This window comes from Cryptomeria japonica, chromosome 11, assembly GCF_030272615.1.
Source record: "Cryptomeria japonica chromosome 11, Sugi_1.0, whole genome shotgun sequence".
In the NCBI taxonomy this organism is placed as follows: Eukaryota; Viridiplantae; Streptophyta; class Pinopsida; order Cupressales; family Cupressaceae; genus Cryptomeria; species Cryptomeria japonica.
Genome location: NC_081415.1, coordinates 586598871 through 586670959, shown reverse-complemented (window position 1 = coordinate 586670959; position 72089 = coordinate 586598871).

Below are 72089 nucleotides of genomic sequence, written 5' to 3'. Positions count from 1 at the left end.
TTTGGTTAGGAGGAGCTGCAGATGTGTTGCCTTTATCATGCACTCCAAAAACAGAGATAGTATTATTATCAATCAAATCTTGAATTTTACCCTTTAAAGAAAAACATTTTTCAGTATCATGCCCAGGTTGACGATGAAATTGACAAAAAGATTTGTTATCAAAATAAGGTGAAGTAATCTTTGCAGGATCAATTTTCCTTATAGGAGGAAGAGTAAGCACATTTTGTTCCAATAATTTATTCATAATACTATGCAATGATTCATTCAAAGGAGTAAGCTTTCTTTCTTTCCTGAAAAACTTAGAAATAGGAGGCACACCTGATGCTGCATTCACATTGTTGTTGATGATGTTTTCATTGAATTTGATGGAATCTCTGTTCGGTTTAAACTTTCCAAATGGTTGCTGACTACTATCACCCTTATCACTCGGAGTCATAGGATGTGATTGTTCCATTTGACTCACAGTCAGTTGATAATTGTGAAGAGTTGCGCACAACTGTTGGAAAGAAGTAAACTCAGAAAACAGGAGTTTTTCTCTAATGTCTTTTTGTAAATTAGAAATAAAGATTCTTTGAATATCATTGTCAGGCACTAGAAAAGAAATTTGAGCATACAAATGCTTATATCTACCAATGAAATCAGTCACTTTTTCTTTAACACCTTGTTTACAATGCATTAAATCAATCAAAGTAACTTTAGGACTTATATTGTTTTGAAATTGTTGAATGAAAGCATTTGCAAGTTGTTCGAAAGAAGTAATAGAATAGGAAGGCAATGAGCAATACCATTGCAGGGCTTTATCTCTTAATGTTCTAGTAAACAGTTTTGCAAGCAACCTTTGGTCATAAGCAAAATCAGTACATATTGTTTGAAAGGTCTTAACTCCTAGGGCATGGAAATCCATATTCCATTGATGAAACATTGGTTACTAGCACGTTTGGCATTGAAGGCATTTCAGGCTTGAGTGTTTGTTACAATCAAGGCCTTTGGGATTGAAAGTTATTACTAGCTCATTAAGGCCTATTGCTTGTTAAGGATTATCCAAGGGTGAAAGTTTTCAGCGTTTGACAGTGCCATATTCATCTCGAGAGAAGAGTTTCATGTTTGCAAACTTTACCTTTGAGTAATGCCCATGGCATGGACATTCATGTCTTATTGATGAAATAATGGTTGCTAGGACTCTTGGGTTTGAAGCTATTTTACACCAAGTTTCTAGGATGGGGATGGCAAGAAATGGGGGGATGTTAATATGGGATAGGAGGCCTTTTCTTAGGGATGACAATTAAAAATAGGGAAAATTTAAAAGATATAGGAAATTTCAGTTAGTCATATAGAAGACATTCATCATACATGTCATTATAGAACCATATAATGAAATAATAGAGTTGAATTGAGAACACGAGTCAACAAACAAAGTTTAATTAACAAATTGTCAATGTCTAATCATTTCAAGTGAGTTTCATTACCAATTTGCATATACTTAATACACCAAAATGAAAAGGCCAAAAGGCTACAAGTACAAAATGATGAAGTGTAAGCAATTTGAGATCTATTGCTGCTTTGTCTTTGCCTCATCCTCACATAAATAAAAAGTAGATTGTTAATGGTCGCTTCAGTCGAAGAATTCATATTAGACGTGTTAGATTCTGATGGAGGTGTCATGTTATTGAAAGAAGGTAGAGAGTAAGGTGGTGGGACACTATGATAATTAGTCATAGGAGATGATTGGAAAGGAGGAACACTACAAGGAGGAATGGAAGGGTTAAATGAATTGCCCCCTTGCGTCATGTTCATTTGTGGAGATATAAGAGGAACACACATTGAAGGAATGAATGAAGAAGTTGGATTGAATGAAGGAAGAGGGTTGATTGAAGAAGAGGGATTGCCCCCATGATTAGTGATCATAGGAGGAATGTCTCGTGTTGAAATAGTCATTATGTTTGATGTAAAAGTAGGTATGCTAGCAATAGAAGTCGTCAAAGGAATAGAATGATTGTCTTGAGTAGGAGGTTGTGTATAACCTAAGGTTTCGGCACAACTTTTCATAGGCATCACATTTGAATCCACAATGTGTGTAATACCACGCAAAATATCAATTCCATTCTTATCACTTTGAAGCATACGTTTTAGACCCTCAATTAAAGGAAGAGCTTGACTATCAGGGTATTCTTGAGACATCCATTGTCGAAAATCGTCAAATTGGTTATCCAATTTTGAAAGTTGTTCTACAGAAACCTCATGGAGAGCTTCTTCATCATTAAGAGGATTAGAGGAATTACTCATGTCCTCATTAAAAAGACCATTCAAATTAGGTTCCATCTCCTCAGTAATTAAACCTTGGAAAGACTTAATTCTAAGGCTTCATCTAACGGGAATAGTGTAAGTAGGGCTTATTGTTGTAAAACTCATGCACTAAAGAAAGAGAGAAGATTTTGAATTTTAGAGGTAGCAAATTTCAATAAAACCAGCCAATCTTCCAGATTTAAGCTGTTAAATATAATCAGGACAATCTCCCGAAATTTCGAAAAAAATGTCCGGGACCGTGGTGCTCGGGGTGCACACGGTCCTCGCAACTTTTTTCGAAATTTGCAGGGATGAAAGTTATGATGATTTTACAACTAACCTGAAAAAATTGAGTGATTTTACGATCTGTAGATAGGCCAAATTAAAGTTGCAATCTCAAAATTGAACCCTACCAAGATTGTCGAAAAATGCAAAATTTGAATTTTGAAAAATAGAGGGAAACTGAAATTTTGAATTTTATGATTTTAGAGGGAATGTTAAGAGCAATGCAAGTTTTGAAATTTGAAAATTGACTCAATTTCACGCAAAATTCAATTCTGAAAGCGGAAATCAAAGTTGTTGTAATTAAGCACTTAATTTCAAAAGTCACAAATTGCAAAAATTTGAATAAAGCATTGAAATTTCGAATGAATGCTAACACACTTTTCAGATTTAGGACAGTAAGAAACACAATTTTGATATGAATTTTAATTTCAACAATTTTTGAATGATTAGAAGCCTTAATCAAAGCAATCGCTAGACCAACTTTGACTGTAATTTTGAAAGTGTTAGAATTGATAAAATCAGCCAAAATTCTGGATTTTAGCAGAAAAATACAGTAAGATCTAGCTCTCGAAATTTCGGAAAAAATGTTGGGGACAATGGCGCTCGGAGTGCACACTGTCCTTGCAACTTTTTTCCAAATTTTCAGGGATGAAAGATATTGTGATTTTATTGCGGAATCCAAAGTTACAGCTGATTTGGAAATGTTTTGATCAGTGAAATTGTCGGACAAAGGTTGAATCAAGAGGGTTTCAAAAATTAGGGTTTTGACACTTAACCACTTAATTTTCAAAATTAAAGCACAAATATGAATTAATAATTTGTAATAGAAGGGCAGATCTAAAACAAGCATTAACAATTAAACATTTCACAAGTTTAATTACTTAAAAAGAAAATTTAGGGTTTTTATGCAATTAACCTCTAAAATTTTGCCAAAGATCAAACATGGAAATGTAATCAAGGAATCCAATTTTCAGATCTAACTATGAATAATCAGAAAGGATGTTCACGTCGGGTTCACCAAAATGTAAAGCGGAAAATCGCGATCGAACCCTAGTTGCTCTCCCCTCTTCCAACTCCGAGGAGAGAGAAGGGAGATTCACTAGGGTTGATGGTTTTCACTTAGGGGAGAGACTTTACATTCAAAAGAGGGGTTGAAACCCACAAGATCCAATCCCACACAATGCAAGATTGGATGCTAAATGTGTTTCAAGGGTTAAGAAAGCAAGGCTACCCTCTTTTGTAAAGAATGTTGATAGAAGAATTAAGCTAGGAATGCATAGAAAGTGACAAAGATTCGCTTATAAACTGAGATAGGGATATAGGATGGAGCTGCGGACCTGGGATTAGTAGTAAAATGTTGATACGGCACTGTCCTGCAAATTTGAGCAAAAGTTGACAGGACGATGGCGCCCGACGTGCACACGGTCCTCCGAAAAATCCGCGAAATGAAGGGGGATCTGTTCGTCTCTACACAAGGATTCCAGATCTTCAATTTCAGCCGCGTACCTGCAACCTACACACAGAAAAGTGAAGACAATTGGGGGGTTAGGGATTAGGGGTTTGCCTTTAGGTCAAACCCCGGTTTTGGAATTAACCAAGAAATGAGAAATTGCTGTAAGTGTAAAATGTATGTAATGTAAAACAAGTACTAATACCTTGTTGTAAGGATGTTTGTATCCTTATGTGCGAAGGTATAGATGTTGTTGTTTGTTGTATGTTGTATGTTGTATGTAGCATGTAGTATGTGATCTCCTCTTCAATGGTTGAATCCTTGTCTTGAATGCAACACTTAGCCTTGAATGGAGATTTAGAATGATCAATTGCTTGAAAGAATGCTTGAATGCTTGAATGCTTGAGTATAGTTTCCATGCTTTTTCCATCATATCGAATGAAAGAGGAAAATGTAGTTTATATACTTGTCAATTAGGGCTGATAGACTGATTTTCCCGACCTTAGGCCGACCAGGAAAGATAATTTTCCAATTTGCAAACATAAAGACCCGAAGTCCAAAAGAGACCGGGCCCAAAATAGGACCCAAGGACCAGGGCGTTGGGCGCCATGGTCCTAGGGGACTAGGGTGCCCTGGTCCTGAAGGACCAGGGCACTGGGCGCTCTGGTCCCACCTCCCGGGACAGCAGGGTGCAAAGGAGGTTCAGGCCAGGGTGCAAGAAAATGCAGTTTTCAGTGTCATAATCAGGTTTCGGGGTCTCCATTCAGGTTGCGTGTTGGGTTGCCATCGTGAAGACCCAAATGCGGTCGAAATTGCAAGTGTCGCAATTTTAGGATGCTACAGCATGTAAGTTTGTGTTACTTGTGTTAATGTTCTTCAAACCTTCCTAATAATTTGGTTAGCCTTAGTTCTATCAATCTATTGGATTCCTCTATGAGATTTATTTATAATTAATAATCCTTTTATAATTTTCATATCAAATTTATATGCATGTAAGTTTGTGTTACTTGTGTGAACTCTTTTAAATTTATATGCATGATACAATTTTGGTTTCATAAACAACATAATAACAAAACAATGTATCACATATATAATCACTAGAGTGCACCAAATCACATAACACAACCTGATATCATAATAGCAAGGAAATGACATAATAAAAAGTCCTATATATAATCACATAACAACAAGTCCTATATATAATCACATAATAACAAGTCCCAGGATAACATAACAAGTGTCATCATAAAAAGTCCACAATACAATAACATGACACGATCTAAAATATACAATCTAAGAACTCGCATGCATCTCATCTGCAGTCCTCTTCAGTCCACGTGAAGGTGGCTAAGATGAATCATCCTACTGCATGTGGTCCTGAGATGCACCATCATGTATCTGTGCAGTATCAGTGTCTCCACCCTCCTGTGTAGTATCAATGACTCCACCTTCCTGTGCAGTATTAGTGTCTGCAACTCCTGTACATTATTAAAAGATTTTACATGAGAAGAAGATTTAACATGAGAAGTTGTTACTTGCATAATTCACTTATAAAGTAATTAAATACTAAAATTTTTAAAATAAATTACCATACGACCGTGCTCTACAATGCCCTCACTGGTACGTGGAGGTCCACTATCATGAATAAGAAAAGTGGTCGTAGTCAAGTCCTCCAAAAAAAACATTGTACATCAATTTTGATAATCCCTATAAAAGCCAGGTACGCAGTATAAACAAATTAGAAATTATTTTTCTAATCATCACCTCAAATGATAATGTCGATGGTTGCATCTGGCTGAATCCCATAGCCATACCAATACTAATAGTGGTATCGACCTAAACAACATATATAAAACATGAATCAAACTTGTATATATACATAAATTATAAAGTATATATATAGACTACAAGATTATCACAGAAAAGCATACATGTGATGCAGGAAAAATAACTGATGGTTGAAGGCATACATGTGATGTGCCATCAAACAATCTAGAAGCCTACAATTGCAAAAAATAACGAACATGAATCAAAGTTGTACATAAATTAGTAATCATGTAAACACTTCAAATTAATGGATGAAAAACATACTAGTGGTATATGAGGCTGAGCCTCAATGGTCCACGGGTCACATGAAGAAATACCCACCTCAGTGCTACATGAAGCACCCTACAAAATTGAAAAAACATATCATATACATCATTACATTAAAAAAATTATTGTTTATTTTAAATGTACATATCTATAGAATGTATCTAGATGAAAGTGCATACCGTAAATGGGGTGCCAACATCTCTAGATATTGAGGTAACATGTTGTCGGTTCCTTAATGATGTGGTATGATCCATCCTCTGTTAAGAAAAAAATGACTCATGTTATGGTTCATATGTGTATATATAAGGAATTTAATATTGCACTGTAAATTATACAAATAAATTTGTACCTCTGTAGGCTGATCATCGTCTGCCCACAAGAGATCAACATATGAAGAGATGCCATCAGCATGTGTAGCCTCCTCGGCATCATCATAACCACCATGGGCAGCATTAGCATGTGCAGCCTCCTTGGCATAATCAAAATCACCATCTTCTCCAGGGGCAGCCTCACTCTGTGGACCTCTACATACATCCCCACAGCTCGTGCAAACATGTTCTAAGCTAGGGGCAATCCTCACCTCCCGCAACTGCTATACCAAATTGCTCGATAGGGCACTCAATGAACCTAGAGCAGAATCCACTGCTTGATGATGGGCAGGTGCTGGAACAATTGGTGATGGAAGAGGAACCAATGGATCATCGCACACACGGTTTCTAACCCTGTCGCTCAATTTTTCTTTTTGCCTATCCTGGGGCATGCCTCTCCCAATCCCCTGAAATGATCGAATATCAAAGTAATTGGGCTTTTTTCCCAATTCAAATTCGGCCCATAACTTCTTCAAAAAATACATTAGGACCTCATGATTGGAGTGTGGTGGATGGTCAAAGACCATCCACCACTGCTCCCAAAAGTGGCTAGCAATGCCTGGGTGCCTACACCATCGAATAGAGATCCGTGGCTTCTTCGGATCTATCTCCTCACCCATCTTAGGGTTCACAAAATATTTTTTCAAATCCATTTTTGTTATTTTTAATTCATTAACTTGTTTGTATGTGAGGCCATCAATGTAAAATGTACGCAATCTATCACACCAACTATGATAGCTATCTAGCTCGCTATCTAATGCCTGCACAGACTGTACAATGCCTTGCATGTTGTCTACAAGGCGTAACAACCGAGGAGGTGGATGAAGCTCATGCCTAATAGTATGAATATCTCTAATCAAAGCATCAATATTCATCCTAATTGTCTGTCTCAACTGATCGAGTGGAGGTGGAGGTGGAGGTGGAGGTGGAGGTGGAGGTGGTACTAGACCTAATAGCTCATCTATCTCAAACTCATCCATCATGTGAAAATAATCTGCATATATATACAAACATGAAAATTTACAATTACAAAGTATTAAATTTACATTTCACCTTCCAAAAAAACTTATAATTAAATACAATTTAGCAACTTAAATTTTAAAAAAGGAAACTCACATAGATCTATAATATTATTAATAGGTGGGTAATTTAATAAGCATCATTTAAGAAATATTATCCACTTAAATCAAAGTATAAGAAAAATTCTACAAAATAAAACATCATAATGCCCATGCAACTCAAACAATACTTTTTAACATCTAAAGATGAATTAGGATAAGTTTCATCAAAATAATAAAAATAATCATAAATTTTAAAGTCATTTAAGTTATGTCTATGAACTTGTCAATACATGTAAGTTACTTTGTTGTGTTCTTTTCTAGAATCATTGGATGATTTAGTGATCATAACTAGTAGTACTACACTAAGTTGAAGCTTGAATAAATAGTATGTTCTCTACTCTTGGAGGAGTTAAAACAAAAAAAAACTGTATTGATCTATATTTGATTGTTATTTTTATTAAATTTGCCACTAGTGTGATTTATTGTCCTCTTAACTTAAATCAAGCTATGTAAATTTAAAGCCTCATAACTTTTGATAGAGAGCATATTTTTTCATGCTTCATGTGGCATTGAAAAGGTGGTTCATAAATCTTCATATATCACAAATTATTTTCTAGAATATTCCCTCATATTATATATTTTATTTTTTGTGATTTCACATTCTAGTCATTTACTTGGACATCTTAATCATTGACCATGTAGGAGTGATTTGATCTAGTATCAAGATCATGATTCTATGTGTATTGCATTGGATATTGATTTCCCCCACACACTTTGGAATATACTTTAGGAGATCCATGGAGACCCACATATCTCTCCATTCCTAGAGGATCCTATTGTAGATTGTTTCATTCCCTTTGTAGATGAAGATCACAACCCTTCGATGGTGATACTTAAGAGGAAATTTATTATATCATATTAAATAATTTATTTACTTAAGATCAACTTTTATTTACATATTAAATAATTTTCAAAATATATTTTAATTATGTACATCAATTATATCAATTAGAATAAACATTTGCTAATTTGAAATACATTATCATAAAAAATTTAGAATCAATTCATTCTAAATGTAAAATGATACATACACATATAAATATATAATCAGTTTTTTAATTTAATATATACTTGGCAAAATAAATTTATATAGAAGTGTAAATTTTTTAGTAATTTAGTGGGGTTTATAATGAAACCTATCCAAGAAAATTTGTCATATATTAGAATAAGATATTTTATCTTACCATATAAATTAAGGATCATGACTCACAAGATTGCTATATATCTATGTTGTAAACAAAATATTTAAAATACGTGTACTAATAAAAAACATGTTTCTTTATAAAAGAAAAGATATGGACAATTTCCTATAAGATACAAATGGAAAATAAATACATAACTCATCTACCCTATATAGACACCACCCTCAACTCTCCCTTCTTGTTGGTTCTTATTTTACTATTTCAATTAATGCTTTCACATAATATAATACATTCACTTCCAACACACACTCTACTATTTTCATGTGCATTTTACAAACCAACAACACTTTACTAATATTTCTACGATAAGATTGCAATACCTCAAACTCTTGATGTACACCTTCTATTTATACTTTCTTTCTTTCCATTTGAGGCAAGTAGGTCACTAAGTCCAATTCTTTCGAGAAATCAACAAACATTTCATAGACAACCCTACCTTGACTCTCCCTTAACAATTTTCATGTCCATAATTAAAAGGAGTCTTAAGATCCATTTTCATAAGCCTACATTAATAATGAACATAATCAGGTTGAAGAAAAACCCCTCTTAGATAAATTTTTTTGTGATGTTACCTACCTCCATACTTATCTCTTCTAGTGCAACTTTCATGAATCCTACAATTTATTTTGATTTGTAAACAAAGATTTGGTTAAACCTTTTGAAAAATAAATTATTACAGGGTTTTGGATCCTTTCCTTTCTCTATGTTTATTATACTTATCATCCAATCCAATGGAAAAATACACTCTCCTATAACCAAAAAAATCTAAATTTAACTCTAAAAGCTCCAATTAAAAACTAAATATATGTTCCATTTGATACAACACTGCTAGGAAAAACACTGATCACTAAGCACCAATAACACTCCTTCAAATGTTATACAACCACCTTTATTAAGTTAATCCATTAAATTAGCATTCTACAAAATGAACACTAATCTAATGAAATCAAAACCATTTATATTTAAAACTTATAATTCTCCCTAATAGAATCCTTATCAAACCTCAATAATAGTTAAGGAACATTAATCCATGGTGTCCAACTCAATTGCTTAGGACATGAAAATGTTAAAATTTCTGACACTTAATATAGCCACCATTACAAATGCTTAAGGTGGTTGATAACATACATGTTACTCTAAATGTTTCCTTGAGCTAGGATCATGGTATATTGCCACTATTGAATCTTAATCCAATGTTGTATTGACCAAGTAATCAACCAAGATAGTCAAATTTCTCCTGAGACTTGTTCATTTTTTTCTATTTAGGGTTTAGCATTCATTTTTTTCTATTTAGGGTTTAGTGTTCATTTTTTTCTATTTAGGGTTTAGTGCTCATTTTTTTCTATTTAGGGTTTAGTGTTTGTTTTTCTGTTCAGGGTTTATTATCTATTTTTTGTGTCTAATGTTTATTGTTCATTTACATTTTTGTTTTTTGTTTTTTGTTTTTTTTCTACAGTTTTTACTATTCATGTTTTTCGCAATATTTGAAAACTAAAAACTATTTTAAACATGAAATAAAATAAAATAAAATACGATTTTCAAAGTTTAAAACATAAAAATTAAAAAATAACAATACATTAACATTTTTTTTATGAAAAACAATAAAAATAAATAAAATAGAATATAAAAAATAAAACTAAAAATGGTCTAGGGGGTCAGCTAGGGTGAAAAAAATGGGTACCCGTGCTCCTCAGAAACGCCTACCCGTTTTCCAAACAGTGAAAATGATGGAAAATAGGTTAAAAAAAAAAATACATTTAAAAAACGGGCACCTGATTTGAAAGAAACGGGTGTCCGTTTAGCTTCGGGCACTCGTTTCTTTATGGCTCGGGCACCCGAAGCTAAACGGGTGCCCGATTTTTAAAAATCGGGCACCTGTTTCTAGCGGGCTCATTTTCCAATGCACGGACTTCCGCGGGATTGGGACCCAACTTTGTACGTTTGCTCGTATACTTCTTGTTCTAGTTCTCCATTCAGAAATGTTGACTTAAGATCCATTTGATATACTTTAAAGTTCTTGTAGGAAAAAAAAGCAATAAACATTCTAATAGGTCCCATCTTAGCAACTAGGGAAAAAGTTTCTTCAAAATAAATACCTTCTACCTGAGAGTAGCCTTTACATACTAATCTTTTCTTTTTCCTTGTGACTTGTCCTTCTTCCTTCAATTTTTTTTGGAGTGCCCATTTAGTTCCTATCACATTTTTCTAAGTAGTAGCTCCCAAGTCTAATTCTTCTATATCTAATTCAATTCTTCTTCCACTACTCTTTCCCAACTTTCTTCTTTGCTTTCTTCTTTATATGGTTTAGGTTCAATAAGTGAAAGAAAACAACAATTCACTTTTCTCATTCACCTTTGTAACACTTCTTCTTGTCTAAACTCCTTTGTTCTTGTCTTTGATTATCTAATCTTCTGAATGATTCCTCCACACATATTTTGGGGTCTTTATTTCTTGCTCTTTTTCTTGTTCTACTTCATTTGATTTTCTTCATTGCTTCCTTTTGAATCTATCTTTTTTCTACAACAACAAGAATGATCTCATATTTAGTCTCTTAAATAGGTTCAAGGTGAGTCTAATCCCATAGCTCACATACTTTCATATGTGTACTCTCTACTATCATGTTTAATCCCTATTTTTAACACTAGTAGGCTCTGTTATTCATAGCATAGCCAAAGAATATTCTTTCATCTACTCTGGTATCAAACTTTCTGAGGTCATTCTCATCTCTTTTGATATAACACTTACTCCCAAAGATTCTAAAATATTTTACAATAGGTAGTGTTTCATACCACAACTAATAAGTTGTCTTGGTATGGTTTATTCTTATCTGAACTGTCTTGAGAATGTAAACAAAAGTATTCACATCTTCTTTCCAATACACATTAGCCAAGTTAACATATTTCAATATATATCTAGTTGTTAGACAATTCAAATAACTGGAAGACAACTAAGAGGGGGGTGAATCAGTTGTCACAGATTACCAGAACTATTAGCATTTACAACTTTAATACCAAAATTCTTAAACCGAATAGTGGAATAGAAGTAAAACCAATTAAGCATAAACAATAATCATATATTAAAATCCATCCACATGACACCAAGATTTATACGTAGAAAACCCGGTTAAGGGAAAACCCACAGTGGGAAGCCTACCCACATTTAGATAATACTTCAATAATAAGTATGTAAATTACAATTGAGGGGCTTGCACTTGTAGGAAAGCCAACAAACTAGAGCGCAATGCTCATCACAAAAAGAGTTTCACTAACTACATAAAAATCCAAACTACAATCCGGAGAAGTGTTGAACTGCAAAAGATAGCATCTCCTATACCTAAGTACAGTTTTGGCTAAGCTCAGTACCAGAGAACTAAATCCTCTAACATAAACCCAATTCTATCTCTAATGATCGACCAAATCCTTTGTCTGAATGATATTAAATTATTCACACATTACATTCCTTGACCATGACCTCTAACCATAACCATGCTGATCTAAAATGATATCTTGCATCTTATATATATAAACCCTCAACCATAAACAATTAGGTCGGCCACCAGATAATAAGATGTTGGCAATTGACACTCATTGGATTCATATGTTGTCATTGATAGAAAAAAGATTCTATAAAAGTCATATACTGACATTTGGAGGCATTCACTGGCAGATATCAACATTACAGTATCTAGGGTTACAACTGGCACTAGCATCCAGCACTTTAGTGAAGCCGACATCAGTTTAGGATCCAAAGGAAGTTTTATTTGTAAGATCATTTTGTAATTATTTTATTGGGCCGACATTATATATCTTTATAATGTATTGTAAGCCGACGTAAGGCATATTGTTTTTAAAGGGTATATAAGTCAGTTTGTTAAGTCATTGTGATATATGGAAGAAGATGTGATGGAATAGGAGAATATGTGACAAGGAAGTAGAACTGTGTTATGTGAAGGATATGTATGTAGATCATTTGTATGTGAATGTTATATCATGCAGTGATTTGTAGATGGTTTGTAAAGAATTCTTGGAGGAAAGGAGATACTGATAGAAGTGTTCAGGGTTCATGAACCGGTACAGAGAAGAGCTATAACCGAAACTCTTTTTGACATTGCATATGCATTATGCGAGTTCATCATTACTATTTTACCTTAGTAGTAGCTTGTAGTCAGTAAGACTCTTTTGTGTTGAGTAGCGTGCCTTCTTGCATGTGTAGGCCCCCATACTATGTAATATCTTTCATATGGCCAGTGAATTGATATTGTGGGTCACAAATCCCACTGTGGTTTTTCCTCTTTGGGGTTTTCCACGTATAAATTTTGTGTGTTATGTTGTTCATTCATGTGGATAGTTTATTTACTTCTAGTTATATGTTTCTTCATTTACCGATTTATATGTATATGTTATAAAAGGGTAAAATCATATGTTACCGATAGAACATTGATTCAGCCCCCCTTAGTGTTCTTGGATTCCAACAATTGGTATCAGAGTTTGGTGCCTCAGAGGAAGTTTAACAACTTGAGGAAGATCCTGAAACCAAAATCATTAAACATGGCTATGGAAAATAAACTTGAGATGACACTTAAGGATTATGATGCTGAAAGCATGAAGAACTTAAAACTGCAAGATGAATTGAATTCTTCTAATGAATTCATTCTTGTCCTGCAAGTAAGGCTATCTTCAGCTCAAGCTAGGAGGAAGGAACTTTTACAAAAATAGGATGATGAAAATGTACTCAAAGAACATTGTTAGAAATAGAGTCAAGAAAACATGCTCATGAAGAATGAAATGCAAGACCTCACTATGTGGATGTCAAATGATATTGAGGACAGAAAGAAGGAAGAAAATATTTCTATATCTCTAAAGAAAAAATCTGAAGAATGTGACAGATTGGCTCATGAGAATGATATATTGAAAACTAATTTGGTACAATCCTGGAATAATGAAAAAGAGCCTGAAAGAAAAATATTAATTGTGAGAAATGATCTGACTACTGCAAGTGAGTATAAAGAAAAATTTAGGATTAGTGTTGCATAGTTGGATGACTTGCTAAAAAGACAAAGGCTGAGTGATGATTCTAGAGGACTTGGATTTGAACAAGGTTAAAGCTCTGATACTACAAATAAAGATTAGACAACTGGTATGCACAACTCATTAGAATAGAGGAAACCAGTAAGGCAACCTAATGCTTATAAATTCAATGGTAGATGCTTTGTTTGTAATAAGTTTGGGCATATGGCTAAACAATGTAGAAATAGAGCAAATCAAAACTACAATTTTGTTCTCGGTCAATGCACAAATTGTAAGAAATATGGTCATAAGTCATAAGATTGTAGAATGAATGTTAAATGTCATGCATGCAGAAAGTTTGGACATTTGGCTAATCAATGTAGGTCAAGGAATGACACCGGATATGTTAAAGCAATTCAAAAGAACAATGTTACATGTTATGCATGCAATAAAATAGGTCATATTGCTAAGTATTGCGAAAGCAAGACTAAACCGGATAGCAATGATAAAGAAAATGAGAAAGGAAAGTAGAAGGTGGATGAAATACAACAAGATCACACCAAGAGATGGGTTATACAGTCTGAAGAATCAAGTGGAGATGCAACTACATGAGTAATTGCACTAGTAACTCCATTGATAGAACAAAACATTACTGCACCGGTAGGAAATTCAACTGGTAATTGAGGCATATGCCTTAGGGGTTGGAAAATTCATTGCAAATCTTGCATATTCCTCGGAAGAGATCTGGAAGAAATCTCAATAATTGTATTAATCATTGATGAAGGTTTACCCAACATAAAATTGTGAAACTGACATCTGGTAGGGTATATTGCTAAGCATTTATGACAGTGAAGGATTAGGGTTTTCTCACTGATAAAAAGGGAAAATGGACTCCTTTTCACTCACCTAACACTCAAGAAAACTAGAACAAAGAAAAGGTGAATCATGGGTGATCAAGAGCAAGCAAAGGAATTCTAAAGGATTTCCAACAGTTATCTGAGAAGAAATCAAATCTTCAATCCAGCAATCATTTTTAGGTATTTATTTGAAATAGCATTTAGATCATCTGCTTCTACTTTCATTGCGAATCCAACCATTGTTGCACTCAAGGATAGGCTAAGACCTATTTTTAATGAAGTTCCCCAGATAGAAAAGAAGGAAGACTCTACGGGTGCATTCTCAAGGGTTCTCGATTGCGTTGTCTATGTAGAAGATGTCAGGGCCTATATTCAGTACCCCTTGGATGATCTAGGCACTGAGGAAATCAAGGGAATGTATTAATCTGTGATACTGGACAACTCTTGAACAATCAAGTCAGAATACAAAGTCATCAAAGACCTAGGGTTGACCGAAATCCTATACATACTGGAATTCAAGGTTGAAGTGATCAGATATGTTTTGAGCAAGGTTCACAATAAATTCATCTAGCTAGACCGGCCCTACATGATCACCAAGGAAGCAATTCAGGCAATCATCAACTTACCCAAAGTCAGATAGGAACCTGGGAAGAAGATCTCCAACACGGAGGTTGAAAAGATCATCGATGCAACCCATTATGGAAGATCAATAAAGATCAGCACCATCAAAGACTCGGATGTGAAATTTTTGAGCATGATCATTGGTTACAAGGTAACTCAATCTAGTTGATTCAACTCTGTTGCCAGTTAATGTATCCATGTTGCACACCAAATGCTAAGGAATGATAGAAAATATGATTTATGTGAATGGTTGAGAAGTGAATTAATGTTGAATCTTGGCAAAATAAAGGGTGTCAAGAAAGGAACTTTTAGGTTTGGCAATATTATTGTTTGTCTAATGCTATACTTCATAAATGAGCTACCTAGTTTTGGGAAGAAGCGTTGGGCTTATGACATACCGGTAGGTATGCAAATCAAAGATGCAATCACTGGTATTGGTACCGACAGGGATGAGAAGCTTTGGGGTTACTTTAAAAATTTTCAAAATAACATTGAGGCAGAGGGAGAGGATCTCTAAGCATATTGTGGAGAAATATTCCATTGATATTTGCTTTATGGTAAAAACTAATGAAACCCTCATGGAGGCAGTGGAACCTAGAACCATGTGGGTCATTGAGCTAGGGTATGAAGTTGATGACAACATCTTGGAACTTTATGCAAAAATGTTGCTTGAAACTCCATTAGATGACAAGACTAAACATTTTGGCACTGCGGAGGAAAAGGCTCTTGAAGTCAAAATTGGCTTCAACAACAAAAGAAGAGAAAAGAAAATAGATAAAATGACTGCATTTGTTCAAAATGTAATTCATAGGATAGGTTCTAGATCCAAACCGGCAGAGGAACCAGTAGTGTCTAGTGCTCCTGAGGAAAAGAGCCCTGAAACTTTCATTTCTCCTATCACTTCTGATTGATCCAAAGGATAATGAACCTGTAGCATTTAGAAGGGTAGAGAGGAAGAAAGCTGGCAAGCCTCCGATAGAGGAGAAGAAGGTGGAGCCTAGGAGGAATCTTGTGAGAAAAGTGAAAAAACCTATTGCACCTACACCTGCAGCAAGGAAACCTACTCAGAAAAGGAAACCAATTTCATTCACTCCTATAACCATCAGCAAGAAGAAAACGAGTGATGAAGAAACTGAATCTGGTAATGTTACAATGACCTAAGCTGAACCGATAGATGAGGTAACAAAAGATGGTATTTTGAAGAATGTATCAAATTTCTATGAAAATTTAGATAATAATGAGCATAATGAAATTGAAGAAGCAATTTTGTTATATATAGATATATATAAGAAGGCTTTGGTAGATATTTTGAAGGAAATTCCCTTATCATTGTATAATAAGTTAGATGCAAGAAGACTAGATGTAGTCAAGAGGGATAGGGAATTAAGGAAGATGAACTTTTAAATATGTGTGGCTCAATAAATAATGAGAAAATGAAACGATGTATAGATGTTACAAACAGAACAGTTTTTAGCAGCAAAACCCGACAAATAAGCCTATTGATGGGTAGGGTAAATAAGATAATAAATGAGACCAGAGATGGTTGCTCTGAATTATTCTAAAAGAATCCAGATTTCCTTGCCTCTCAAGAAGAATTTTTTAAGGAAACAACCTCCACCATTCTAGACAAATCTAAAGGGAAAGGAATTTTGGGAAGTTTATATCAAATTTTGGATATACCGGTAGTAAATAAGAGTGTACAAACACCACCGACAAGTAGAATCAAAATTAATGAGTGTATAATCTATATCAACTGAGACAACATTTGTACAATTTGAGCAAGGCAATATGGATACTGTACAAGGTACTATCAACATTGTGGCTAATACTCCACTGATAGTACCTGATACTGCACCAAGTGGTGAAGTCACTGGTGTAAAAGAGGATAAGGTAAAGGGGACTGATAAGACTCCCAACACCATACCACTAGTTGATGTTTATTCCCTGGCAAAAATTTTAGCAATTGACACTTCTCAAGTTGAGAGGAAATCAATCATTGAGATGAGTCCCACAGAGTTAATGATGGTGGCTACTCAAAAGCTAATAAAGGAGGGATCTATAGACAAAGAAATAATAGATCAGTCAATTACAATTTTGCATAGACTGATTTGTGATTGTATGATTGAAAATGAAGCAATCCCTTCCGACAAGCTTAAGGCATTAACATAGCACATAACTAAGAACTTTCACTCATTGCAGCACATTTCCAATCGACAAGCACTTGAGAGATTCACTTTGGCTAAGAAAGCCGCTTTTGACCAGATTATTGAAACAAAAAAGAGGAAGATTGAGGAGAAACTTATACATATTGAAAATTCATTGAAACAGTGTAGTAACATCTACAGGGTGTAGTGTAATATAGAAATTCTTACAACAAATGTAGATAACAGGTTAAAGGAGTTACATGAAAAAAATGCTAACATTGCTAATACTTTCGATGGACTAAATTCACTCACTACATTTATTGATGGACAAATTTTGTCTTTGGAGAACCAAATTTTTGCTTTTGAAAAGGAAAGAGACAAGATCATTGGAAGAGAAAGGAGTCTCAGAGGTCTGGTGAGTCCAAGATTGGATTCACTTGGTGTACATAAGAGGAAATGCATGGATATGATTGCAAAGCCCACACTGGTAGAAGTCACTGAGATAGAAACACTTGCACACTTATTGAGTGGACTTGTATCCATTTCAGAAACTTTCAAAATCGGCTGGGATACATATTTACAGTTGCTAGAGAAAGATTATCGGGAAATATTGAAATTGGTCAAGCTCCGGTAAAGTAATCTGTATTCATTCATTCTTTTGCATAGATTCTTAACCAAATTCTTTCAATTTTTTTAGCAGTCTTTGGCATTAATGCCAAAGGAGGAGTGTATATGTAAAAACTATCAGATAGAAAAATATGAGAAAGATATCAGACTGAGTATATTACAATCATAGTCACTCAGCTCAGGGGGAGCATATTTCATATTTCAGTTGAACCGGCAATGACAGGGAAATCTATTTTTCACGAGTGTTGCCATCAATGCCAAAGGGGGAGATTGTTGGCAATTGACACTCATTGGATTCATATGTTGTCATTGATGGCAACAAGATTCTATATAAGTAATATACCGACATTAGGAGGCATTCATCGACAGATACTGACATTGGAGTATCCAGGGTTACAACTAGCACTAGCACTGGCATCTAGCACTTCAGTGAAGCCGACATTAGTCGAGGATCCGAAGGAAGTTTTATTTGTAAAATTATTTTGTAATTATTGTATTGGGATGACATTGTATATATTTTGTAATTTATTGTAAGCCGACATAATGCATATTGTTTGTAAAGAGTATATACGTCAATTTGTTAGGTCATTGTGATATATGGAAGAAGATATGATGGAATAGGATATGATGGAATAGGAAAATATATGACAAGGTAGTAGAACTATGTTATGCGAAGGATGTGCATGTAGATAATTTGTATGCAAATTTTATATCATGCAATAATATGTAGATGGTTTCTAAAGAATTTTTGGAGGAAAGGAGATACCAATAGAAGTGTTCAGGGTTCATGAACCGGTATAGAGCAGGGCTATAACCAGAACTCTTTTTGGCATTGCCGATGTATTATGTGAGTTCATCATTACTATTTTACCTTAGCAGAAGCTTGTAGCTAGTGAGACTCTTTTGTGTTGAGTAGTGTGCTCTAGGAAGTGTGCCTTCCTGCATGTGTAGGCCCCCATAATATGTAATATCTTTCATATGGCCAGTGAATTGATATTGTGGGTCAGAAATCCCACCGTGGTTTTTCCTCTTTTTTCACGTATAAATTTTGCGTGTTATGGTGTTCATTCATGTGGATGGCTTATTTACTTCTAGTTATATGTTTCTTCATTTACCGGTTTATATGTATATGTTATAAAAGGGTAAAATCATATGTTACCAACAGAACACTGATTCACACCCCTCTCAGTGTTCTTGGATTCCAACATAAACCAATTACATAATTACAAACCATGTTTTTCTAAGACCAAACAAATAATATCCAACACATAAGACATCTCGGAAATACATCGAGAGGTCCAATCCACACATTACATTAAATTCGGTCCATAACCTAGATCAACTGGGACCCAGTATAGGTCCACATGCTACAACAATGATCTCCATATGCCAAGTCCCGAACATGATCACCAATAGCACTCTGAAACTCCACCAGAAGCTGCACCAACATTACTTATGCAATTCATCAAAAGCTCTACCGGTGAAACCCTCCCTGAAATTAGAAACTAAGCTTCTAAGCAAACAGGATAGCATCCAATCACCAGACCAAAACCAACTGACCAAGTATGAGCATGAGTATTATGAACATGCCAATTCCATCACCAAACTATACCAGAGCCTACTAGATCATGCTCGATCTAGATTAACCAGAAACCTACTAGGACTAGAAGGGTGCTGATAAAACATCCAAACAGCTAGTGTTGGCATCAATGACAAAACATCAATACACCACATAGTAAATTCCACCAAATGGCCAATCATCTGCCCATTTGGTATTGATGGCAATACTAGATGCAAAAAACATCTAAGTACCAAGAAATTCCAAATAAGTCTCCCTCAATGGAAGACAACTAACAATCTCCTGCATACACCTATGAATGTTAATATCTCTCCCCTTTTTTTTTCTCTTACTCATATATCTCCACCTTTGATCTTCCTTTTTTCTTTTTTTGTCTTTTTCACATCAATATCTCTCCCTCTTTGACATCAATTTTAGAAATCTGACAAAAAAATCAAAGCAAGAACATAAACCACTAAATCACAAGGCTAACTACTCCCCCTGAAAAGTAGCATCCCACATCAGTGCCAGAATGAATAGTATCTCTGATTATGCATGCCTGGCTGATGCTAAACCGCATCAGTCAAGTCTCTAGTAGAGGGACAAAAACTCGCAGTCTTTCTCTCAGATACTCAAATGATTCATAGGGAAAAGGTTTAGTGAAAATATCTGCAATCTACTCTTTAGTGTTCACATAAACCAGTCTAACTCTATTTGCTTCCACCTTTTCCTTCAAAAAGTTATACTTGATAGATATGTTCTTTGTTTTAGAATAAAATACTGGATTCTTTGATATATTAGTCCATCTTTATATCCTTCAATATTTGCTTCATCCATAAAACTTGTGTATAGTTAGTAGCAGCAGCAACATACTCAGCTTTAGCAGTAGATAAAGTAGATAAAGAAGTACTTTTCTGGTCATCAACATCTACATATGCACATAAAGTAAAGTTATCATTCTTAGGGTACCACAAACCATATTCTGATGTACCTTGTAAGTATCTAAAAATCCTTTTCACCGCCATCTCATGATTTTCTCTAGTATCACTCTGAAATCTTGAAAAAATACAAACAAGATTCATAATATCAAGCCTAGTCCGAGTCAAATAAAATAGACCTACAATCATAGATTTGTATATTGTAGGATTTACTAGTGCAGAAATATCTTTTGTTATCAATTTCTCACTTGTAACCATAGGAGTACTTACCGATTTGGAGTCTCCCATACCAAATTTCTTCAACAATTCCTTAGCATATTTAGATTGATAGATAAAAATACCTTTGTCAGTTTGAGTAATCTGCAAACCTAAGAAAAATTTCATCTCACTAATCATAGACATCTCAAATTCTTTCTCCATATTCTTAGAAAATTCAATGCATAACTTATATTCACCTCCAAAAATAATGTCATCAACAAATACTTCAATAATAAGTATATCATCATTAGTGAACTTATAATATAAATTACTATTAGCACTACCTTTAGTAAAACCAAGCTTCAAAAGATATTTATCCAACCTAGCATACAAGGCTCTAGGTGCATGCTTCAATCCATAAAAAGCTTTCCTTAACCTGCAAACCATATTTGTGTGATCTAATAGTGAAAAACCACCAGGTTGCTCAATATAAACTTCCTCATCAAGATCCCCATTCAAAAATGCACATTTAGTTCATCCATTTGATAAACCTTGTGGTTTTTATAAGCAACGTAGGCAATAAATAATCTTACAGCTTCAATCCTATCTACAAGTGCAAAAGTCTCTCTATAATTAATTCCTTCCTTCTGATAATATCCTTTACAAGCCAATCTATTCTTATTCCTTATAACTTGACCATCCTGATTCAATTTTTTCCTAAAAACCCATTTAGTTATAATTACATTTTTATTTTTAGGTCGGGGAACTAAGGTCCATGTGTTATTTTTCTTAATCTGATCTAATTCTTCTTCCATAGCTTTCAACCAATATTCATCTTTACATACCTCAATTACTGATACTGGTTCAACTTGTGAAATTTAACATACCTCATTAGTTGTCAGTCTTCTTCTTGTGATCACTCCATTGCTCATATCCCCAATGAACTGACATTCTTAGTTATTCAATCTCACATACCTAGGAGTCTTCTGATTTTTTATTCCTCTTCCCTGTTCTTCAGTTATTGTAGCATTAGCTAATACTGCTAGAGTAACTGGTTCAACTCTCTGTTCTGGTAAAGGTTCTACCGGTTCAGATATAATCATTTCCACTTTCGATTCCTTCTCATAAACTCTGATTTGACTTATGTTCAACTCATCTACTTTGACATTAGCACTCTTTACAATTCTTTGTAATATCTTGTTATAACATCTATATGCTTTGATTTCATTAGAATAACCAAGAAATATGTCTTCATCACATATAGGATCAAATTTCCCAATGATATCATCTCTCCTGATATAACATTTACTACTAAATTTTTTGAAAAACTTAATTGTAGGTGTATTACCAGACCATAATTCATAAGGTGTCTTACCGGTTTCTCCTTTGATTCGTACTCTGTTGAATGTATAAACTATTGTGCTCACTGCTTCTCTCCAATAGATATGAGGTAGAATAGCTTCCATCATCATTGTTATAGAATCATCCAAGATAGTTTTATTCTTCCTTTCCACAACTCCATTATGTTAAGGTGTTCGGGGTGTAGAAAATTGTCTTCTTATACCATGCTTCTCACAAAAGTTATTAAACTCACCAGATGTGAATTCTTTAGCATGATCTAATCTTAAACATTTAATCTTCAATCCTGTCTCATTTTCCACTTTAGCCTTAAAGATTTGAAAATTTTCAAATGCTTTAGATTTTTCTTTTAGAAAAGTAAGCCACATCATTCTAGAATAATCATCAATGACTAGCATGAAATATCTATCACCTTGAAAACTTTTAACTCTAGCAGTGCCACACAAATCAGTATGAATAAGATCAAGAACATCATTTGATTTATCCTGTATACTCCTAAAAGTGGTTCTGACTTGTTTACCCATTTGACATTCTTTACATACTAGATCTGTTAATGATTTTGTATTTTTCATCCTTGAACTGTAATTGAAATCTCTTATCTACAAATTGTCTTACACTCAAAATATTATGTCTTAAACCTTCAACATAATAAACATTGCTAGTATTGTTCTTACCATCTAATGATATAGTTCCTTTTCATTTGATCATACATGCTTTTTCATCTCCAAATCTTACTAGACCACCATCAAATTCTTGCAAAGACAAAAACTTCCCTTTATCTCTAGTCGTATGATGTGAACAATCGCTGTCAATTACCCATTCATCCTTGTCTTCTATTTTAGTGGCAAGTGTCTTCTCTTCCAGTGTCGGATCATCTTCCTTGATAGCCAGGAACACCCATTCCTTTTAATTGTTGGATTCACTAGCAAAATCTTCTACCAATTCATCATCAGAATCAACAATGCCTTCCTCATCAACTATGTAGCATGATTTGTCTCTGTCTTTCTTGATCTTATACTTGTTTTGATATATAGGGTTAGACTTAAATGATCTTATAACTCTTTCTTCAAACCTTGAATTCCTTTCAGGACATCGAGATGCAAAATGACCAATTTTATTACATGAAAAACATTTAAAAGGTACTTTTCCTTCATACTTACTTCCTACCGGTCCTTTAGGTACTCTTCTAGCAAATAGTGCTTCAAGTTGCTCAAACTCATCATCTTCTCTCTTCACATCTGATTCCTTTGCATATAAAGCTTTCCCATCTTTCTTACCAATTGTAGATTTAGATGCATGAAAAGAAGGTTCAGTCTTCACAGCTCTATAAGGTCAAAATTCTTCAAGCTCAAAAGCAAATAGTTTCCCAACCAAGGTATCTTTGTTAATAGATGTATTAGCCAATGTTCTCAACTCATTAATAGTAGTAGCCTTCATTTTGTAAGCCGATGGTAGGTCTCACATGACTTTAGAAACAATTTAATCTTCGCTAAGAGTTCCACCACAACATTGAATTCCCATAACAATCTCATTTACCTTTTCCATGAATGCAGTATTCCTTTCATGTTGTTTCATCTTCAGGTTTTCATAACTCATCGATAACCATCAAGTTTAGTAATCTTCACTATAGGGTCACCTTCATTAAGAGTCTCCAACTTATCCCATATAGCCTTTCCAGATCATTTGTCGGTTAATTCCATTATTTGCTAATCAGAAAGTGCACGCAAGAGGGCTTCTCTTGGTCTACAATAATTCTCAAGCTCCTTGTCCAGGTTTTTCGGAGGAGGATTGTCAGATCCCAAGTTATAGAGTGTGACACCATTCTATGTGATCTCCCAAATATCCTTTCCAAGACATCTGAGATGAGTCTCCATCTGAATCTTCCATATAGTGTAGTTTTTTCCATCAAGCCTCAGAATATCCCTTTGAAAGATAGCTCCAAAATAACTAGATGACTTGAACTGTTAGTCACCATAGGATCTTCCTCAAGTGGTTAAGATTTTTGCAAAGAGGACCAATTCTCTGATACCAATTGTTAGACAATTCAAATAACCAGAAGACAACTGAGAGGGCGGAGGTGAATCAGTTGTCACAGATTATCAAAAATATTAGCATTTAAAACTTTAATACTAGAACCCAAAACATTAATACCAGAATTCTTAAACCAAATACCAGAATAGCAGCAAAACTAGCTAAGCATAAACAATAATCATAGAATAAAATCCATCCACATGACACCAACATTTATACGTGGAAAACCCAGTAAAGGGAAAAACCACAATGGGAAGCGTACCCACAGTTAGACAATACTTCTATAGTAAGTATGTGAATTACAATTGAGGTGCTAGCACTTGCAAGAAGGTGCCAACAACCTAGAGCACATTTCTTATCATAAAAGGAGTCTCACTAACTACATAGAAATCTAGACTATAATCCAAAGAAGTGTTGAACTACAAAAGATATGGATCTCCTATGCCTGAGGATAGTTTCAGTTAAGCTCAATACTGGAGGACTAAATCCTCTTACATAAACCCAATTCGATCTCCAATGATTGACCAAATTCTCTACATGAATTATATTACATTATTCGCACATTACTTTCCTTGACCATGACCTCTAACCATAACCATGATGATCTACAATAAGATCTTACATCTTATATATACAAACCCTCGACCATAAACAATTAGGTTGGCCACCAGATAATAAACCAATTACATAATTACAAACCATGTCAGCCTAAGACCAAACAAATAATATCTAACACATAAGACATCTCATAAATACATCGTGAGGTCCAATCCACATGTTACATTAAAGTTTGTTCATAACCTAGATTAACCAGGATCCAGTATATGTCCACATGCTACAACAATTATCTCCATCTTCCAAGTCTCGAACCTGATCACCAACAATATCCTGAAACTCCACCAGAAGTTGCACCAACACAACTTATGAAATTCATCAAAGATCTTCAACAAAAGCTCTGTCGATGAAACCCTCACCGAAACCAGAAACAAAGCTTCTAAGCAAACAGGATAGCATTCAATCACCAAACCAAAATCAACTAACCAATTATGAGCATGAGTATTGTGAACAAGACAATTCTATCAAGAAACTATATTGGATCCTACCAGATCATGTTGGATCCAGATTAACCAGAAACCACTCAACCTACCGAGACCAGAAGGGTGACGGTAAAGCATCCAAACAACTAGTGTTGACATCAATGACAAAACATCAATGCAACACATAATCAATTCCATCAAATGGCCAACACTAGCCATCTCAATAGAAGTTTTATTCCTGTTTTCTACCACACCATATTGTAGAGTTTTTATAGTAGAAAGATGTCTCTTAATGCCATATTTCTCATAGATATAGTTAGATTCATTTGATGTTTACTCTCCAGGTCTCTAAGATCTCTAACAGTTGATCCTTGCATAAAATTGAAAACTTTAAATCTCTCAAAAGCTTCAAAAAAAATTTTGTCACAAAAGTTTTCACCCTTGGTGATCGGGCTTGACCACCAACCTTGTAAAACATGGAAACAACCTTTCAAGTGTGGGACCTTGCTAAATGTGAGGTTGAGTCTTTGGAGAAGGTCAGCTTCCTTTCCAATCTAATGCAAGTGTTGGACCAACCCAACACTGGGAAAAATAACCTATGTTTTGACAGGGAAAAGGGAGGGAGAGAAGGGTTGCATGAAAGAAGGGAAATAAGGCTTGCACCTAGACTGACAGCTAATCTACCCCCAACTATAATTGCACATGACATCAATAAAACCTCCCAAAAGATACACAAGTTTCTATCTAAGTCTATCTTCCTAAGATTGAGTTAAGGTTGTAATTCTTAACAATGGTAGAGGAACAAACAATGTTCTCAGATGCCACCCTAAGACGAGTCAACACTATCACAGATGCTAAGAAAAAAAGAAAAGATACATTCACACAAACAAGTAAAAAGATACACAAATTTGCATAAATTAAAACTAAGTAGGGAAAGTGAATTTAATTAATATAGACACAAGGTGATTTTACAATTGTGGAAATCATAGATTACTATAAGAGAAAAAGAGGACATGATCACTTCAAACTGTTACAAATTTTTTCTTTTATAGATCAAGCATAACTCAGATAATTTCATTTTAGAAAACTATAACCACAGCCGAGTTAGGTTACAAAAAAAAAATATCAGAGGGGAGAGATAGATCAGATTGACAGATCTAATGGCATGCTGAAACTGGCCTCTAAAGGCGTCCTGTGCCTCTGGGAGAACAAAAAATCTCTGCAAATCAGGGAAAATCTTGCATCTAAATTCTTCTATATGTACTTGTAGAGCCAAAAATTATTTAAAACTACATTGAAAAGGCATGGGTGGCATCTGGAATTGGCTGCAAGCATCATGTCTAGAGAAATCTAGCAGCTGGAGTGATATTTGGTCCAAAATCGGGCGCTGATTGAGCATAAAACATCCTCAACCATTGGGTTAGCAACCACTCACCTGCAGAGCATACAAAGCACAATGACCATCATGAATTCAAATGTCCACAATTTATCTGAGAGATTTGTGCGAAGATGGACTCACGAGATCTCTCAACATAGGCATTTAGCAGGTCTAGTCGATGATTAAAACATGGTCATTGGATCGGGCCTTTATGAAGATCCAATGATCACAAATGGCTGACATGGCACCCTGGGTCCACGTCTCACTAGCTATGTTTGACTTCTCAGTAGCCCTACATACCATGCGGGATAATACTCTAAGCCTGTTGCCTTAGTTAATTCTGTATCTCGTGGGTCCTTTAAACTTCCTTTTATACCTCGCAGGATAAGCATTATTTGTTTATGCCTCATTCCTTTTATTCTGCAACATCTTTGTTTACCTGGCTTCACCTCACAAGATAGTGGGGAGAACCATCCCCTTTGGATTTGCTTTGTCCTCTTCTCACGTGGGCCCTGTTGTATCCGCAAAAACACTCACAGGATGGTGGGGACACTACCTGCTTGTTACTTATCCCACGAGGCCAAAATGCCTCACAAATATCTTTATAGGATAGTAGGGAAGCCTTGTTCATTTTGCATTTTCTTACTCCACAAGGATTTTGATTCCTTTGTTTTACCTTGCGGGATATCCTTCGTACTGAGATCACCATCCCGCTATCTCATAACATCACTTGTCGGCTTTAGGAGAACTCACAGGGTAGCGGGGCCAAAATGCTCAAGTAATATTGCCAATGGTTAGTAAGAGGAAAAAAGGGGGCGCTATCCCGTGAATGATAGGGAACCTTCTAGTTGGTAGAATTTAAAGGATTTGATTGCCCAAGCTGGTCAACTCAAAAATTAAATTTGAGCCCAAAAAGGAAAATAGACCCCTTCACTTTGTTACTTTCAAACTCCTATCTTGCGAGATGTTGTCGATGTCCTTCAAACCCCATGGGATAAGAAAAATGCCCTCTACTGGCCACCTGGGCCCTCTCCCTCATGTTCAAAACCTGCTAAGGTTGGTAGAAAAGATGCCAACATTTCTGGTGTCCCGAAGGGGATAGAAAACCTGCTTGGTTCATTGACCAGTAGCCTTATGAAGTCCATTGGGCATAGAGTCAACACTTGAAGCAAAAATAGATACTCTTCCCCTGCAACCTAGATTACATCAAAATTTTCTCCTATGATAAAGAGAAGAATGTGCACATGTACTTCTTGGAAAGAAGAATAAAATAAATTAAATACAATGTGTCGAAGCACTTGGAGGAAAATAAATCCTACACTACCCTTCTCTATCCAATCAACTTGAAGTTGCTAAACAAAACCATTCACATATTGGTTAAAGTATCTTCCCTCCCTAAACAAGGAAGGGTGATTTACATGGCTCTGGAACAAAATATAGAGCAGGAAAAGTGAAGCCAAAACCATGAATAGTTGCAAGAAACCATGTAACTTAGAAACTAAATACATACCCCAATTTGTGGATCAAACATATTGCTGGTCTGAGATACACTTGTGACTTGCATACGTGGCTCTTCAATTTCCTTCTTGGCCCCAATCATGGAGAGATATTTGATTGGGCAGCCCCTTGATCTGATAAAGATTGAGCCCTCCCTGCTAGCATGCTCTTGCTCAACTACCTCCATCACCAAAATTTGATCATGTTGACTAGATTGTTCCCTCCCTAAGGGGATGAACTCAACTTCATTGAGGTTGGCACAAAAAGTATCAATGATATGTGTGAAAATGTGATCATTCAAATCATGATCAGCCTTCACATGTTCTACCTCAACCCCATCATCAAAATCAAAGAAAATAAAATCTTCTCTCTCAGTCAGTTTCGATTCATGTTCTTGTTCGCCTTGGACAGCCACCTAATGCAAGTCATCATCTTGACTTTCCAAAAGTTCAAAGTCTTCATTTGATTTCTCCTAGACTTGCATAGGACAATGCACCAAGGTGTCCAATCCTCAACAAAAGCCTTCCAAGTTGTCCCAAAAAGATTCCTCTTTCAACTTCTATGCATTGTTAAAACACAGGGGATTGACTTGGGAGTTACTGCAGCTCTCTTAAGGGACTGAAAAAATGAAAGTGGGAGCAGAATTGATTTCCCCCAATATCCCATAGTCACTAGGACCAACCTCTTTAAGTATAGGCCCCTCATGCAGAGAATACACCACTGGCTCAGATGAAGGAAGAGCTTCTTCATCCTTAATGGAGGGAAGATGACAAGAATGATCAAAGCTTCCTCCTTGTTTCATTCTTCTTTCTTGGTGTCCAACTGTTGATGCAAGTTGTTTTATGTTTTCTCCTCTAGCACCTCAAGCTCCACCATGAAATCCTCATGCAACATCTTAGACTCCTCAATGTCATCTTTATTAGTCGCAGGCCGCTTGGTATATACATGGGGAGGATGAGTTCCATTTTCCCTCAAAACAATAGGCCCATCCTTGCAAATATGGATCTCAATAGGGCCAAACCACTGAGGGGCCTACAAGATAGGCTCCTACACATCCAAAGCTGGTATTGTTGGTATTTTGGTTATGTTGATATGGTTTTGTCATTGATGTCAACACCTATTAACACTTATCCACTCTGACACTTTGAAGAATCGACAATGTTCACCGACAAGCAAGTGACTTATGCACAATCACCGGTATCTGGTACACTTGCAGGATATAATGTTCACCGACACTTGGAATGATATGAAAAACACCTAGTTATATCAAAGACATCATTTGGACACTTTGTCTTGGATATTTGTTGTTACCGGCAAATAGGTCCAGGATAAGCACCGACAGGCTTATCTATTCTAGATCAGCATGACATGCTTTGGAGATGATTTATTATTATTGTAAATGCATCAAGCCGACATGCTGAATCGGTTATTGCATAGATTATTGATTTACTTGTAAAATGTTTTATTGTAATATCTATTAGAGCCAACCTACTAAAATTGGTCTTAGGTTATGGTATATATGTAAGATCTTATTTGTAAGATCAAGTGTGGAATGCAATTGAGAAAAGGAATTGTAAGAAGGTATATGTGAGAATAAGCAGAGCTATACACGTAGACATCATTTGAAGGTTGAAGGAGGATTTTGTGAAGACAATCAAAACTACACCGGTATTGAATCCAGCATAGAAAGATGCTATTTTGAGTAGTACATATTTATTGGATTTAACCATCCAATTGTAGTCAGTGTGACTCCTACTTGTGTTTGAGTAGTGAGCTCTAGGCGCTTGGCCTTTCTGCATGTGCAGACCCCATTTGTATACACATACTATCTTCAGTAGTATCATCTGATTGTGGGTAAGGTTTCCCACCATGGTTTTTCCCCTTAGAGGGTTTCCACGTACACATATTGCTGTTATGTGTTTTGGATGTTATTGTCTTTCTATTTCATGCATTAATCCTTACCAGTACTGTAATTAACTGATAAATTGTCTATCGGCATAAAGTCTGATTTACCGGTATTAAGCATCAAGGTTAGTTAAGTTGTTTTTGGTTTTAATTCATCTGACAACTGATTCAACCCCCCTCCCCCATCTCAGCTGTCTCTGGGACCTAACAATTGGTATCAAAGCCTAGTCCTCTTTTGCAGAAGTTTAACAGCTTGAGGAGATCCAATGTCTACTAACTATTTCACGAAGGACAATCCTAAACTTGATGGAAGCAACTATGGAATATGGAAGATTAGAATGGAGACATGTCTAAATTGCATTGGAAAGGACATCTAGGATGTTAAAAAGAATGGCTATACTGCTCCCACTCAGAGTCAGCCTAATCCACCAAACTTGCCTAAAGATGAGGAAAATGATTGCAAAGCAAGAGAAGCACTTTTGAGCGCATTATCAAATCAGAAAATCATGGGATTATAAGATAGATCAAATTGAACCATCATCAATTAATGAGGCATGTGAAGATAAACATTGGATTAAACCTATGGAAGAAGAATTATAATAAATTGAGAAGAATAACACATGGACATTAGTTCCCTAGCCTAAAGACAAAAATGTGATTGGAACTAAATGGGTATTCAGAAACAAACTTAATGAAGATGGTAAAGTAATTAGAAAAAAAAGCAAGACTAGTGTGTTAAGGATATTCTCAAAAAGAAGGAATTGATTATAATGAAACCTTTGCACCGGTAGCTAGAATTGAAGCGGTCAGATTATTCTTGGCTTTTGCAGCACACAAGAACTACAAAGTATATCAAATGGATATTAATTGTGCATTTCTGAATGGAGATCTTGAAGAAGAAGTTTACATTGAGCAACTTGATGGATTTTCTTTGACAAATAACAAAGATATGGTTTGTAGGTTAAGAAAAGCTTTGTATGGGTTGAAACAATCTTGAAGAGCTTGGTATGCTAGATTGGATAAGTATTATTTGAAGAATGGATTTTCTAAAGGCAATGCTGATAGCAACTTATACTATAAAGTGACTAATGATGACATCTTGGTTATAGAAGTTTTTGTTGATGATATAATCTTTGGAGGAGAAGATGGATTATGTAAAGACTTTTCTATTAAAATGCAACAAGAATTTGAAATGTCTATGATTGGAGAATTAAAATTCTTTATAGGATTGCAAATTTCTCAGACTGATAAAGGAATGTTCTTGAGTCAATCCAAGTACTTGAAGGAGTTACTAAAGAAATTTGGGATGGAGAACTCTAAATCGGTAAGCACACCTATGACTACAAATGACAAATTATCACTAAGGGATGAGTCTACACCTATTAATCCGACTAGGTATAAAACTATGATAGGAGGTTTAATGTATTTAACACAAACCAGACCTGATATTATTAATGCAGTATGTATTGTTTCAAGATTTAAGAGTAATCCTAGAGAAACCATGAATCAACAGTAAAAAGGATTTTTCGGTACTTACAAGGCACTACAAATCTTGGTTTATGGTATCCTAGAGATGAAAACTTTGAATTATGTGCATACACATATGCAAATTGGGAAAGAGATGTGGATGATAGAAAAAGCACCACCGATGGAGCATTTTTTCTTGGAAGCAGATTAATTTCTTGGTTGAGTGAAAAACAAAGTTGCACATCTTTATCAACAACAGAATCAGAATATGTTGTAGCAGCAACTAATTGTACATAGGTATTATGGCTTAAGAAAATGTTGAAGGACGTAAAGGTAAAATGCAAGGAACCTATAACTATCTATTGTGATAACACTGCAGCAATTGATATATCTAAGAATCTGGTATTACATTCTAAAACCAAACATGTTTCTATCAAACTGAATTTTCTGAAAGAGAATGTTGAAGCAAAAGAAGTAAAACTGGTTTATGTGAATACTAAAGAGAAGATTGCAGATATTTTCACTAAACCTTTGCCTAAGGAGACCTTTGAATATCTCAGAGACCAGCTTGGGGTCATACCCCCACTGGTAGAGACTTAGACAGTTGATGTTTGTCATCAACCGACAGCATTAAGAAAGAAATCTTTTACTCCGGTTTTGATGAGGAAGCTACTTCTCAGGGGGAGTAGTTGGTATACTGAATTGGTTGGTAATTTGTATTTGAATCTGGTTTTGTATTGGCTTTGACATTTGATGTCAAAGGGGGAGAGATATCTATGGAAAAACACATTATCTTTTGGGGAGAGATTGGGAGAGGTCGTTTACTATTTGTATCTGAATTTTGATTTTTGGCTATGATCTCTTTTGGAAGATTGTTGGTTTTTGATATTTGGCATTTTTGTTTTGGCACTTTGATGGTTTTTCCATCTTGTGTTGCCATCAATGCCAAAGGGGGAGATTGTTGGTATTTTGGTTATGTTGATACGGTTTTGTCATTGATGTCAACACCTATTGATACTTATCCACTCTGACACTTTGAAGAATCGACAATGTTCATCGGCAAGCAAGTGACTTATGCACAGTCACCAGTATCTAGTACACCGACACTTGGAATGATATGAAAAACACCTAGTTATGTTGAAGACATCATTTGGACACTTTGTCTTGGAGATTTGTTCATTGGTATATTCGTGTTTGCATATTTGCTGTTACCGGCAAATAGGTCCAGGATAAGCACCGACAGGCTTATCTATTCCAGATTAGCACGACATGCTTTGGAGATGATTTATTATTGTTGTAAATGCATCAAGCTGACATGTTGAAACATTATTGATTTACTTGTAAAATGTTTTATTGTAATATCTATTAGAGCCGACCTACTAAAATTGGTCTTAGGTTATGGTATATATGTAAGATCTTATTTGTAAGATCAACTATGGAATGCAATTGAGAAGAGGAATTGTAAGAAGCTGTATGCGAGAATAAGCAGAGCTATAGACACAGACATCATTTGAAGGTTGAAGGAGAATTTTGTGAAGACAATCATAACTACACCGGTAGTGAATCCAGCATAGAAAGATGCTATTTTGAGTAGTACATATTTATTGGATTTAACCATCCAATTGTAGTCAGTGTGACTCCTACTTGTGTTTGAGTAGTGAGCTCTAGGCGCTTGGCCTTTCTGCATGTGCAAACCCCATTTGTATACACATACTATCTACAGTAGTATCATTTGATTGTGGGTAAGGTTTCCCACCGTGATTTTTCCCCTTAGCGGGTTTCCACGTACAAATATTGGTGTTATGTGTTGTGGATGTTATTGTCTTTCTATTTCATGCATTAATCCTTACCGCTATTGTAATTAACTGATAAAATGTCTACCGACATAAAGTCTGATTTATCAGTATTAAGCATTAAGGTTGGTTAAGTTGTTTTTGGTTTGAATTTATCTGACAACTGAATCACCCCCCCCCCCTTAGTTTTCTCTGGGACCTAACATGTATTCCCATGAAACTTAGGGCATTGAAGTTGGAGCTCCCTTGGATAGGCTCAATGTAAGGGTCGATCTTCTGAAGGAAAGGCTCCTCAAAAGATCTAGGAGGGATCTCGTGTCCAAAACTTAGAAATATTCTTTTAGGAGGAAAAGGAGCAGAGACATCTGCTTGCATGATCTTGACCTTAACGGTTGCCAAATTTTTGATCTCTTCATCCCTTGCAGAAGAAATTTGCTCTGCAAGGAAGGCGTCATGTTTTTGTTGGGTTTTCAACTCTTGTTTTGATTAATTAAAAATAGGTTTTTGAAAGGAACTCGAAACCCTGTTACATGGCAGGAGAAAGATAAAGCATTCAAGATGCATAAAACAACAGTGCCTGATCACCCATAGAATAGTTCCCAGTCAAAACAAAAAGGGAACACAAGAAAAAGGGAGCAACTAGATAGCCAAAGGAAAGCACAAAGACAACACATAGACATCACAAGGATAGGTAAATGTTTCTCATGAGTTCTTCGGCATGAACCACCATCTGCTTCATATTGATCGCAAAAATTTTCATTTCTTCCAGCTCTTTTTCCTTGATATCAACCTGTTTCTGAGTGTTGGCCCTTGTTCTTTTTTCATGACCCTTCTTCTTCATCTGATCCTTATCATCCTCCTTACCTTTAATCTATAATTTGTTAATCAGGATGTTAACATTGTCAACAGTGTCCTTAAGGATTTGAAAGTTTTACTCAGCAATCCTCTTCATAGTAAGCTCCATCCTATCCACTCTGTTGACTAGATTGTTCAGGTTAGTATTCAGACCCTTATCATCTCTGATCCCTTCCATCTCCTTCACCTTCTTTCCTGTTTCTAGAAGTTTACTAACCATAGCCTCAATTTATTCAACCTTTTTAATAACAACCATTAATTCTTTAACATTTTTAGAGACAAGCTTCTCACCCATAGTATCCCTTTTTTTGCTAATGACCTCACAAAAACCCTTGATGTTGTCATTACCAATGGCTTCATGACAGTCATTTTGATTTCCCATGTTGTTCTCCTGCCCTCATTCTGCATTCTCTATGTGCTCAGGTTCTCCCCATGATCACCCTCCAGCATTTCATCTTCCTGCTTACCCTTATTATTGTCATTTTTTTCAACCTTAGTATCCTCATCAAAAGAAATAATAATCTTCCTTTTCATGTTGTTTATCCCCTTACTGGTCTTCTTGGTCCTTTGGGTTTGCTTACCCATACCCTTTCTCTTCTTTCTTTTTATGAATTTATCATCAAAAGACTCGTCCTTAGAGTCTGAAAGATCATAATCCACAACAATCCCCTTGCTATTTCCCTTGGTCTTCCCCTTGTTGCTGAAATCTTCAGACTCACCTTTAGCTTCAGAATAGAGACTAAACCCACTATTCTCACTTTTAGTATCATCATCCCTAATTTGTTTGCCTTTATTTATGGGTTTCTCAATAGTTTTCCCCTTCAACATCTTATAAACTAAAACCATTAATCTCTAGTGGAGGGCATGGTCTTTTTGAGAGTCTTTCTGCACTTCATGAATAGTATGATCCATAGAGCATTCAAGATAGTAAGGTAGACTAACCTTTTCACCATGGCGAAAGTGATTGAGAAACACAAAATTATGCCCATAAGCCCTTGTGAATCTCCCGTCCAAAGTAATGTAGTTGATGGTGGCAAACAACACAAACCTCCATGGCCTGCAAATACGTTTAGGGGAATGGTAAGGATTATCTGCCTTCACTAGTTTTCTTTTTTCTCCATCAATGATGGGAAACCTATCCGCAGCCTTGTCAGACACACTTTGATCTCTGTAAAATTTAATACCTTCTTTAACCATACCCGTAGCTTCAACAATGACATCTTCGTCCACCTTCATCATTTGGGTACCAACAAGAACCTTGCCATTCTTCCAGTTTTTTATGAAATGCTTAGTGACAGTAGGGTCTTTTTCACAAAGCCTTTCCATAAAAACACTCAAACCTCCCCTTTGAAGAATCTCCTAGACTTCATTGTTTTTCTTCCAGTCCGAGCAAGAAGTTGGTTCAAACCTCTTTTTTTTACCTCCCATATTACCCTTAATTTCACAGTTCCTCCTTATCTTTGTTCTGTTATTTCCTCTGTGATCTATGTGAAGAAACCTAGCAATTATGTTGTTATTATGAAGAGCCACCCATAATCCGTGCCAAGTAAATATGATATAACAAATAATTAAACAAGTCTCACTATCGTAGTGATTAATCATAGGAAAATGAGGAAAAGGCATTAGAAGTTATGACTAGCAAAGACACGTTGCTTCATCTGGATACAGTCCAGTTCAATCAAATATTTTGCCTCACACTTGAGATTACTCTCACCATAAATGGTAATGATTTTGTCAGAGTGGCAAGCTAGGTTGGCAGCCCAATCAACACACGTGTTGGCTTCTCTATATGCATGTGTGAAAATACATATTTCAAAAGTTTCACTAATTTCCTTTGTAGTTTTGAGTGCATTGTGTATAGACCATGAAGGAGGGAAAATGTTATTTGAGCAATTAATAATGTTCAAAGAATCACCTTCAACCCACACTTTAGTGCAATTTGAATCTTTAGCAAGAACCAACCCCTGATAAGCAGCAATGGCCTCAGCAACATGGTTGGTGTGATTACCTATATGAATACATTTGATAGCTTTGCATATTCCCCTTTCATCCCTTAAAACCACACCACACCCTGCATTGCTAGGGTTACCCTTGGAAGCACCATCAAATTTAATTTTCATCCATCCATGAGGGAGGCCTTCCCATCTCTCCTCTTCTCTAGGATTATCATGTATGATGTCACTCCCCTTTATTCTCCAATTCTTGAAAATGATGTTATCACCTTGATCTTTGGGGTTCATTATTCCACCAGTGATGTAGAGGTTCTCCACCATATGTCTTTTGATTTTATCAAAAATAAATTGAGCTTTTGAAGCCTTATCTCCAAACACTCTATCATTTCTTTCTTTCCAGATTCCCCAACAAATATGGGGTAAAGAAAATCTCCATAACAAAGTAATTGAATTGTTCTTCGAAGGATGGAACCAAGAATTAAAACATCTTAGACAACTTCAGGGAAGACCCATCTGACATTGAAGTTATCCAGACATCTAGCCCAAATATCAGTAGAGAAGGGACAATGGATAAACATGTGATTATTGGTTTTCTCATTCTACATACAAAGATGACAAATACTAGGCAAACAAAAACATCTAATTTTGAGATTGTCAGTCGTCAGAATCTCATTTTGAAGGATAGTCCAGACAAACAATATTAATTTTGGGAATAAGTCCTTTCACCCAAGCCTTAGCCCAGCAAGGACTCTCATGACTAGAATATTGCTGAAAATAAAGAGAGGAGACATAAAATACACCATCAACAATAAGTTTCCAGATAAGCCGGTCCTCGTCATCAACCACCACCATAGAATTCAGAATTTTATTCAAATGCTCAAGGGAAGGATCAACAAAGGATAAGTCCTTCCACTGACCTAAATTCCACTAGTCAACTATAGTAGTACCAAATTTTTCCTTACACTGATCCTGAAACTTGCCCCACTCAAGATTGTCACTAATGGGGGAGTCTAACAACCAAGTGTCTTCCCAAAATTTAATAAAATTACCCTTCCCCACCTTCCATTTCACTCCTTTTACTATTATATCTCTAGTTCTAGTGACATTCTTCCAGATATTGGATCCAATCAGAATATCTTCAGCCTTGAGGAAACTATGAAGTATAGGGAGTTGTCTTTTATACTTATTGTCCCATATCAATTTCCATTCTCCCTCAGTATTATAGCCTCTCCATATTTTCTTAGCCATGAGAAACTCATTCATATCTCTAATTCTTCTAAGACCAAGTCCTTCTTTTCTTATAGGTTTGCACACCTTGTCCCATGCAATCCAATTTATTCTCTTCTTTTCCTCAACCCTAGTCCAAAGAAATGTTCTTTGAATTTTTTCAATAGCCTCTGCAAACTTAATAGGGATTCTAAAAATAACAATGCCATATAGAGGGATACTCTGAAGAGTAGATTTCAGAAGCTGGACCTTTCTCGCTTGACTAAGCAAAGAGCCTTTCCATCCAGCTAACTTCTTTTGAACTTTATCCACAAGAGCGCCCCAAAAGGTGTCAGGAGGCACCTGACATAAAGGGAGCCCAAGATAGGAAGCAGGGAAATTCCCAATTTGGCTACCCAAAATATTACTAATCTTTGTTTTTCTTCTCTCTGGAGTGTTTATGAAATAAACAAAACTTTTAGACTTGTTAATCAGTTGACCAGTAGAAATCCCATATCTATCCACAAATTTCTTTAAGCTTCTAGAATATTTCACAGAAGAATTCCCCATAATAATCGAGTCATCCATAAATTGTTGATGAGAACACACTTGGTCAGCTGATGAAGGTTTAAGCCCTCTAAACTCTCTCTTCTCAACTAGTTTTCCAATAAATCTGCCCAAGCATTCCGCCATCATTATGAAAAGAACAGGGGAGAGAGGGTCCCCATGTTTGAGACCGCTAGAGGACTTGAAAAAGGGAGAAGGAGACCCACTGACCAACATAGAAAAAGAAGCAGAGGAAACTGGTTGCATGATAAGACTGATGATTCTTGAACAAAATCCAAAGGCAGAAAGAATAGTCTACATAAAGCCCCAATAAACTCTATCATAGGCTTTAGATAAGTCAAGCTTCAGAAAGAAACCTTCTTTTTAATCCCTAGCAAGAGAATGAATGTTCTCATGGACCATAATTATCGAGTCCAAAATTTGCCTCCCAGGGACAAAACCACTTTGCTAGGGAGATATGATAGAGGGGAGCAAAGTCAGAATTCTAGAGGTCAAGACTTTAGAGATAATCTTGTACAAAGAATTGTAGAGGCTGATAGGTCTAAAAAGATCCATGGAGTTAGCTCCCATCTTCTTGGGGATAAGAGAAATGAAAGATAGAAATTATATGGGATAGCAGTAAGATAGGAATTTTGTTCAGCATCCAAGATAGGAGGGATGCAGTCCAAAAGGTCCCTTTGAGCTTGAAGGTCCAAGTTCTGATCCTTTGTCAAAATATTGGAGAAGAACTCCAGGGCAACTTTCCTCATAGAATCTTCATCGTCAATAGTTTTGTCATTGACTTTAAGTTGGAAAATCGCGTTGATGGCCTTGTGTTTCAAAGTAGACATGTGAAAGTATTTGGTGTTTCTATCGTCCTCCTTCAGCCATATATTTCTCAACCTCTGTCTCCAAAAAGTTTTTTCTTTGGCTATGATGTCATGATATTTCATAAGAATCTCATCTTCAGCCTCTCTAGAGACATTGTTGTAGCCATTATTCTGAATTTCAGCTTGGATATCTTTCAGATCTAATAGAATGGTAGCTTTGGAGACAAAAATGTTCGCAAAGGATTCCTTATTCCATCTTTTTAATATTGTCTTTCACAAACTTCAACTTTTTGACCACCTTATACATAGAATTTCCTTCAACTCTAACCTGCCACCAATCCTTGATTTTGCTTTCAAGGTCCGGGTGTTTGGTCCATATTCTTTCAAATCTATAAGGGAAATGTCTCCTTCCCTACTTGGGATCAACATCAAAAAATATGGGATAATGATCCGACCCGGCCCTGATATGAGCAGATAAAGAAAAAAAGTAGGAATTAAACCAGTCATGAGAGATTAAAGCTCTATCAAGCCTGACCTGAATTAAGTCTTCACCACTCCTTCTATTGGTCCAAGTGTATTTAACCCCTTGCAAGTCCAGCTCATGTAGAGTATGGTTAATAATGAACTCAATCAAGTCCAATATGTTGTCCAAATTGGTTTGGCTCCCTCCTTTCTTCTCACATTCTCTCAGAGGGGTATTGAAATCCCCCATGATAATCCAACTATCAACAAACTTACTTCTAAGCGAGGATAGTTTTCTCCATAAAACACTTCTACCGTCTTTGGTGTTAGGGGCATACACATTAGTCAAGACCCATGAAGTACCATCTTTCAAATGCTTAAATCTAATACAAGCCATGTTGTTATCTTGAATCAACACCTCTCCCTTAATATTATTACTATTCCAAAAAGTTTATATACCCCTAGACACCCCTTTAGAGCTACCACCACTAACTCCCCCATTACTAAACATTTTGAGACATTCAACCTTCTCCCTAGACATTTTAGTTTCCTGAATCATAATAATATTCGGGTTTTTGTCTCTACTCATACTTTTTATTGAATCTTGTTTATGATGATTATTCAATCCTCGTATATTCCAGGAAACAATCTTCATGATTTTTTGGAAATACTTGCTTCAAAGAAGGTTCTTTGAGTACCATCTGCTAGATTCTTGCTGGTTTCCATGGTCCTCTTTGTTTCATTTGAATATCTTCTAGGTGATATTTGTTGAGCTCCCACATCCCCTAGTCTACTTCTGGTGTTTCTAGTAGTCAGATGGTTGTTATTATTGTTTTTTTTTGTTCTTGCCCTTTCTATTGTCGTCCGATATTTCTTCCTCCTCCTGTTTTATCCAACTCTTTCTCAAAGGCTTACTTATGTCTTCTTCATTTCCCCATATTGGAGCATTTTCCTTCGGGAAAGTTAGCTTGATTTGGGTCAGAGAAGCCAAAGATATCTCTAAGAGCCCTTGCTCTAGGATATTATCATTTTGAGCATCTCAAAACCAGCTTACTCTATTTTTTGACCTAGAAGAAATTTCTTCTGAGTTAGGAACATCTCCCTTCTTCTTATTGTCCTTGGTTTGACTATCTCCCTTATCCATTTGACTACTTTCCCGCTTCTCACTCTCAACTATATTATGATATGTTGTGTCATTTTGGTTATTTAGGTAGTTGCCTTGTGAGTTCTTCTCTCCATCATTAGAATCCCTTCCACTTTTCTCCTGCTTATTTTCCCCCTGGGAAATCTTATCTTCCACTCCATCCACCATTTCATTTCCTCATTCATTAGCTAAATCCTCCTCATTTCTTCCAATCTGGGACTGTTTCTCCTGATCTGAACCATCAAAAGGAAGATGTTTCAAAGATTTTTCTGTGTTATTATCTAGGTTCATTTCCACCTTTTGCAAACCCTGGTTTGGGTTTGAGGTTTGGGTACTTTGTTTGGGCATTTTTTTGCCCAGTGCCCAACTCTCTTATAGTAAAAATAGGCAAAGGGTATAGATTCATAAATGATTTTTTGCATCTATTTGCCAGGTTTTGAATCTATCTTTATCTCCTTTAGCATATCCGTATCAGGCCCAACCCCTACACAAATTATAGCATAAATGAGTCTTCTTCTGGATGCCATCACCAGGTCAATGGAGAGAAGCTCCCCAAAAGCATTAGCTATCCCAGCAAACACATCTTCTTCCCAGTATTCCATTGGAAGACTTGGAAGCTTTATCCATACAGGCACTTGGACCACAAACTCATCATCTAGACCCAAGTTAGGGTACCATTTCTGGATATACATTATATATTTACCTATCATCTAGGTTCCATTGCAGAGAATTTGTCTTTGATATTCCTCACATGAGAAGGAAAAGGAGAGACAACCTTTATTCATAGCTACCACATCCACCTGGCCTTTCAGATTCCATTTTCTCTTCAAGAATCCGTGAACAACCTCAATTTTAGGTCTCACCCTAAAGAATTTGCCTATCAGGGTACTTTCCATCTGAGCAATATTATGATCTATAATTTGATCAGGAATGGATATGGCATACTTTCCCTGGGAAATATTCAAGATATTTTCAACAGGGGGCAAAGTCAACTTACCTTTAGGTTTGATGCCAAACAGAGAAGACCATTTACCGATCTTCTCAAGCTTAGGTGCATGTGATCTGGGACCCCCGAATCCAAAGGGGCATCGGGTTCCAAACCATCTAATCCCCCCCCCTCCAAAATGCCAGAGAGTCCACCTACTACCTGTTGTCATGATGCTGCTCCAGGTTTCCCGCCCAAAAAAATTAAATTTTGGGCCTGACCATTCCCCTTGTCCACTTCGCTCTGCTCCATGATTAAGTCACATGTGGAAAAAATGATTATCGGTATGTAGCTCAAACTAATACATCCCTACAACAACAGTTATCTTCCATTACTCAATCTAAGTTAAATGTCCCTGCATTTGATGTATCAATCCCATTATCCAATAGCTTCCAACTCTTGTTGCTAATGTAGTTGAGCTTGATAAGGAAGCTCCTCTTGTTGTTTATATAGGTAGAAAGCCTCCTCCTACTGCTTCTCCCATAGTTGTTGCTTGATTTCATCATGTTTTCCTCTATAATCCATCATGGTGTCTCGTAACCCTTGAGTTACTTGTGACACCATAGCTTCTGCAAGGAGGGTTATTTCATTCTTTTAGGATGGGCTAAGATGATAAGAAGGCTAAGAAGGGGTGGGTGGGTTGTAATCATTAAGAAAATAACCACCTGCTACTAGAGTAAAAATATTTGGATTAAAACTAGGAGCAGTCCTAGTTTGTTCATATTGGTAGGGTGGGGAGGGTTGATTGACATTTTCTCAAAATTGGGGTGCATAGAAATTACACCCATGGTATGAACTCATTTTAAAGCATTAAAAATATTATCTTTGTTACAAAAAATTCTGAAAGATAACATACCATAAATTACCAGAGTTGCCAAGTGTTTGAGGGTGACTAGCTCAAGGAATAAAATTGAAGAACACACTAAGTTTCCAGTTGGTTTGAGTGATGGATTGATTCACTAGTAGATATCTTCTTTATAGAGTCATCAAATTCTTTGATGGATTTCCTCTAAAGTCTATATTGCTAAGAGAAGCACGAGAATCTTAGCAAAATGTTGAAAAAGAGTCCCACCGGGCATGCCAAAAACTCTTGTCACAAAAGTTTACACCCTTGGTGATCAGGCCTAACCACCAACCTTGTGAAACATGGAAACAACCTCTAAGTATGGGACCTTTCTAAATGTGAGGTTGAGTCTCCAGACAAGGTCGATTTCCTTTCCAATCTGATGCAGTGTTGGACTAACCCAACAATGATACAACTAACCTATGTTTTGACAAGGAAAAGGGAGGGAGAGAAGGGTTGCATAAAAGAAGGGAAACAAGGCTTGCACCTAGACTAAAAGTTGATCTACCCCCACCTATAATTGCATAGGACATCAATAAAACTGCCCAAAATATAAAAAAGTTTCTATCTAAGTCTACCTTCGTAAGACTGAGTCAAGGTTGGAATTATTAACAATGGTAGAGGAAGGAACAATGTTCTTAGATGCCACCCTAAGAGGAGTTAACACTATCACAAATATAGAGAAAACAAGAAAAGATGCATTCACACAAACAAGTAAAAAGATACACAAATTTGCATAAACTAAAACTAAGGCAAGCAAGTTTTATTAATTTAGAGACAAGGTGATTTTATAGTTGTAGAAATCATATATTACTATAAGAGAAAAAGAGGAGAAGATCACTTCAAAATGTTACAAAATTTTGCTTGTATAGATCAGACATAACTAAGATGATTTCATTTGAGAAAAATATAACCCCACCTAGGTTAGGTTACAAAAAAGAAAAATATTAGAGGGGAGAGAGAGATCAGATTGACAGATCTAATGGCATGCTGAATTTGGCCTCTGAAGGTGTCCTCTTCCTCTGCAAGATTAAAAAAACTCTACAAATCAGGGAAAACCTTACATCTGAATGTGTCTCTATGTACTTTCAAAGCTAGAAGATCTTCAAAGATACATTGAAAAGGCATGGGTGGCGTCTGGAATCGGCTGCAGTGGTCATGTCTGGAGAAATCTATCAAATGGAGTGAGATCGGGTCCAAAATCGGGCACCGACTGAGCACATAACACCCTCGACCATTGGGTTGGCAACCACCCACCTGTAGAGAATTCAAAACCCAATGACCACCATGAATTCAAACTTTCACCGTCGATCTGAGATATTCACGTGAAGATGGATGCACGAGATCTCTTCACATAGGCATCTAGTAGGCCCAGTCGATGATTAAAACATGTCATCAGATTGAGCCTTTATGAAGATCTTATGGCCACACATGGCTGACATGGCACCTAGGGTCCATGCCTCACTGGCTATGTTTGAGCATTGAGTAGCCCTGCATACCATGTAGGATAACACCCTAAGCCTTCGGACTTAGTTAATTCCTTATCCTGCAAGTCCTTTAAACTTCCTTTTATCCCTCACAGGATAAGAATTCTTTGTTTCTACCTCATTCCTTTTATGCTGCGACGTCTTTTTTTTTTGGCTTCACCTCATGGGATAGCGGGAGAACCACCCCCTTTTGATTTGCTTTGTCATCTTCTCTTGCGAGCCCTATTGTATCTACAAAAATACTCACAGGATAGCAGGGACACTACCCTCTTGTTACTTCTTATCTCGTGAGGCAAAAATGCCTCCCAAATATCTCTAAGGGATAGTGGGGAAGCCTTGTTCATTGTGTTTCCTTACCCCATAGGGCATTTGATTCTTTTTTTTTACCTTGCAGGATATCCTTCTTATTGTTATCACTATCCTGATATCCCACAACATCACTTGCTACTTTTAGGAGAACTCGTGGGGTAGTGGGGACAAAATAGTGAGGTATGACCACCAATGACTGGTAAGAGAAAAAGAGGGGGCACCGGGCCACAAATGACAGGGAACTCTCCAACCAGTAGAATTTAAGGGAGTTGACTGCCCAAGCCGGTCATCTCAAAAATAGAATTTGAGCCTGAAAAGGAAAAGAGACCACTTCGCTTCACTGCTTTCAAAATCCTATCCTTTGAGATGTCATTAATGTCCTTAAAATCCCACAGGATAAGCAAAATGCCCCCTATTGGCTATCTAGGCCCTTTCTTGTGTGACCTTATCTCTCATGGTGAAAACCTGCTAAGGTTGGCAAAAAAAATGCCAACATTTTTCTCTCTAAAATGTAACCCATATCATTCTATAATAATCATCAATTAATAACATAAAACACCTTTCACCATTAAGTCCACTTGTCCTTGTGGGGCCACACAAGTATGTATGAATTATCTCCAATGGATATGACATAGAATAGTCCTTGTTTTTGAAACTTCTTGTTTTCTTCCCCAATTGACATTCCCTGTACATAATGTCAATAAGATTGACAATCCTTGGTAAATCTCTTACTAGCTTAAAGCTAGTAATCTTTATCACATTGACAAAGTTAACATGTCTCATCCTCTTATGTCATAACTAACATTCATTACATTGACTCAGATAACATTTGTTTCCACTTCTATCCATTATGTAATAAACATTTCCACTTGTTCTAATTTCTTCTACTACCAAATTTCTTGTTCTACCTTTTATAATCATATATCCAATTTTTGTGAACACAACTTCATAACCTTTATTCCATCTCTAAATAACACTCAAAAAATATGTCTCAAACCTTCTACATAGTAAACATCATTAGTTTTATGCTTACCATAAATTTAGATACTTTCTATTACAACAATCCATGCAACTTCTTCTCCTACAAAATTCACTAATCCACCATCATACTTCTTCAGAGTGATAAAGTTTTCTTTGTCTCTAGTCATGTGATTTGAGCATCCCACGAAATCAATAATCCATGATTTTGGTTCAACCTTATCATGTAGTGTAGTCTTCTATTTTTCTCTTCCAAATCTTTCTTGATACTTCTCCTCTATAGCCAAAAATAAAGACTATCCATTCGAGTCGTCAATACCTTCTTCCTTAGATGAAAGTGTCTCCATAGAACAAAAACTCATATCGGGTGATCGCCTCCAACTGGAAAAGTTAAACTCTGTTGGTTCTCTATTATGACTTCTAATTTTTGGCCAATCTTCGACCTTCAATAGTCGAACCCACTTTGGCCAAAGTTGTTTTGTGCAACCCCCTTCTTCTTTGTGCCCTATGTCGCCAAGTGGTAGGTACTAATTGGCTCTCTTTATTGAGCGGGCCCCATGGTTGTGTAGCAATTAATGTTATTTTTTTGGCAAGAGGAGTTTCAGCAAAAGCCCTTTTCCTTTTATTAGATTGTGTGAGCTATATCAAAATTGGATTGATGGTGGTTGACTAAAGGCTCTGATGTGACACGTTTACTATCAAATCAACAAACAAATGTCCACGTGAAGAAGTCATGTTAGTTATGCAACAAGGAATAATAATATGTTGATTCAGACTCTACATGATAGGTGGTAGATGAGTGTTGGCTTCATATGGGACCCACCAGATTTTGGTGTAAATAGTCATTCCGGCAAAACCTTTTTAGACCATGAGAGAAGGGTGAAGTCTCTCTGAAATTTGATCTTTGGCAGATGGTGTGGTTGATAATGTAGATACATAGATGAATCTGTTATGTGACGTGGCAGCTAAGTGGTATCCAACTATTCGTCCAGGTTGGCAATGTGGGTTTGGTGTCTTGGCGGTGGTGGCATCCCACTATCCTACGACGTGATGGATGAGAGAAATGAGACCCTACAGAGTAACCTCAAATCAAAGTGGATAGAGTCTCCCTGCTATCCTGCGGTGAAATGAGGAAAGAGGCTCCCCGCCATCCCACATTGTAGAAAGTTGAGATAGAATGACCATGCGAGGTAACTAAAAGAAGCGATGAGAGAAAAGAGAAGGTCGTGTGGGGTAAAAATAAGGATGTCTGGGCTTACATCCTGCCATCTCATGAGAATAGAGGGTACATGAAAAGGTTCTTGTGAAGTATCTAGAAGAAAGAAGCATTGGCTCCCCACCATCCCGCAAGATGGAAAGGCGAAATGGGATGGTTGCTCAAGGTAAGAAAAAATAAAGAAGCTCTAGGCTCCTCGTTATCCTGCTCCAAGAAAAGACAAAGAAAGAAGACCTTGCCGAGAATCAAAAGAAGATGCAAAAGGAGTTTTCTAGTATCCCGCACGATTTAAAGCTGGTGCATGGTGAATTTGTAGGGTAAAATGAGGTGAAGGGAGAGATGTCCCCCACTATCCTGTGATGTCAAAGAGAAAAGGATAGAACCCTTGTAGGGCAAGACAAATGGGAGATGATGCACATCTCGCTATCCTATAGTGACAGAGTTTGAGGTCAGTATGATCATTTGTGATGACTCTGTGGACACGTGGGCAGCCTAGTTGACACAGAGGTCAACATGGCAGGTTGATTGTAGCTGATCATATTACTTTGAAGGTAAATTTTGATACCACGTATGTAGCCTGATAGATGACCTATCCATATAGATTGTTGACTATAGTTGACTTGAAGACCTGTATAATGACGTTGAGACCACTGTTGCATGTCGTTAGACACATGAGTCCATGTGGTAGTTGATCGATGTTGACTTTGTGACTTGGATGTGTTAGGCCCAATATGGAAAACTAATGTACTAAGAGGGGAGGGGTAAATCAATACTTCAAATCCTTTTATCAACAATAACTTTACTGTTATGCATAAACCAAAAACTATTACAACATAACATAAAAGCTAAAACAAATAAATAACAATCATACATGATTCACTCCATAACACATATATTTTGGTTACGCAGAAACTCTTGGTTAGAGAGAAAAATTGTGATGGGGATGGCACCCACAACTTTACTACTACAATAATAAAGAGTGCTTGGTTAGAGCTACATGTTCAGTTATTTCTGATAGCTTACCCTGTTAGGAGTATTAAGATCTATTAGATATACCTTGCTAAAGGATTTTACAACACTTAAACTAAATGTTGTACCTGGTTAGAGGCTTTAAAATTTATAGACTTAGTTAGAGTCTTTAACCCTGTTAAAGGTTTCTCTTACAACTTCAAAATATTTCAATAAAATCTTTACAAATATCTGCAACTTTACATCTAGAATGTTATAGCAGATTCTATGTGCTCAAAATAAGATTACCTTGCTTATAGCATACCTCGGTAACCCATAAAGTAACTCGGTAAACCCTTATGTTTACTCTATTCTTTGACTGTTCTTTGGAATCCTTCTCGGTGACCTCTGTGTCTCTGTAATAGTCATAACACTTAGTGCTTTCTTATGTATCACACATGTCTTGCTTCATACACCTCTATATATCTCTATCTATCACCGTTTTATCCTTAATCCATGTTGTATAAATAGATCTCTTATGTCGGTGATTTGATTCATTGCTTCGATCTTACAAACATGATTTATCAAATGATAACTATATAAAATATTTCATTGGTTAGATGACCTCAAAATCATACACAATCTTTAAGTGCAATTTCCAATGTGATAACGGTTCTATGTTCCTCAATCTTGTAACACATTTTCCCATGTGTGTCTAGATTCAATGAATCTGGTAACACGTTTCACTCGATGTATACCAACTCGATGTATCATTATTTCTGCTTGGTAGACATGGAATGATACTCGGTAGATAGCTCGGTGTATATTGGGTTCTGTGAATACTTTCTTCTTTAACCGACTGTTCTATGTATACCGACTGAATATTTCAGTAGTAGTAACCGACTAGAGTATACAGAATGACTTTGGATGTAAAACTAATGGCAGCTTGATAAGTAGTAATAATCTCCCCTTTTGACATTAGTTGAGATGTTTGACAAAACTACTTTTCAAAGTCATAACTCAAAAATATATATACTTACAAAATTTGACTAAACAAACATTATACATTAGTCAATGAAATAGTATATTCAGACATACTCCCCTTATCACTATACTGTACAAAACTCTGAGTTTGCATGATCAGTGATTAATGTTCTGTGATAACTGCTCAGTTCACTGCTCTGTTCTCTGTTCCCTGTCAAAATTGACTCTACATTTGAATGAATACTTTGTTTTGCTCAGTATATACTCCCCCTATATACTACATCCCCCTGTATACTTTGATATGATACTCACTCCCCCTTTTTGACAATCATCAAACCTTAGTTACCATTCGGTGGTGGCAACTGGTCAAAAAAGGATTTATACTTTGTCCTTTCATCAGTGAGAGCGGCAGAGAGGGCATCCTTAACACTGTCCATGATTGAATTCTGCACTTGAATGTCAGCTAATAGTGCAATCAGTCCATCTAAGGTGCTTCCCTCTTATTGAGTAGATAGGGAGGTAGCTTTGTTGATCTATTCTTGGATGGAGGAAAGATGAGGAAGGAATAATGTTTGAAGTGTCATTATGTCCATCCTTATCTTGTGTTCTTCATTCCTTAGTTCCAATTGTCGAGCCATGAGCTATTGTAGCTTGGTATAAACATTCTGAATGGAATGTGGCTCAGTGGTCAACTTATTTGAGAGATCGGTGATCTCTTTCTCAATTGCTTCTGTTTTATTTTTGATGTCCTTAATGAATAGAGAGAATGTACAAAGTTTCTGAAATAAATAAAGAATGTGCTTGAGTTGAGGGGTCAACTCAGCAATAAATTTGACAAGTTTAACTTTGCCATTGGCAATAGCTTTTTGTACCTCTTCAATCATTTTTGAAGTGAGCTCCTTGTCTTTTAGCTTGCTCAAATATTCGGATGCATCTACTCTAGATGTCTCTATCTTGGTTAGGAGTTCATCCAGTTGAATGTGGATGGATCCATCTTTAGTTATTGTAGCTTTAGGTAGCATATTGATTAAGAGTGCTTTCACCTTTTGAAGTACTTTATTTTTCTTTTGAATAGCCATTTGCTTCTCTTGTTTAGCTTTGGCTTTGCATAGTTCACCAAATTCAATGAGTGCTTGCCCCTTTAATTTGGATATATCAACGTTGGGGAACACTATTGGTTTTGACAAATCTAATTTGAAACTATGCTTTTTCATCTTCTTTTCTTTACCTTTCATCGGTTGGACTAAAACAATGGCTTGTGAGGCTTGTTGACCCTCGGTAGGTTGCTCAGTAGAGGCAACACTTTTGTCAGTTTCTTTAGCCTCTGTAGTGTCCTTTGGTGTCTCTGAGCTTGGTGTCTCGGTTGCAACATTTTCAGTGCTAGAAGGAGCTTGAGAGGTCTATTCTTGAGAAGTACCTTCTCCTACTGTTGACTTGTGACCTTCTGTGCCTTCCTCCGTATCCTTAGGGGTCTCGGTTGAAATAGGTTGATTGACCGGAGGATAGGGCTGGACTTGCTCCAAAATTGATTCACTGGATACAAGTTGGGCATAAGCATTCCCTTCTATCATTTCCTGTTCTAGTGCCTCTGTATCCATGATATCTTCATCTACTTGTATGGTCTCAGCAGGGTCCTGCTCAGTGATATCAGGATCTTGCTTAGTGACATCAACTATTTCAACCTCAGCTTTCTCACCAACATTCTTGATTCTAAAGATTTCCTGCCATTTTTCTTTTGTCTCATTCTCTACATCCAAGTAAAGGCCATTCATCAATTTCAAAGCTCTTTGCTTGACTAGGAATTTTTTGGGGCAGTTTGTCAGATATTCGGTGATCTCATCTACTGACATGTCTGGGAAAAGATGTATGAGACTTCTTTCTATAATCTTCTTTTCCGAGTCCATTGCATACTTCCACCTATTATCAATATGCAAATATAATTCATTTGGAAGAGATTTACATACTTCCAATGGGACCAATTGGAATTTCAATAGTGTGTAGATGACCGGTTCTTCTATTTGTCTCTTTTCATCATCAGATCTGGATTCATATTTTACATATTTGAATGATCCAAATCCACCATATTTCTTCAAATTAGCACATAAATTTTCTACACTATGTATATTTACCTTCTTGCTCTTGACAATCTGAAATTTACTTGCATCTTCAGATTCGGTGTCACTGGACTCTTTTGCCAAAATGAGTCTCCGAGTATATTTCTTGTAAGTTTTTGTTACCTTTGGTGCGACAACACTCTTTGTTTTCTTACTCGGTGAAGCTGCAAATGCTCTTGTGTTAGGTCACTTTGCTGGAGGAGGTGGTGAGACCTTTGATGTATCTTGTTTCTTTCTTTTCAACACTTTTCCCTTAGGCAATTTGGTGCTCAGTGTTATAGCTGCCTCTTGGGCTTTAGATTCCTCTTCGGTAATGGCTATAGTGCCTTTGATAGGTGTGGAGGAAGAATCTTCTCCAAATTTCTCTGTTAATGCCTTTATCATCTTTGTTGCCTTCCTTGTAGCTTTGGGTACTACAATGCTCATTTTTAGTTTTTCCTTCACTTCTTCATATGTTCCATACCTCAGCTCGGTAGCATGCCTTGGTAATGTAAGAAATGCATCTATTTGCTGTTGTGTGATGTCAAAATCAATCTCGTAACCCATAGGTGGCAAAGATTGAGTTCTTGGTTCCACAACATTCACATAACAGTAATCAGTGTCCACTTCAAAACATATGTCATCTTTGTATTTCTCCACTAGCTTGGGTGGAATCCGGTACCTATTATGCATCCTTTCCTGAAACTTGTTGAAATAATCATCCATAATATCATTAAAATTATCACCTAGCTTCTTGATAAAGTCATTGATCTGATGGGTGATTGGTCAGTGTAGTTCCCAAACAACTTTACCGATTGATGGAAAGAATTTTTCAAAATAGAAAAACATGCATATTAACAGTGATCCAAACTTTAGTGTATTGGCCAAATTGTTCTTCTTTGGCTTCCTTATGGTGTTCAGATTCTCAAATAGGTTTTTTAGCAATACCTCACATAAATCAATTTTCATGCCTTTCTTCACAATTTTATATGCTAAGTCTACTGTTGCATAGGGTACACTGTTTTCCCTTGCCGATTGGAAGAAGCAGTAACCAATTACTCTAATGGCAAACTTTAGTTCTGCATCAGTGACATTGTTCAATTTCAGTCCTCTGCAATTTGACTCTACTCCAGTTAAACTGATCAATTCCTTCTATGATATCATTTTCTGAGCTCGAGCATGATCATAAATAGGGTAACCGGTGATCAAATGAATGATTTCCTTGGTGATCTTAAATGGTTGCTCTTCTAGCCACATGAAGTCATCATGAACTCTGCTTAGAACAAACTTGACCCACTGGGGTTTGAATACATGGGGATAGGTTAGGGCTTCAGTCAATCCCTTGATCTTAATGTGCTCATACTTGCTATCCATTTTACCATCGGTGCACACTTCATCATATGTGTCTTTGATTTCAACGTGACCTAGTTCTTCAACTCGACATTTGGTAAAGAATCTCACATCCTCGACTAATAAAACTCTATTCAGAATGAGTGAAAATGCGGTTTTGTCATCTGGTTTAGATGCAATTTTGGGAGTCAAAGAGTATTTTAGTGAGGGCTTTTCGATGTTCTCAACAACAATGAGATCTTGGATCTTAGGTGCCATTGCAGATTTTAGATAAGAATTAACAAAAGATCCTTAGGGTTTGTAGATTTTCAAATGGCAGATGCTTCACACTTAGCAGATAATAACAACTTGATATGATCAGTAAACCATCTTAACAATGCGTTGAGATTGATGTAAATACCTTGAATTTTGCTTTGGAGGTTGTTTGACCGCCTTTGATTCGCTTTTCTCTGCTCTCTTGAAAACTTGGTGAGTGAAAAATGACCACGTAAATGCTAAGTACACAATATACCTTATCGGGCTCCATGCAGGTTAGGTCAAAAACATTAAATGCACTCGGTTCCACTAAACTTTCTTTCTTTTTTGTGCTTTAACCGAGTAACCAGACTTTCTTCATTTACCGACTTGACAGGCTTCCTGTATTCACTGATTTGACAGTCTTCCTATATAGTGCTCCAAAAGACTTTGATAGAATTTCAAACTTACTAATACATCTTAGTTATGCAGATTTTGAATTAAGTACATAATCAAATAGGAACTGTTAAGATTTGACCTTTGAGAGAATACAGTCCCTTCATACCTTTACCGATTAATTTGGAATAGGTTCACCCAACTCGGTAGGTAAGGTTCTTTTTTCATTTGATAGAATTTCCTTCTTTTTCCAAATCATCTGTAATTTTTCTTTTATTTCCTTAGTGTCTCCTCTAGGTTGATCACTACAATCTCTAGCCAAGCGTCCAGTTTTGTGACAATGAAAACATGCCATACCAGGATTTCTCCATGATCTTCGGTTGTTCATTCCAAACCTTATAAAGTAGTTGGCACTTATATGTCCATATCTTCCACAACATTCACACCATATCCTTGTATTGTAATCCCACGGTACTGTAGAATATTGTTGGTAAGGATCTGTGTGAGCTCGGTAACCTCTAGTATTTGCTTGGTGTGCAGACCACATATAGTTTTTCTGCTTAAGCCAACACTCCTCGGTACTATGTCCATATCTATTACAGTTTTTACAAAACCCTTTGAATTTTGCCTTCTAATAATTGTTAATAGACTTTGTCCTACATTGGTTAAATGTGTGACCATATTTATTGCAATTGTAACAATAACCATTAGACTTAGTGACATTCGGTTGCTTACCTTTTTTGATTTGGCACATGTTAGCAGTATGACCTTGATTTCCATAGTAGTTGCAAAGAGGCTTCTTCCTTTTGATGTGCTTCTTGTTTCCAGCTTGCTTTGATGATTCTCCTCTCTCGGTTTTATGAATTCCCTTCTCAGTAGAGTCTTTTCCTTTATAACTGAGTCCTGCTTCTTTGTTGGGTCTTCTTGTATTTAGCTGCTCATCCAACATCTTTGATGCTTCATAGCTCTTCTTCAGTTTTTCCTTGGATTTCTTTTCTATTTCAAGTTCATTGGTCAACCTTGATATTTCAAGTTTCAATGTTTGATTCTCATCATCTTTCATATTTTCTTCATGATGTGCATAACCTAATTGATCTGACAGATTTTGTTGAATCCCAATCAACCTTATGATTTCATCATTCTTTTTAGATACTAATGCTTCAAGCTATTGTTTTTCTCTTTCTAGATCTCTTACTTTATCCTCATCTATCCTCAATGCATCAAGATTCTCAGTCATCTGTGTGCTGAAATGTTCATGTCCTCTTTTCATTGCTTTTAGCTATTCAGCTAGTGCTTTGTTCTTTTCTTTCAATACTCCAATCATTTCTTCAGTCTCTTCAAATATACTGTTCTCAGATGATGTTTCAATTTGTTCCACTAACTCTTGAGAGTCCTACAAATCATCAGATAATCTTCTTCTCACTTTCAATGATTTTTGCATTTGTCTTTGCATGTTTGCAATCACTTGATTAGCATGATCCAACTCTTCTTACAGATACACAATTCTCCGAGATTGTTTATAGCCTTCCATTGATAAGATCTTTCTCTTTAGGTTGTTAAACCCTTTTCCAAGATTCAAGCTCTGATACCAATTATTAGGCCCAATATGGAAAGCTAATGTACTGAGAGGGGAGGGATGAATCAATACTTCAAATCCTTTTATCAACAATAACTTTATTGTTATGCATAAACCAAAAACTGCTGCAACATAACATAAAGCTAAAACAAATAAATAACAATCATACATGATTCACTCCATAACACATATATTTTAGTTACACAGAAACTCTTGGTTAGAGAGAAAAACTGCAGTGGGGATGGCACCCACAACTTCACTATTGCAATAATAAAGAGTGTTCGGTTAGAGATACATGTTCAGCTATTTCTGATGGCTTACCCTGTTAGGAGTATTAAGATCTATTAGATCTACCTTGCTAAAGGATTTTACAACACTTAAACTAAATGTTGTACCTGGTTAGAGGCTTTACAATTTATAGACTTAGTTAGAGTCTTTTACCCTGTTAAAGGTTTCTCTTACAACTTCAAAATATTTCAATAAAATCTTTACAAATATCTGCAACTTTACTTCTAGAATGTTATAGCAGATTCTATGTGCTCAAAATAAGATTACCTTGCTTATAGCATACCTCAGTAACCCATAAAGTAACTCGGTAAACCCTTCTGTTTACTTTGTTCTTTGACTGTTCTTTGAAATCCTTCTCGGTGAACTCTGTGTCTCTGTAATAGTCATAACACTTAGTGCCTTCTTATGTATCAGACATTTCTTGCTTCATACACCTCTGTATATCTCTATCTATCACCCTTTTATCCTTAATCTATGCTGTATAAATAGATCTCTTATGTCGGTGATCTGATTCATTGCTTCGATCTTACAAACATGATTTATCGAATGAATAACTATATAAAATATTTCATTGGTTAGATGACCTCAAAATCATACACAATCTTTAAGTGCACTTTCCAATGTGATAACAGTTCTATGTTCCTCGATCATGTAACACATTTTCCCATGTGTGTCTAGATTCAATGAATCTGGTAACACGTTTCACTTGGTGTATACCAACTCGGTGTATCATTATTTCTGCTCAGTAGACATGGAATGATACTCGATAGACAGCTCGGTGTATATTGGGTTCTGTGAATACTTTCTTCTTTAACTGACTGTTCTATGCATACCGACTGAATATTTCCGTAGTAGTAATCGACTAGAGTATATAGAATGACTTTGGATGTAAAACTAATGGCAACTTGATAAGTAGTAACAGGATGATCATTTTGAAGACATGTGGTATCCATGCTAGTCAAAGAAGAAATCTGATATGCAGAATTTGATGATGGTGAATTGAAATGAGGTAGTTGTCAATGTTTTCGAGGTAGGTCGAAAGAGAATGGTGAATGCATTAATGGTGACCAAGCTGCAGATTGTTTGTGTGGCTCAAGGAAGGATATCAAATATCATCTTGTAGATTAAGATTACTAAAGGTAGTAATCAGAGTACATAGAAGACTAAGAAGAACTAAGCAACATTTAATGGTGATCATGTTGTAGAGGGAGTTGAACCTTTTAAGGCTCGAGGAAATATGTCAGGTTGAAGGTTACTAAGTAAAGTAATCCATTTTGAAAGTATGATTTGAATATAGATGGTTTCCAAGAGAATACATTTATTATGAGTGGCTATCTATTTGAGTGGTGTATACAGAGAATTTGACCAGTTTGTAGACATAATCTCTTAGAGGTTGAGAAGATCATATTTAAATCTATTCTAGCAGGGAAACCATTATTGGTATAGAACTGATCAAACAAAGTAGTGGTTGATAAAATTTGATAGCTATAGATGAGGCAGCTGAGTCGAAAAATATACACATGTTGATGGCGATGAAAATAGAGTAGTTCAATCAACCATATGGTGAAGTGTGTAGATTAGAAAATGAGATAGAGATTTGTAGAGACCTAAGACCAGAGAAGTGAAGAGACTAGGAAGACAACACAATAGGTGGATGAAGGATTTGAGTATAAAGTAGTGAGCTAGATGTAGAGAAGAGTAGAGAACAAAATGTTGATAGGAGGGGATGATAGCAGAAGATAGAGTGCAGAGGATAGAATTTGAGAGTAGGGAAGAGTCACACAATCTCAAATGCAGATAACATAGTGAGCTAGAAGAAATACAATAAGGTGCTACAAAACACATTTGTAACAAGGTTATTCATTGTAAAATTTAATTTTATTGTCATTGTAAATCTCTGAGTGGGTTCTCAAAGCAGGGGCAAGTGCTCCTTAGGGTTGGTGCCCATAAAGTTAGGGGTTGGTGCTCCTTTCGGTTGGTGCCCATAAAGTTGTAATTAGAATTTTATTGTGAGTTTGGATTGGAGTAGTAGACTCCAGCAACATTTCTCATCGAGGATTTCCCCACTATGGGTTTTGCTCATATATTCTTATATTATGAGTTTGCTTTGTGTGTGTGTGTGTGTGTATTAATGTGTTTTATTTCACTGCTCATAGTTTTATACTGTTACTAAAGCCTAGATAATTTAGAAGTTAAAGTTTTTGGTTACCACTAATTCATCCCCTCTCAATGGTCCATTGTGTTCCTTCATCTGGTGATCCAGATTGGTTTAGATTGATGTTGTATATGCTGAGCTGTAGAATGCTATGAATACCCCAAATCCTAGATGTTGCTATTGTTGTTTCTCTCAAATCACGAGGACATGAGTGTATGGATATGATAATTTTTGGTGTTGGTTGTGTCACTTGGTCTTGTGCTTTGGAATATTTTCTTTGGATGTCATGCTTCAGTTATATGTTCAGATATGTTATGATGAGCAGATTCTTGTGCATTGATTTCCTATGGTTTCTTTGAACTCTAGTAACATTAATTTGGTGGTTTGGTTTTCACATCTTGAATCATGCAATGCTGACTTGGATCATGATTATTGTGCCCCATAATTTTTGGTCTTAGCTATGATCCAACTATTCTATTTTGTTCTCTGGTAATTGCGGCATTTTGGTTGTGCTACTTTTGAATGTATTCTTTTTTGGATTAGCTGAATTTGAAGACTTGTATTAGTATTTTTCTCTAGTTATTGTAGCATGTATCCTAAACACTTTGTAAAGCATCTCAGAGGTCGACTTGATGTACATTTCCAAAAGTGACTCACACACACACATGCAAGATTTATTTAGGATAGGTGTATATGCATATGTATGGAAGAAGAAGATTGATTATGTTGTGAAGAAGTAAATGAGAATGAGAAAAAATTGGAAGTGGTAAGCAACCGAGGTAAAGTGTTGGTTCAGTATGAGAAAATTGGTGCAGTAAGTTGACCTGATGTGTTTTGTAGAGGTTCTTAATCAGATCTGTTATAAATATTTAGTGTACTGCAGTGAGTTGTTGAGTTTTGCAAAGGTTATTAACCAAATCTGCTGCAAGAAGTTAGTATATTGTTAGAGCTTTAACTACAACTAATCTCATGCATATGTAGATGCAATTTTCATAGTTCATTTCTTTCAGTAGTAAGCCTTTCCAATAGTGAGTTGATTGTATCTGAGTAATAAACTCTTTGGGTAGTGAGCGTTCTAGCAGTGAGCCTATTTTTGTAACCTCATATAACTAGTTATATTATCTTGAGATTTGACCCTCTTTGCGACTTTTCCCTTATTGGGTTTTCCAAGTATAAAAATGTTTGGTGTCTCCTATGTGGTTGTGTTATGAAATTCATATCTTTTTTTTCAAGGATAATTAAGCTAATATCAACATATTATCTATTTTAGGTTTAAGATGGAGTATAATACCGATTCTTCTCCCCTCTCAGTATTTCAGTCTATTCAACAATTGGTATTAGAGCCCAGTTCCTTGCTATTAGCTTAATCGCTTGAGGGAAATATTGATTTGAATAGATTGGTCCTATGGAAATTGATGGAGGATATAAATTGGATTAATAACTAAAGACAACCCTTGAAGATCTTGAAATCATGGAATTTGAGAATAAATATTTGAAAGAGAATGTGAAGGTACTGAATGAATGTGTTGCAGAAAGTTGAGAGATCAAATCTAGAAGTTCAAAGAAAGGCATAGAGAAGTTAGCAATGAATTGAAGTAATAAAATGTGACTATTATGAATCTAAAATTGCAGATAGAAGAAAGTAGGAAAATGGAAGAAAGCATCAAGAATATGTTGGGATTGATGCTATATATGTTGAGTTCTAGATAGGTATGAATACCACAAATCCTTGTTGTTGTTATTGCTATTACTCTGGAATTATGAGGACATGAGTGTATGTGTGTGATAATTTTTGATGTTGGTTGTATCTTTGGATGTCATGCTTCAATTTTATGTTTGGATATTCTATGATGAGTGGATTCTTGTGCTCAGATTTCCTCTAGTTTCTTTGGTTTTTGGTAACATTCATTTGGTGGTTTGGTTTTTATATCTTGAATTGAATGATGCTGACTTGGATCATGATTATTGTGCCCCAAAATTTTTGGTCTTAGCTATGATATGGTTGTTCCATTTTGTGCTATGGTAATGGCAACATTCTAGTAGTGTGTTGTTTTTGGATGTGTTATTTTCTAGATTGGATGACTTTGAAGACTTGCATTGGTTTTTTTCTCTGGTGATTCTACTGTGTATCCTAATCACTAAAATATTCCTTTTTAAAGCATCTTAGATGTTGACTTGATTTATATTTCCAAAATTCACACGCGCGCGCGCACACACACACACACACACACATTAGGATAGGTGTATGCGCACATGTGTGGAAGAATAAAATTGAGTATATTGCAAATAAGTAAATGAGCATGAGAGAAGAATAGAAGTGACCTAAGAAATAGAGATAGACTGTTGGTTCGGTATGAGCAGATTGGTGCAGTAAGTTGATGAAGTGTTTTGCAGAGGTTCTTAACTAGATCTTCTACAAACAATTAGTGTATTGCAATGAGTTGAATATTTTTATAGAAAATTCTTAACCAGATCTACTGCAAGTAGTTAGTATATTTTTTAGATCTTTAACTAAAATAGATTTTAGATACAATTTTCACAATTCTTTTTTTTTGGAAATAAGCCTTTCTGACGTAAGATGATTGTATCTAAGAAGTAAGATCTCTAGGTAGTGAGCCCTTTGATAGCAAGCCTATTTTTGTAACCTCATATAACTAGTTACATTATCTTGAGAGTTAACCCACTCCATGGTTTTTCCCTTATTGGGTTTTCCACATATAAAAATATTTGGTCTCTTATGTGTATATAATATGAAATTCATTTCTTTGTTTTAAAAGAAGATTAAGATTATGTTAAGATCAACATATTATCTCTTTCAAGTTTAAGATTGAGTAGAATATTGATTTACCCCCCTCTTAGTATTCCGATCTATTCAACACAACCATCCCCATCTGAATGGTATTTTTTTGAAGATTCATCATGCCTTCTTTGTCTTCCTTCTCATCCAGCGCATCTATATCTTCTTATTCCATTATTTTTCCCTCAAAAACACCTATATTAGCCAAGACTACTAATAGGTGTTCATCATGCTCATACACTTCGAAGTTAGTTACATTGTCAAGGAATACTGGTATTAAATCAAGCTCTATAGAAAATCGGCTTAGCTTGGATTTTCATAGGTTCCAAGGTATTGGGTGCTACTGCTAAGGAATCCAAAAAGTATTTTTCTTTCAAGGAATGAGTCATACATTGAAAGCATCGAAGTCCTCAATTAAGCTCCATACCTAATTTGATAAGCAACCAACCTCTTATCATGACATGTGTACTAACTACAAAATTGCTTTACAATGAGTTCTGAATCACCCATGAATCTCAAGAATTAGACTTTCTTCCCCAAAGTGAAAAATAGACCTATAACCAATTCTTTATACTCAGTGACATTATTAGTACACCTAAATTGCAATCTATAACAAGCTAGATATGTCTAGCCTTTTCAATTCACCAATTCAACACCAGCTTCATTGCCTTGCTTTGACTTACAACCATCAAATCTTAAAGTCCATATTTTTTCTTTAGATGGCTCTTTTTTTTTTCACATTTCTCCATCGAGTTCCTTCTTCTTCGCATAGGGTATGGATATGATTTTCACATTTCATCTCTTTTACTAGTAGGGATATGCTTGTCTCACTATTTTCATGGAGTTGAGCTAGTTCTTGGATATCAAGAGTCATTACTTTAGTAGGAAGCTAACTAGAAACCTTTCCATCTTCTAGGCTTAGACTCTTAATAATAAGTGAAGAAACCTCTTTTGTTTTAGCATCACTTCTATGTATATACTTTGTTTCTTCATAAGTAGTATCATAATCAGTCTCTCCCTCTTGGGAGAGTGCCACAATCTCTACAATAATGTCAAGTAACTACCACAGGTGAGTTCTAAATGATTTTGGTTATGTACTATACACCACTATGGTAGTAACAATTCATTGACTTGTATGGTATCTCCCAACAAGGAGATGTCATGGGATAACCTAATTGCAAACTCCTCAATCCTCCTTTCTTATAATTCCCTCAGCTCAAAAACATCAGTTCTAAGAGATAAGGTTAGAATTTCATTGACACAATAAATCCATGGGCCTACCTTGACAAAGGTTACTTCGTTTGGGTTTGTCATATTCAGTGATGATACTCTTCAACTTAGTCTCACTATCAATGCTAATCTCATTGGCCTCTTCCATACAAGGTAGCCATAAATGTGTAAAATTAGTTGAAATGAATACATCTATATTTTTAGACCAAGTTCTACCTAGTAGCATCCCATATACTTCAGGAATGTCAACTACCTAGATATTGATATATGCAAAGATGTGTGGATCTACAGTGAGTTGTATATGAATGCTGAGTTCTACTACCAAATCAAACTTTGTCTTATCCAATTGGAGGACTTTGTTGTTAGTATTGATAAGGGTCATTCCCAACTTTTGACAAATGGAATAAGGCATGACATTTCCTAATGCTCCTAAATCCATGAGACGATTATGCAATTTTTTACCAAAAATATTAATTCTTAGGAGGAAGGGAGGATCCCCTATTTTCCCTCTATATATTTCAGCATTAGCATCATCAAATGAAACTAGTCTAACCTCAGTGATGGAGGAATCAAGTTCTTCCAAGTAATTCCATAATGTTGAGCTTTCTATTTTGGGTAGTGTTGGATTGTTGGCATTGACAAAACTGGTCAATCCAGAGAATCAGTATATGTGCTAAGATTTGTCATTGATGTCCAACACTTAACGGTGAAGACACTAACTAGTGAAGTGGTATAGATAGAGTGGTGTTGTTTTTCAGTAAGAAAAATTGATGACCTACAGTACATGGAAACAACATTGGTATTGAATGATCAAAGGTTCAATCAGCTCAAGGAAAGATAGACTAACCCAACTGGTCTATCATTCAGGAAGATCGGTCACTTTGATGATGGTGAAGTCACAAAAGGTGACTCAGGAAAGAAAACTTGGAGTTGTATGCAAATCGGTAACTCATTGGTAAATAGGGGAAAAATCTTGGTGCTAGAACAAAAAAATGGCAATAAAAGGATGAACCGGTAATATAGAAGTGTAGTGGCATACCAGTACACCGGTATGATAGAAGGAAGATAAGTGATCACCATAAATCTAAGAGCGGTGATCGGTTATTCAGTTGCGGTGGAAAAGGATAAGTTGGTGAGCTTGTGTCTTCGCCAAATCACATATTGGTAAGGTCAACTTTCAGTTATCATGCAGTGAAGCATGATTACATGTAGATTTTCTGGTTCACACTTATTTGGTTGAAAATGACTCAGAAGTTTCTATCTCTAGGAGATGTGGTGGCAGAATTGGTTGAACACTTAGCGGAATTGTTGTAAGGCATGCAAAGAAAGAGTGGGGGATTTTTAATTTGAAATCTTCCAAAATCCATTTTTACTTTGATTGAGGGAATGTCTGAAGGTGTCAGCAGAAAATGTATAAATTGTTCTTGAGATCATTCAGAAAGTTTCGATTGTGAAATTTGCAACAAGGAAATCTTGTTGAAGGTGATCCAAAGTGAAAAGTAGAGAGAGAGGAAGTGCTAAGAGGTGTTAGCATAGTAGTGTGTGTTTGAGGTAGATCGACTAAGTGTAGAGTAGAGATACAATGAACCGACAGAGTGAAGAGTCGAAGATCAGAGAATTGATAGAGTGCAGAGCCGAAGGTCAGGGGACTAATAGAGTGTAGAGCCGAAGGTCTAAGGATCAACAGAGTTCAGTGCCAAGGGATAGGCAATTGGTTGAGTGAATATTCAAAGGTGTAAGAAGGAAATTGGTGAAGTGCAGAGAAGACACAATCAATATGTATTGAGTGTGATGCATGTTGAGATCTGATCAAGCTATCAATAGCTAATTTAGTAGATCATCCATATGTTTCTTTCTAACCACTGCAATAGAAATCCCTTAACCAGGTGGACTTTAATAGGTCCCTATTATAAAATCCTTTAATCAGGTGACATCTTAATTGATGTTCTAAGTCCTCTAACTAGGCTACCTTTAACAGGGTAAAGGCACTAACCGACCTTCAACAAAATCCCTTAACCAAGTGGCACCTAACAGTGTCTTTGTAATCTTCTAATAGGGATGGCTCCTTACAGAGCGTACTTTAGAAGAGTACAAATTTTGTGATTTTCTACTTACACCGTGGTTTTCTCCCATTTGGGTTTCCATGAGATAACTTCCTGGTGTCACTATCAACTTTTCATGCTTGCATATTTTACTTCAGTGATTAAGTATATTGTTGGATTTTAGATGAATGCAGATTTAAGTTAAAAGTTAAATTGTGAAAATTTGATCTAGTGTTGATTCACCCCTCTGCTCTTAGCACTGGTTGGGACTAACAATTGATATCAGAGCATCAAGTCCCTAGATTTAGAAGAAGCTTAATCATCTTAGGGAGACATCCAAGATGATGCGTAAGGAGGGTCCTAAGTTCTCTAAGGAGAATTATAGCTTATGGTGTTGAAGAATGAAACTCTATCTAATATCCCTAGGTGAACAATATTGGAATCATGTGATCACATAGTACAATAAACCTTTAGGGACTCTTACTCCAAACCAGATCAAGGAAAGGCAAGATAATACTGCTGCTATGGATTTGATTGTTAGCACTCTTTCAATTAATGAATTTGCTGAGGTACAATATTTGAAAACAAATTTTCTGATATGGAATAAGATGAAGACAGTCTATGGGGGAGATCCCCATGTTGAAAAAGCCAAAGTAGATAGCCTAAGAGGAAAATATGATGAGATGAGGATGCAGGAAAGTGAAAACATAGAGAAGTATAGCAAGAGGATAAAGGATGTAGTAAAATACATTAAAAGTGTTGGGGGAAAGCTTGAGGAGGATGATGTGGTTAGAAAAATCCTAAGAATGTTGCTACCACAATATGCCATAAGGGTCTCTACTATCCAGGAACTCTGAGCCTTAGGAACAATCAATGTAACTCTTGACTCACTGATTGGTAAGTTGATTGCTTTTGAGTTAAGAAATTATGACAACAGTGTACCAAAGATTGATTCTACTTTCAAAGCCTCCATGATGCATGCACCAACAAGGAGAAGGAAAGAAACCAGTAGTAGTTCTACTACAAAAACTGGTCATTCCCATGAAAGTGACACTCTTCTCTCTGAGGAATAGGAGTAAGATGAAATTGAAGCTCTATTGGCAAGAAGATTGCCAAGAGGTAAAGGAAAATACAAAGGTAAACTACCCTTAAAGTGCTTCTCCTGTAAAAAGATAGGTCATATTGCTTCAAGATGTCCTGACAATGATAGAGATGGGAAGGATAATTTTAGAACCTAAAGGGACAAGAGGAAGAATGAATGTTATCTTGTAGAAGAATGAGTCATTGATGAAGAATCAGAGGGATTTGATGGAGATGGCATTGCATTTGTGGTAGTCAAGGAGGATATCACAGAGGAAGGAGATATGGCATTGATTTTGAGCACAAACCGGTATGGAGAATGGGTGATCGACAATGGTTGCACTAACCACATGATCGGTGATAGAAACAAATTCCTCAGCATAAAGGATTGCAATGGATGAACTATGAGATTCAGAAATGATGTCCCTTGTGCAGTGAAAGGTAAGGGGTCTATAGTCCTGAATAATAAGACAAATTGTGATGATATCTATTGGGTAGAAGGATTAAAATATAGTTTGTTAAGTGTTGCTTAACTTAACAATAAGGGTTACCAGTTAGAATTTAATGAAGGGATATGTTAAATAAATGACAAATCAGGAAGTTTGATTGCCACTGGTAAACAGTCAAGAGGTAATCTGTTTCATCTAGACACCACCATAGGTAATCATCTAATGGCTAAGATTGAATATAGTTGGTTGTGGAACAAAAGATTGTGTCATGTTAACTTTTATAGCATAGAAAAAGTCAGTAAGGCAAAATCTGTCAGAGGTATGCCTGACATAGTAAAACCTGAAAATTCTATGTGCAAAGAGTGTCAACTAGAAAATTTGACTAGGTCTAGTTTCAGTAGGAAAACATTCTAATTTGAAAATGTGTTGGACTTAGTTCACACAGACCTGTGCGGTCCCATGAGAACCAAGGGTTTCTATGGAGACTAGTATTTTATGTTGTTTGTGGATGATTTCTCAAGAATGATGTGGGGTGTATTCTTGAAGGAAAAATCTAAAGCCTTTCACATGTTTAAGGTGTGTAAGGATCGAGTAGAAAGAGGAACCGATAAGAATTTGAAGTGTCTGAGATCAGATAGAGGAGGAGAGTTCACCTCTCAAGAGTTCATGAATTATTGTGAGGAACAAGGGATTATGAGACAAATGTCTACACCCAGAACACCTCAGCGGAATGGAGTTGTTGAAAGAACAATTAGAACTTTTATTGATTGTGCAAGGACTCTAATGATACAGAAGGAAATTCTAGATATCTACTAGAGAGACGAAATAAGAACTATTGTATACACTTTGAATTGGATACAGGTAAAGAAAGGGACAAACAAAACTCCCTATGAATTATGGAGTGGATACTCACCTAATGTTTATTATTTCAAAGTATTTGGAAGTAAGTTCTATATCAAGAGGGACAAGTACACTGCAAAATTTGATCCCAAGAGTGATGAAGGAACCTTCTTAGGATACTCAACAAAGAGAAAGGCATACCAATATTTAAACAAAAGGACTGATAAGATTGTGGAAAGTGCAAATGTTAGAGTAGATGAGTACTCTGAGAAAAATGAACAAGACAATAAGAGTGAGCCGGAGGACTATAAAGGGTTTGAGTACAATGCATCGGTGGAGCCTACTGAAGAAGATCATGTTGAAGTGGCTAATGAAGAAGCCTGTGAAGTAGAACCTACACAACCAGTAGAAGAAGCTCCGAGGAGTGAACTGGTATTGGCTAAATATGTCAAAAATAATCACCCTGCAGAAAATATCATTGGTGACAAGGATGCAAGAATTCTAACCAAAAGAAGAGCAAGAGAGAATGGGTGTATGCTCTCCAAGTTTTAGCCCAAAATAGAAAAGGAGGCTCTAAAAGATGATGACTGGATCAAAGCCATGGAAGAAGAACTGGAGCAATTTGAGAAAAATGATACATGGACTTTGATGCCCAGACAGGAAAACAAAAAAAGTAATAGGCACCAAGTGGGTGTTTAGAAATAAAATGGATGAAATTGGTAAAGTGATAAGAAACAAAGAAAGACTCGTCTATAAGGGATATGCGCAAGAAGAAGGTTTGGACTATTGAGAAACCTTTGCACTAGTGGCCAGGCTGGAAGGGGTTAGAATTTTGTTGGCCTATGCTACTTATAAAAGGTTTAAAGTTTACCAAATGGATGTCAAATCCGAATTCTTAAATGGGGTGTTAGAGGAAGAAGTATACATAGAGAAACTGGAAGGTTTTGCATCTGAAGATGGGAGGAATATGGTATGCTGGTTGTAGAAGGCTCCGTATGGGCTGAAACAAGCACCGAGAGATTGGTATGAGAGGTTACACTCATATCGGCTAAGCATAGGGTTCAAAAGAACTAGTGATAACAGTAACCTATATCTAAAGAGTGGAGCTAAAGGAAAAAACATAATTGTTGAGATCTTTTTAGATGACATCATCTTTAAGGGGGATGATGAGATAAGCAGAAGCTTTGCAAAACAAATGTAGGAATATTTTGAGATGTCTATGATTGGCGAGATAAAAAAATTTATTGGCCTGCAAGTCTCTCAATTAAAGAATGGCATCTTCATCAATCAAACTAAGTACATAAGGGAAATTCTGAAAGCTTTTGGAATGAAAGATTCTGAATCTGTAAGAACTCCAATTGTTACATGTTGCAAGCTATATAAATATGATGAGGTTGAAGAAGTGAATCAGACACTTTACCAGTCCATGATCGGTAAGTTACAGTATGCAATACATAGCAGACCAGACATAGCATAAGCTATTAGCTTGGTTGCCAGATTTTCTACAAATCCGAAAGAGACTCACATGATGGTAGTCAAAAGAATATTCAGATACCTAAAGGGGATTGATGAGTATGGTCTCTACTATCCACACAAGGGAGAATTCAGTTTAAGTGTCTTCACTGATTCAAATTGAGTTAGAAACATTGATGACAGGAAGAGCACTAGTGGAGGTGCATTCTTTCTTGGAGACATGATTATATCTTGGATAAGTAAGAAACAAAACTGCATATCTCAATCCATAGCTGAGGCTGAGTATGTAGTTGTTGCAATCAACTACACACAGATAGTTTGGATCAAGCAATTGCTAGAAGGAATACTAGAAAAAGTGGTTGGACTGGTAGTGATTCATTGTGACAACACCAACACCATTGACATATGCAAGAACCCGGTGATGCACTCCAAAATGAAGCATATAGCCATCAAATATCACTATCTAAGGGAACAAGTTCAAGACAAGGAAGTGATGTTGGAGTACATACCAACAAAAGAGCAGGTGGATGATATCTTCACCAAGCCACTATAGAAGGACACCTTTGACTATCTCAGAGGTAAGTTGAGGGTTACACCCCTTCATTCAGTAAAGTAAGAAAATAGGGTCCTCCATCAATCTAGTATGATTTCAATCTTTTTCTTAGAAATGACTAGATTGATGAGTGTGGACTACTTTGGTTAGGGGGAGCAGTCTTGTAAGTGTTCAGAAAGGACTCTTTGGTATTGTTGTCAAAGAGGGAGATATGATTAGAGTGCCTGAGCATTGGCAAGTACTGATTGAGTTGAAGTTGTTGTATCAGAGTATGACTAGTGACAAGGAGGGATATTCATTACTAAGGGCAGAAGTAATGATTGGGCTGGCACAAAGATGAAGGAACATGCAACTAATTAGCCAGATTTTGAAGTGTTTGCCATCAATTCCAAAGGGGGAGATTGTTGAATTGTTGGCATGACAAAACCAGTAAATCTAGAGAACTAGTATATGTGCTAAGATTCTTCATTGATGTCCAACACTTACCAGTGAAGACACTAACCAGTGAAGTGGTATAGGTAGAGTGGTGTTATTTTTCAGTAAGAAAAAGTGATAACCTACAATACATGGAAACAATATTGGTATTGAATGATCAAAGGTTCAATCAGCTCAAGGAAGGACATAATAAGCCAACTGGTCTATCATTCAAGAAGATCGGTCACTTTGATGATGGTGAAGTCACAAAAGGTGACTCGGGCAAGAAAACTTGAAGTTGTATGCAAACTAGTAACTCATTGGTAAATAGGGGAAGAAAATTGGTACTAGGACAACAAACCAGTAATAAAAGGACAAACCAATAATATAAAAGTATAGTGGCATACCGATACACTGATATGACAGAAGGAATATAGGTGATCACCATAAATCTCAGAGTGGTGATTGGTTATTCTGTTGTGGTGGAAAAGGATAAGTTGGTGAGCTTGTGTCTACACCAAATCAGATGTTGGTAAGGTCAAATTTCAGTTATCATGCAGTCAAGCATGATTACATGCAAATTTTCTAGTTCGCACTTATTTGGTTGAACACAACTTAGAAGATTCTATCTTTGGGAGATGCAGTGGCGGAATTCATTGAACACTTGGCAAAATTGTTGTAAGTCACGCAGAGAAAGAGTGGGAGATTTTGAATTTGAAATATTTTGAAATCCATGATTGCTTTGATTGAGGGAATGCCTGAAGGTGTCGCGAGAAAATGTATAAAGTGTTGTTGAGTTCATTTAGAAAGTTTTGATTGTGAAATTTGCAACAAGGAAATCTTGTTGAAGGCGATCCAATGTGAAGAGCAGAGAGAGAGAAAGTGATAAGAGGTGTTAGTAGACTAGAGTATGTGTGAGGTAGATCAACTAAGTGCAGAGCTGAAGATCAGAGGATCGGCAGAGTGCAGAGCCGAAGGTTAGGGGATCGACATAGTGCTAAGCTGAAGTTTTGAGGATCTATAGAGTTTAGTGCCGAGGGATAGGCGACCGCCTGAGTGAAGAGATGAAGGTGTAAGAAGGAAACCGATATTACACAAAGAAGACACAACCAATGTGTATTGAGTGTGATGCGTGTTGAGATATGATCAAGCTATTAGTAGCTAATTCAATAGATCATCTATCTGTTGCTTTCTAACCACTGCAACATAAATCCCTTAATTGGGCAGACTTTAAAAAGTCCCTATTGTAAAATACCTTAACCGAGTGACATCTTAATTGATGTTCTAAGTTCTCTAACCAAGCTACCTTTAACAGGGTAAAGGCACTAACCGGCCTTGACCAAAATCCCTTACCCATGTGGCACCTAACAGTGCCTTTGTAATATCCTAACAGGGATGTCTTCTCACAACGTGTACTTCAAAAGAGTACAGATTTTGTGAGTTTCTACTCACACCGTGGTTTTCTCCCATTTGGGTTTCCACGAGATAACCTCTTGGTGTCATTGTCAACTTTTTATGCTTGCATATTTTACGTCAGTGATTAAGTATATTGTTAGATTTTAGATGAATGCTGATTTAATTTAAAAGTTAAATTGCAAAAATTTGATCAAGTGTTGATTCACCCCTCTCCTCTCAGCACCGGTTGGGACTAACAAGTAGTTACTGAGGATTTCCATGAAAGACATGGCTACATTTTTATTTTTCATTTCTTGTGTTACATCACACTTCCCTTTGTCAAACCAATTACTGCCACCTAGATCAATTCTTACGAAAGAATTGTTGGGTCCTTTAGGAGGAGACATGAGGTTGTCTAATGCCCCTACCCTAGTCAGACTTGTAATACCCATTTGACCTTGGTTGACTTCCTATGTGGCATTCTTGAATGGCAGGTTAACCATGATGCAATGTGTAGTTTAGATAATATAAATAATTGTGCAAATTTATCATTGTGCTCTTGCGTCGATTCTTGTGTGAATGTAAGTGTTTTCCTAACTCTTGTGAAAAATCTTGAGCTAATGCCTTCATTGAATATGTATATGTATATGTATGCTTACGTGATTCATGGGTGTAGGAGATTGCAGGCATGACACCGCCTCAGGCGAGGTTCATCTCCTTTGGGATTTGCAAGCTTGAGTATGCCTCCTTCATCCTTAGAATTCGGATTTGGGGGTCATTAAACTCTTGTCTTGCCTTAGCCATGGTCAGGTGAGCATCGCATGTGTGGTTCATGGGTCTCTTTCTTTTCATTGGATTGCGTGTCATGTGATTTGGTGGACTTCCTCGATTTGTGTGCCTTGCGTGAGGTAAGTGGAGTTTGCTATCCTAAGTATTTTAATTCAAGTTAATGAGTAGAGGTACGCATTGGTAATTTAAAAATAAAATAAAATAGGTAGATTCTTTTATATGATTAATCGGTAATTTAAATAGATTGCTTTAATTATTATTGTAGCAAGCTTAAGGTATTTAACTTGGATTAATGTGCTCATTTACACATTTGTAGTTGAGAAATTAGAATAAATAAGACTCTTTCATTAGATTAGCCATTTATTCAAAAAAGTCATTTTATTATGTTATAGCGAGTCAATTTAATAGTTAATTTTAATAATAACAGATTTAATGAGTTATGCGTTTTAGAAAGAAAAGATTTAAAGTCGTTTGGGAAATAGAAATAAATTCATCATTTTCGCATTTTGGAATAGAAAGGATAAATTTTATTATTTAAAAGAAAATTATTTTCTTTTTTTACTTGTAAAGTTGATATAGTATAAAAGTTTGATTTTTAGAAAATTAAATTAATCAAAATGCCCTACCCTGGTCAACAGTTCAAAATATAAAGTGTTGGCTAAAGTAATATGAAGAAATTTAAAATTAGAGTTAAATAAGAAATGGAAGCTTTTTAATTTTAAAAGAAAAACGAATAAGAAGGATTGAATAATGGAAAGAAATGATTTCCATTTTTCATTCTCTTTTATTTTAAAAATAAATGCCTAAATTCGAAATTGAAAATTAGGGCAAAAATAGGGTTTCTCATTTTAACCTAGCTTTTAAAACATTTTGGGGGTTCTCTCTTTTGGGGGGATTTTTTTGGAAATGGAGGTGGGAAAAATGTTGGATAAAATGGAGTTCTCTTGCTTGGAGTTGCAGGTGGAGCTCTTCATCAAAACTCTTCCCGGAATGCATTTGGAGGTAGGATTCGAATGCACTGTTTTTGTTCCTTTTAAAATTGTGGGTATATCTCCGAAATTTGTCTTGAAGATTTCTTGCTCCAAAACCTCCATGATTGTTGTTTAAACGTATGATTCAGTTTTTGAAACATGGGTAGTTCTTGGATCAAATTTTTGTTTGTTAATAGATTTTGTGGTTTTAAACTTGATGAGGAAATATTCTTCCCATAATGAAGATTTTGGAAAAATCTGGAAAATGAATGGGTTTGTAAAAAAAAAAAAATGATGGGAGATTTCGTTATATATATATATATATATATATCTTCTTTTTTTGATGATTTTTAATGATTAAATCCGACTGTAAGTCGGATCATATATTAACCAAAAAAAAATAAAAAAAATTAGGGTTTCGGGGGGGGAGCCGAAGCTCAACCCACCCCTCCCCCATGGCGCTGTTGTGGCTCGCAGTCTACTACGACCACAATGTGGGCCGCAGGGAACCCCGCGTCCACAACGTGGGCCGCAGGGAGACCTGCGACCACAGTGTGGCTCGCAGGGACCTGCGTCCACGCCGTGGGCCACAGGGAACCCCGCGTCCACACTGTGGGCCGCAGGGAGACTTGCGACCACAGTGTGGCTCGCAGGGAACCCCGCGTCCACACTGTGGGCCGCAGGGAGACTTGCGACCATAGTGTGGCTCGCAGGGAACCCCGCGTCCACGCTGTGGGCTGCAGGGAACCTGCGTCCATAGTGTGGCTTTGCAGGAACCCGCGTCCACGCTGTGGGCCGCAGGGACCTGCGTGCGGGTTCCACCCACTCCCGAGATGGGAGGTGGGGCCCGTAGGTAGGTTTAGAATAAAATAAAATAAAATAAAAATTATTTTATGATATTTTTTTTATATATAATTTGTTTTAAACAAAAAAATATATTATAATATATGCCATGGGGTATGTATAAAAGGATTTTGTAGTATATTTGTAGAAAGGTTTATTTTATTTGAAATTAGTTTTTAATTCGCTAAATATTGTTTATATATATATATATATATTAAACACGAAGTTTGTGTATATATGAATTTGTTGATTTATTTAAGAAAATAAAAATTCATTAGTCATGTATTGTTAAATTTATATTGGTTACATTTAATTTTGGAACCAAATCTAATATGGAAGTATCCTTGGAGAAGAGATCAAATATTGTCTGTAATTGAGTCCTTTGAAATAAAACACCATTGCTAACGTTATGAAATATGTTTTAATAAGACATTGTATTTCTTTTAAATAAGCATTGTCTTTCGATTTGAATGATTAAGATCTTTCGAGAATTTTAGAAATGGAAACTAAAGTATAGGAGAGTATGAAATTTGAATCTAAATTATCTCTGTATATTTTGTTATTACTTCATCGACATGCTAGTAGAATGAATGGAAGTTTGACAATGTATCGATTTGGAAAGTTATAAGTTTAAGTTTATTATTTGCTTTGTTAAAGTGATGGCAAACCTTGATGTATTTGTTTGGACCCTGTCATGTTGTCATTGGGACACCTGTTAAGTCTTAGGTCTCTAAATAGGGTACTGTTGGGCAATGGACCTTGTACTTCCTTTTTGCATGCTCTGTTGGTTCTGCCTCTACGTGGAAGTCAATTAGGATTTGGGGATCAAAGTGGTCATTTGTAAATTGGTGGTATCCGCCTAAGTGGCAAAGATGTAAAAGACATGTAATTTATGTATTCCTAATGATATTAATTGCCGAAGGGGTCTTGCAGTTGAGCAGACCCGGAGATGTAGCCCTTTAGGGGTGAACTCCGAGATCATATCTGTGTTATGCGATGTTTTAGCTTCCTATGTTTCATGCTTTAAATTATCATGGATGGTTGTTATCTTGTATAAGTGTATGCTGGAAAAACTAATGAATTTAATTCTAAGTGCATAAAATTATTCATCTTGGCAAATGTAGTAATCAGGTTCATGGAAGATTGTAATTAAGAT